General features: G+C 37.0%; 1 protein-coding gene and 1 long non-coding RNA gene across 10 annotated transcripts; one reads left to right on the top strand and one right to left on the bottom strand.

Annotated features, from left to right (window-relative positions):
• Nucleotides 1–45,653: 45,653 nt before the first annotated feature.
• Nucleotides 45,654–48,491, top strand: LOC110881964. The gene is made up of 3 exons (XR_002559953.2): nucleotides 45,654–45,793; nucleotides 46,930–47,015; nucleotides 48,285–48,491. It is a non-coding gene; the product is annotated as an uncharacterized LOC110881964 (long non-coding RNA).
• Nucleotides 48,492–50,274: 1,783 nt separating this feature from the next.
• On the bottom strand, nucleotides 50,275–54,313 carry LOC110885241 (polyadenylate-binding protein 8). Of its 9 annotated transcripts, none has more exons than XR_002561993.2 (12): nucleotides 53,983–54,313; nucleotides 53,813–53,888; nucleotides 53,516–53,655; nucleotides 53,120–53,381; nucleotides 52,988–53,027; nucleotides 52,535–52,729; nucleotides 52,337–52,420; nucleotides 51,778–51,996; nucleotides 51,573–51,684; nucleotides 51,273–51,489; nucleotides 50,833–50,952; nucleotides 50,275–50,649 (listed from the first exon to the last, which is right to left on the bottom strand). XR_002561993.2 is itself a non-coding variant. In XM_035978451.1 (10 exons), exons 5-9 carry the CDS (start codon nucleotides 52,643–52,645, stop codon nucleotides 51,441–51,443), a joined length of 564 nt encoding a protein of 187 aa, XP_035834344.1. In that variant the 5' UTR covers nucleotides 52,646–52,729; nucleotides 53,155–53,381; nucleotides 53,516–53,655; nucleotides 53,813–53,888; nucleotides 53,983–54,313; the 3' UTR covers nucleotides 50,275–50,952; nucleotides 51,273–51,440. The 9 variants fall into 9 exon arrangements, 1 of the variants encoding a protein (XP_035834344.1); XR_002561989.2 differs by having other exon boundaries at nucleotides 50,275–50,952; nucleotides 53,983–54,110; nucleotides 54,175–54,310; XR_002561990.2 differs by having other exon boundaries at nucleotides 50,275–50,952; nucleotides 52,528–52,729.
• Between the last annotated feature and the right edge of the window lie 17,776 nt (nucleotides 54,314–72,089).

Raw genomic sequence — 72,089 nt, 5'->3', positions numbered from 1 at the left:
ACCACTAACCCAACTACCCACCTTTAACCCAAGCCTAACCCTTCACCCAAAAACTCCTCTTGATATTTACAAAGGTATAGAGTTAAAGAGGAGGAGGATTGATTGCTTGGCAAGCTTATGGTAGGAATAAGTTCCATGCCGCTCTCGAGTGATTCACTAAAAATACACCTTCGGCCGAGTGTGAGTGATTTCTCCCGTGAGGTAAGTGAACTTGTATATAAATGGAATTTTAGAAAGGCATGTTATGCCTTAATAAATAATTTACCTTATGAAAAGTTTTTAATAAACCATGACGAATAGGATTGTAAATAAGTAAAAATAAAACCTAAACAATCTTGGAAACATCCCGACACTCTATGACAAGCCAAAACCTTCTCTTCTACCCATTCTATTTGGGAGTGTAAGCCACATATTAAAGAGTTTTGCTTGAGGACAAGCAAAAATTCAAGTGTGGGGGTATTTGATGTGTGTAAAATGCAACATATAAATTACATCAAATAAGGTATAAAACTAACCCTTTTTAAGTACTAATGTTGGAAAAAGTGTGTTTTTGTCTTCCTTTTGTATTTTCAGGATTAAATGAGCTCTAATTAACAAAACAAGCAAAAAGGCAGCTAAATATAACATAAATACAAGAAAAGGAACAAAAGTGGATTGCCCGACCCCTCGACAGCATCCTCCCAAGCAAAACAGAGAAGGCAGAAGACTGAACACACCCCGTGCTTAGCGTGCACGGGGCCGCGCCCAAGAAGCAGCAGAAAAGACAAACATGTAGAAGCCTCTATTGCTCACCATGGGGGCGTGCCCAGTGAACACGGGCGCGTGCCCAAAGTACTGCAGGCGCATTAATTGTAATTGCGAATTACAATTAATGAGGAGATATAGTGTCAGACAGGCACGGGGCCGTGCCCAGCAGACACGGGGCCGTGCCCAGGCCTCTGTTCAGCCTATAAATAGGAGTGCTTGGCTTCATTGCAACTCATCCCTTGGCACACCACCTCTCTCACACTTCATCCACCACCCACCACCATCACAACACCATCATCCACCACCATCATCCATTGTCCATCATAGAGTGTGTGAGTCGTCTCGGGATCCAAGATTGATCGTAAGAGTTCTTGACAATCAAGGCCATGTTTGCCTAAGTCTCTTACATCACTTGGTGAAGACAAGTGTTTAGTATAATATTTTTATTTTTAATCTTTTGCACTTTTTATTTGGTTTTGTATTAGTGACTTTAATAACTAGTTGCTTATGTTGAAGGTGACTTTCCTTATCGTTTGTCCGTGGTGTCTTGGCATTATTTTACTGTCTATATAAAATAAAAGATTTTCACCATTCATATCTCCACGGTCTATATGGAGGTATGTTGGCTACCTGGTCGGGGGTTAAGGGAACGGTTTGGTAAGAGTCTTGCCCTTGTTCAGCGTTTAGAGGTCCTGCAAGGGACCTGGGTCAAATTTAGTAGGATCTCCTTCAATACCCAAAGGTATTGGATGTCGGGGATCCAAACTGTTTGACCTCCTCATAAGTTAACTACTATTAATACTATAACCCGGCTATTTAGGACTGTATCCCTGCTGACTCAGACTACTTAGTCGATGGTAACGTCACCTCCAAAAGAGGGTCCTACCGTAATTTGCATTAATAACTTAATTCATTATCTTTCAATAATCCTACCCTTTAGGATTGTATCCTTGCTGACTCAAACTACTGGGTTGAGGGTAACGTCGCCTTCAAAAGAGGGGCCTACTACAATAACTAAGATAATCTCTTAAACAAGTGCAAAAGTGCGAAAATAATCAAAGGTTATACTAATACACGCGTCGGATCCAAGTGATTCATCTTGTCTATCTGTTTTTATTTTTATTTTATTTTTCAGCATTTAGTTAGTTTTATTTTCTTAGTTTAAAAATCTTTTTTCTAACATTTTGATTTGATTAGACGTTGAGGATAAACCGGTACTAAAAGCTCTTGTGTCCTTGGACGACCTCAGTATCTTACCAACACTATACTACGTCCACGATGGGTGCACTTGCCCATATGTGTGTTTAGTGTTAGTAAATATCGTGTTTTATAAATTTAAAACTTGGCTAAAAAGTGTAAAAAGGGCTTAAAATATATACCAAAAATATATTACACTACACGCACATCAACTTCGTTACAGATTTCTCCAGAATCACACAAATGAAGAACACAACTAACCTATTTATAGGCCCACCAGTTCGTACGACCTGACCTTCACATATCAGGTCGTGCGACCTGGACTCAAACATATAAACTTTACATTTTCAAACTATCCTATTACATACAATGACACGACATTGACTGATGACGTAGGCGATAGACATTATGCACCAACAAACTCCCCATTGGATATTGCCACAGTCTTCAGTTAGCCTGTCTTCAAAACTTCCTTCACAAAGACTTGAAAAATTCTTCTCTTTGTTTTGGCTTTTTCAACAACGCTTTCCTGAGCTTTTCATTTTCCTTAGCAGCTCTCTGCTCTTCTTTAGCTAGCCTTTGCACACATGTAGCTCTAGCAATCCTGTCTTTCTCTTCACGTTCTTCTTTCAGCTTCTTTGCTTTCATAGACTCTTCTTTTTCAATCTCACTCCAGCTTGATAACCACACATTTTCAGAATTTATACCTTTCTGAAAACACATCGTAGCAACTTTCTGAAATTGCAGAGCTTGTTCTCTATCTTCTGCTTTGTATCCAATCTTGTTCATAAACAAACATTCAGTATCCTTTGCAGAACAATTAACTATCCACATCGGATAATACAGGTAAATATTTCTTATCTCATTTCCAACTTTGTACTCAATCACAGCTTCAGTCGTCATGCAACTGTAAACCCAACATATAAACCCTTCATGAAAATTCTGTTCCATCTTTGGCAATGGAATATTCTTCAAAACCCTGGGCTTCTTGATCTTCAGAATTGTTTCTTCAATACCTGTAACTGGATCCATCCTCTTGACTTTCTTAGGATAATGTGGCTTCCAGTGTCGGAATTCTTTGAATGCTTCAAACTTCATCAAGCCCCACATAGGCATATCATGAACTCTGACAGGATAAGATAAAGTTCTTACCTGGGACAACTCTTCAACATCCCACCAAGGCAGAGACATTATATCTTGAATATATTGGAAGTATTGAACACCAAATTCTCTTCTAATTGCATAAGAGTTGACTTGTGGCAAGTAACCCCAGCTTATGATATCACCCAAAGAAACATCTATATCCCTTTTGTAATACTATGGTGGTCTTTTGAATTTTCTTTCCGTATCCTTCCTGAACCACTTCTTTCATTCTTCGCGTTGTTCTTCTTTCGACATTTCTTTAAAACTTTTATTCTTAACACTTTCAGCAACTTTTCTTCTCAGCTCATCCTCATTTGCTTGACTGAATAACTCAGCAAGAGTTGGAAAACTAGAAGTATCAACATTAACATTCTCAGACTGATCATCATCGCTCCAGTCCTCTACTTTCACTTTGTCATAGTTATCAGCTTCTTCAACATACTTGTACTCATATTCATGTTGATGATTGATATCAAACTTGTTTAACTCCTCTTCAAAATCTAAGTTAAACTCATCGTCTTCAATAACCATCATCTTTATAAGTATGCAATATCTCACCTTCCTCTACATTATGTTCGAGACGTAGAATCAAACCTGTACCCTGATAACATTTTCATCATCTTTTTCAGCATCACCATGCTCCCCCTTTCCACCTGCATTTTCTGGTTCTTCGTTTGCATTGTCTTGAAGATACTCATCAATATTTCATCTTTTGACGCTTCAGTTACTTTAATACCAGAATTTCCTTGATCAGCATCATCATTTCCATCAGCATCATCACTATGAACATAATACACTTCATCTGCATCATCTTTCAGATTATCATCTTCATCTACTTCATTATCTTCACCAGGTACTGAAGTTAATGGACAAGGATATGGAATAGACAATTCCTTGATGGAGATTTTGGCTCAGACAAAACAATTGCCCTTTCAGTCACTTGAGCAACATCTTCAACTGGAACACCTTTACCCTTATCTTTCATTCCAGCTTCTATTTCAGCTTCACGTCTTGCTCTAACTTCCGCAAGTTCAATCTCTTCAAATCTTTGTTCAATTGGCTTACCAATCAAATCTTCCAACACTTTGTTTAACATATAATCTCCATGTTCCTTTTTAGCGTTCTTGGCTTCTAACTCTTTATTTTTCAACTTGAAGTATTCATTCTGCTCATCCCTTCGAGCCTTTTCTTCTTCCAATTCAGCTATTCGAACTTTCAGAATGTCTATGTCGGCTTGATCAGCCTCAACCTTTTTCAACAAAGATGAATTCTTAGATTCAACAGACTTGACACGTTCTTCTAACTTCTTATTCTCACTTAACATCTCGTTCACCTTCTTTTGCAACTTCTTCACAAGATCATCATTCACAAAACTAAAATCATCAAGCTTTTCAAGAGTTATATCCTCTGGAATAGGTGGAAAATTTTCAAAACCAGATGATCCAGGAGTAGTATAAACTGGTGGTTATGGAATTGGTGGTGTTTGTTGAATGTGAGGTGAAGTTATTTGAGATTGTTCATGAATGGGTAATGCAGTATGATGTTGTGATGGTGATTGTGGTGATTGTAAAGGTTCTGATAATGGTTGTTGTGGTGGTGGTGATGGTGGTTTATTTTGTGGTGGTGGTGATGGTGGTTAAGATTGTGGTTCTATTGGTGGATTTATTTTCAGCTTGAATTTTAACCTTCGCGCTGCTGGAGTTGCGACACATTTTCTTGAAGTTGATTTCTTTCTATCTCTAGAAGATGGTGATGTTACAACCTGAACATTTTCTGGTGGAACATATGTTTGATCATCATTGTCACCCGAACTCCTCTTTCTCTTCTTTTGTTTCTCTCTATCTCTTGGATCATAGTTTTCTTTGATCCAACGATCAACTTCAGCATCAACATCATCTTCTGAACCAGATAAACTCTTCTCTTCATCATCAACTACTTTCTTACTAGCTGATTTCCCAGCTTCCAAAGTATCATCAATATCTGTCATTAACTGGTCAGTTTCAGGAGATAGCTGATCTTGATCTCTTTGAACATTAGCTTCTGTCTCATCTTCTTATGGTTCATCAACCAACATTGTTCCAACCGCTTTCTTTTTACGCTTCTTCTGTGGTTGAGAAGATGATCCTTCTTCAGCTTGAACTTTTGGTGTAGGAGTTCTCTTTCCACCTTTTTTCTTCTTTTCTTTTTCTTCTTTTGTATACTAATCATTTCGAGTTTCAGAGAAATCTTCTAACTTCGTTAATTCATCAATTGCACTCTTTTCTTCCATTTCGACATCATTCCTCCACTTTAAATGATTAACTGGATCTGGATCTTCATACTTATCACTCTTGATGAATCCAAAAAACTTTGTCTTCTTCGGTTCTGGCCAATTCTTTGTATATTTGGATAATCGCATTAACGTTTCATTATCCATGTGATGCAAGAGCATGAGATTATTTTGTTCATCTTTCACCAGATTCGGCTAGGCATGATCCAGCATCATCTGCACAAACCTCGGATACACCCAACTTTTACTACCTGAAGTAATGTTATCTTTCATGTAGTGAAAAACAATTCTTGAAAAGTTGTATTTCTTGTTGAGTACCAATGTCGTCACCATACACATTTGATAATCTTTCATCACATCGTATCCACCTTTTTGTGACTTAGTGCATGAATCACTGAGTGAATAAAGAATTTGTACGGCTTCATAAAACAAGCTTTCAAATAATTTGCTTTATTCAGCAGACCGTTATAACCCATTCTCAGCATACAACCTTTAACCATCTTTTCTGGAAATCCTATTGGCGAATTATCATCATCTGGAAACTCTAACACTTCTCGAACAAGCTGTTCTGTGATTATGATTTCTTTATCTTCACCATCTATACTCACACATGAATTACTCACATCATTCACTTCATCATACTTAGCATTCTTCCAGAAATGAGCAACATGAGATTTGAAAACTTTGTGCTGATCCGTTAAAGCCTTTTGAATTGGTAAACGTCTCATAAACGGAAAAATCTCCTTAAATACAGTCATCTTTGGTAGAGTTTCATCATAGACACAGAAAATATTGTGCGATGGTTCAAATACCACATTCGATGCCTGAAACACAAACAGAAACAAACATATTAAACATTTTGCACAATTTTCAGAACAAAATAATCATTCATACAATCTGGTTTTCAAACGAACTGATCAGTCCCACACGATCTAGTGTTCAAGCGATCTGACCATCTCATATGATCTGATCAACTCAAACGAACTGAACAGTCTCAAACGATGTGAACCCAAATGAGTTGGCCAATTACACACGGTCTGGAACATCTAAACGATCTGGTCATCTCGTGCGGACTGGATCATCACTTCGTTTGAATAACCATATATGAACAGTAAATTTACAGGTTATTAAAACGTGTTTCTATGATGAAATTGATGTCCTAGATCTGTTCTACATCAAAATCCGATCATGTTGGTGTGTTTTTTATTCGATTTCATTCACTTTACAAGCCTAGATCTAAGTTCAAAGATTCTGTTCATTCGTTTCATACGAGTTCATGTGATTTGGATCAGTTTTAACATCAATCAGTACCTTTCCCATGATATAAATTGTGCAAACCAACTTATACAAGGATTCCGAACAACAGTTTACAGGATTAAGGCTTGAATATCGATGAATCACTCAAATCGCTCAAGTTCGCCTGAAGGATGTGTTTGATGCGGTGTGGTGTGAGACTGAAATGTTCACGCGATCTGGTCTCCCTTTTATATAGAGGAGCCAGTTCGTGCGAGATGAATGTATGAAACGTTTTGAGGAGTTCGTGCGGTCTGGCCTTGTTTGAAATGATTTGGCCAGTTCGCACGAGTTGGTACCCTTTTTTTATTTTTTCAAATTTTCAAATTTTTTAACTTTTTACCTTTTTACCAACACACTCAGCTAACCAAGTCCAAGTTAATGACCCTCATCAACTGTTTAGCCTGCCAAGTCCAAGTTAATGACCTTGGCTGACCAAATTATGATCTCGCTGACATTTTGAAACAAATTAAGTTCAAATTAATGAACTTTTAAACATTTTGAGCAATTACCAACAGTTTTCTCAAACTTTTTCTTAACCAACCCATATGATCTGACATGTTTTGCACTGTGGAACTTTGAACATCAGATCTCCAACGTTTGTTGTCGAAAATAAGATGAAATGACAAATCTTTTTGTATTTAAGAAAATAGGAAACTATACAAACATATTTACAGACATTTTTTGTGAGTTTGTGTAAGAGGATCATATCAGTTTTTGAGACTTATCACTAACATCGTTGATCTTGATTTAACTTTAAATCTTAAACAAATTCACTACTGATTGTCAGTATTGTTGTCCACTTAAACTTCTACACAAGTTTCAATTGATTCAAGATACGAATTAGTGTTTTAAGAAACTAACTTATCCGCGTGTCCCACCTCAGAATATACTCCCGTATCAAAATTCCCTAGATTCAATCTTACAGGTGAGTATACCAATCTGATATCTGTATTCGGGTTAGTGCGAGACCTTGAGAGCTCAGGTATGAACTACCGTTCAATCAAAGAGATGAAGGCTCGACTTTAGGTGTGTTCCCCTTGGGAATCTTCTTTACAACTGCACTTGATTTGTATCTTTCGTATTTTATCAATTTTTATGCAGAGGGTAAGCTTTAAAAGCGCGTAAAGTATTATACGAGGTCTAGGCCATTGCTTCTGCAATATCAGAAGACCATGTATAATACCCCAGATATCAAACAGTATAAAGACATAGTATCTCAGAATCAGGCAATCTCTCAAACAAGATTTCGGGGGTTACCAATATATCCGAGAGATGTTCCCCACGAGATAAGCGAGTGTTGATATTTAGGTTTATATCTCGAATTCAATCTACTAGTCGTGTGAAGTCTACTGACACATCATCAGTGAGACTTGTTTAAAATCATTTTGAATTTCCATTTCTCTAGCATGTTGTGATAGTCCACTGATGTACTATCATTTCCTCTTTTTCACAACAAAACTCATTTTTGATTTTTCAATGTTTTTGTATTTTTGAAATTTTATCATGTTTTTGTATTTTCTATAAACTTTCTCCCCCTAAAATCAAAACATATTTTTGTGTTTTTGGTTTTATGAAAAGCAGTAAAGAAACTGTATAGAAAACATGACAACTAGACACAGATCACTTCTGATCGCCGTCCTCCTCGGCCACACACTCTACCACCTTCCCAGAAAACAATTTCTTTAACCCGTTCAATTTTAAAAGATAATTAAATCTTGTTTCATCAAAGGGTTTTGTGTAAAAATCAGCTCTCTGATCATCGGTGTGAATATAATCAATTCAAATCAATTTTTTCTCGTAGCAATCATGAATAAAATGATGTCGAATCTCAATATGTCGTGTTTTAGAGTATTGAACCGGATTTTTAGTGATATTAATGGCTGCCTCGTTGTCCACAAATATTGGTGTGTCTAAGAATTGCAAACCATAGTCCCTCATTTGGTGTTGAATCCAGAGAATCTGGGAACAACAACTGGAAGCTGAAACGTATTCAGCCTCACAAGTCGAGAGAGCGACTGTGGTTTGTTTCTTACACTGCCAAGTGATTAGCCGAGTTCCAAAGAACTGGAAACCAGCAGTTGTGGACTTCGCGTTCAACTTACAGCACTCGAAGTCAGAGTCAGAATATCCAGTTAGAGAGAAGTCACCGGATCGGGGATACCACAAGTCGGTGCTTGGGCAACCTTTAAGATACCGTAAGATCCTCTTCACTATCATCATGTGCGATGCTCTAGGACTTGACTGGTACTGGGCGCAGAGGCAAGTTGGATACATGATGTCCGGTCGTGATGCTGTCAGATACATTAGCGATCCTATGATTGACCGATAAAGCGTTTCATCCACTTTCTCACCACTTTCATCCCGACGTATGCCATGATTCGTAGCTAGGGGGTTGATATGGGAGATGATTCGGACATATTGAATTTGTCCAACACATCATTCGCATACTTGGTCTGGTGTATGAAGATTCCATCAGGCAGTTGCTCAACTTGAAGCCCGAGAAAGAACTTCATCTCCCCCGTTGAACTCATTTCAAACTTCTTTTTCATGACCTTCTCAAACTTTTTACATAACTCATCGTTCGTTGATCCGAAAATTATATCATCAACAAATATTTGCACGATCAGAAGATGTCCTGCAACCTCTTTAGTGAACAGGGTACTATCGACAGTCCCTCTGGTGAACCCGTTGGTCAGCAGATGCTGGGAAAGCGTCTCATACCAGGCTCCAGGGGCCTGGTGTAATCCGTGTAACGCCTTGTCGAGTAGATACACCTTGTCTTTGTGTACAGGATCGGTGAAACCTGGTGGTTGACCGACGTATACTTCTTCTTTAATCTTTCCGTAGAGGAATGCAGATTTGACATCCAGTTGCTAGACCTTGAATCCCTTCCATGACGCGAATGCCAAGAAGATTCTAATTGCCTCAAGTCGAGCAACGGGAGCATATACTTCAGTAAAGTCAATCCCTTCCTGCTGACTAAATCCTTGGACTACCAATCGTGCTTTGTTCCTTACTAAATAACCCCTCTATCATCTCTTTTACATTTGAAGATCCACTTGGTCTTGATCAATTTTTGATCTGCCAGGAGATCAACCAACCTCCACACTCCAAGCTTTTCAAACTGTTGTAACACTTCTTGCATTGCATTTACCCAACTCTCTTCGGTTAATGCTTCTTTGTAAGTTTTTGGCTCTACCTGTGAGATAAAACATTTTAATGAGAATTCTTCTTGTAAAGGTGCTATAGAGGAGTAAAAACATGTAAAGCCTTTGGGTATTTGTTCGCGGGTTTCCACGCCGCTTTGAAGGTCACCAATGATTTGCTCTGATGGATGGTAAGATAATGTTCTTGGCATGACTGTATCTGGTACGCTCACTTCCGATTGCAAATTTGTTATATTCTGATCACATGTGATCAACAGCATTTGAAGTTGCAATATTTGGTTCCTAGTCATAAATCGAATCGATTTCTGATTCTGAGTCGTCAGATTGATCAAATATTGGAGCTGTTTCTTCTGGGGGTACATGTGCAGTTCCACTAGGACCAGCCTCATGATCATTTGAACCCACGGTGGGCGAGGAAACCACCAACGGTCTCGGCACTTGTTCTTGTGAAAGAGACTGCTGTTGTTGGTATAAGAATGCCAGTTCCTCCTCATTCGGCTTTGTCGGTAGATGGAATGACTCCCAAAGATTTTCGTAATCAAATAGCAACATGTTTCCGGGAAGTTGAGTCGGAGCGGTAAATTGTCGACAGTCAACGTGTTGAACTTGTATGATCTTTCCCAAACTCGGAACAAAAACTCTCTTCAACGGACTAGCATATCTTCTTCACCGTAAGAACGCGATTGAGCGTGTAACATGCCGTGGCAACTACTTCACTCCAAAAATATACCGGTAATTTCGAATCTGCTAGCATGGTACGAGCTGTTTCGATCAACGCACGATTTTTTCTTTCTGCAACACGGTTTTGTTGAGGAGTATACGGTGCGCTGAACTCATGAAGAATGCCCTTATCGTTGCAGAATTCGAGCATACGGTTGTTCTTGAATTATGTGCCATTGTCGCTTCGAATACGTCTAATCGGCAATTTGTAAAGATTTTCCATCTTTTTGAATAGTCTCATCAAAGAATCAAACATTTCGTCTTTTCTTTCTAGAAACATCACCCATGAGAATCTTGTAACGTCATCAGTAACAACTAAACAATATAGATCTCCACTTATGCTTTTCACATTTACCGGTCCGAAAAGATCCACATGGAGTCTTTCGAGGGGTAATCTGATGGAGTTCAAGAGCTTTTTCGGGTGCGATTTCTTCGTTTGCCTCCCTTTTTTCATTCAATACAGTCATCGTTAAGATGGAAGCTTTTCAAATTAACGCCTTCTACAAGATCATTATGAACTAGAAAGTTCATCTTTCTCAAGTGAATATGCCCCATTTTACGATGCCACATGATGGATTCTTTCTCAGTCGCCTTCGTCTTACTCACAAAGCATTGAGCCTTTTTATCTGACGTTGTTGCAACACTCATGTCTAATACATAAAGATCGTTTTCATGAGGAGCGCGCATCAACACCATTTCTTCTGGTATTTTAAACCCTGGTTTGAGAATCAGACATTCATCTTTTGTAAACTGAACAGTAAATGACTTATCACAAATCTGAGAGATGCTCAACAGATTATTTTCTAACTCAGCAATGTAGTTCACTTTATCGAAAGATACAATTTCGTTAGTAAGTATTCCTTCTCCAACAATTCTTCTACCTTGAGTTCCAGCAAACCCGACATATCCTCCATTGATTGATTTGACGTCGTATAGCAGTACTAACATTCCTGTCATGTGCCGTGAGGCGCCGCTATCCATTATCCATTTAGAAATGATAGACCTTGGAAGCCCCTACACACATCAAAAGACATTTACTTAAACAATGATGCCCAAGATTTTTCAACATTTGGTATACTACCAAAGACAATATCATGAGCTACTTTGTCAACTTTTGGAATGTTAAAAACAACATTTGGAATATCAGATTCTCGTTTTGATTTTAGAGCTCCTTCCTTGATAGGTGGGAATTCTTTAATCAACTTATCTAACTCAAATTCAATTTTCTCATCGGTGGTTGCACAGATTTTTGGTTCAGATTTTAAAACTTCTTCCATTTTCTTTTCCTCAAAAGATTGTTTTGGTTTTTCCACCCATGATTGACTTTGGGAAGTCTTTGTTTTTGGATAACTCTTTGAAGTCTTTCGTGATTTTGAAGATTTACCAATTTCAAAAGTTGATTTTGGTTTGTCCTCTGATATCAATGATTCACCGCGTTTAAGAATACGCACAAGGGATACCATAGGTGATTTTCCCTTAACATCTTTTGAAATTTTTGGTTTTGGTTTATGGAAAGCAGGTTTTATTATCTTTTTAACACATTGTTTGGCCATATGACCGATCTCATTGCATCGATAACAGATTCTTTTGTCATATTCAACAAAAGTGGATCTGTTGGTCTCGTCTTTTATCTTTTTGGCTGCCATAAAATCGTCAATTACTTGCTTACTAAAGATATAATCCTTTTCGACTTCTGTATTATTACCAGCCACAGACACTTCACTCAATTTTTCTTTTGGTTTAACTTCTTTCTTAGCCATTTGCTTCTCAAAACCAACACCTTTCTTTTTGTAATTATTACCATGTCTCTTGTTATTACCATTGTTACCCACCCATTCATTTTTCTTTCCCGGGCTGTTTGTCGGTTGTTGTTTAACAAAAGATATTTTCGGTTTTGAAAGGAACGAATTGTTGTTAACTTCTGAGATATCAATTTCCACGAGTTTAAAAACTTTTTCAACATTTTCCAGGTTCGCATTCTGAATCGGGTACTCAAAATCAGTATATAGTTTGTCAGTTCCGGTCATCGTGTAAACCACAATGATCGAATTGTCATCCAAAACTTTATCTGATTTTGGTATAAACTTATCAAGAAAGTTTCTGTCATCTTCAGAATCTGAACTAGAATTCTGAAAATGAGTTTTAACCGTTTCGAAATCAATGTTATCATTTTCTTCATCCAACACTTGGTCTACAACTGTTTTAATCAGTTGTGACTCGTTGTCGGTGTCAGACGGAGAGAATGTAACATCTATGTTTTCCGGTAACTCATTCTCTTCTGTTCTCAGTTTGAGATTCAATGCCTCCTCCACCCCGTCTGGATATTTCTGAGAATAATGATTCCACATTGGGGTTGGAACATTTTTGAAATCAGTTTGTTGAGGAACGATCTGATCAATCACATATGAAGATGATAGATAACTGATCAACTTTTTGTCGACTCTTTCTGTCTCAATGCGCATTAGTTCAAGTTCCTTCTTTAGAGATGTGATTGTGTCCAGATGGATGTTAATCGACATTTTCTTTTCCATGACCGTAGCTTTGAGCAAATTAGCAATTTTATCATTTTGTTTACTTTCAGTGTGAATCATTTTAATTGATCATGACAAAGTCTCATAAGCTTCTTTAACATCATTAAAATCAAATTTTAATTTATCGTTAAACTTTTTCAACTCTTGAAACTGTTTCTCTTTTTCAAGACAATCCATGCATGGTTTTAAACAGTTTTCGCATGGCTTTTCAAGAATTTGATCACCTTTTTCAAAAACATTTTCTTGTTTATCATTTTTACTTTCTGATTTACCAAACTTTCCGGACTCAGACTCAGATTTCTCTCCGGATTCGGACTTCACATTTTCTGATTTGTCATCAGACTCGGACTTCTCTCCTGATTCATATGTATCACAAGTCTCGATAATTGACTCCTTTTCAACTGACATTGACTCTTGAGTTGCATCTTTGGTCTCATTGTTATCAGAAGGTGTTTTAGTTTGTTCTACTTCTTGCAGCTTGACCATAAGAGCTTTGTCTGCTATTTCTTTCAACGTCTCTTCATTCATTTCCTTTGAGACATCAATGATCTCTTGAACCGGAGTTTGTTCAACTTCGTACTGTGGGCAAAAACCCGTAGTTAGTTCACAAAAGAAACCTGCAAAAGAATCAAACACATTAGCTGGCATTATAGATTTAAATGCATTAGTAATAACCTCCTGTTCAAACTGATAATAGTAGACCGTTGCTGCCTCCTCTTCTAGATCAATAAAACTTTCTTCATTCACCACTTCACTGACTTCTTCAACTTCAGGAACACATTCCTCGATTTCCGGTTCCGGTTCTTCAGTAATTTCAGCCATCATTGCAAGACCACCTCCTGGAATGTACTTATCCCAACTGAAGCCTTCTAGAATCTTTTCGTCATCTTGATTCACTGAAAGAGCTTTTTCTGTATGTTTGGATTGACTGTTCTCGATTTGAGGTCGTGGATTGAATGGTTGTTGACTGTTTTTATGATAGATGGCCTGTTGGTAATAATCATTTGCGAATGGATTCTAGTGGTTATTAACTTCTCTGTTTGGACATTCGCGTTTGAAGTGCCCCTTCTCTTCACACTTGAAGCAAGTCACCTTCGATTTGTCGAATCCAAGTTTTGGATCAGGACCTGCAAGACTACTTCTTCCTGTAATTTCCATGAACCTCTGAGCTCTTCTCACAATGCTCGCCATACCCAATTTTATGTCAATGAGTTCTAGTTCCTCGGGATCAATTTGATCGTAATCTTCTTTAGTCATGTCTAGATTACCAATTCGTCCGGCTACTAGACTCTCGTAAGACTCAAGTACAGAAGCTAGAAGTGCTATATGCTGCTTTGCGGCTGTCTCGGTAAAATCTTGACCGTTTTTGATATTAACAGCGATATTGCACAATATCCCATGACTATAACTCTGATTGTTCGAACCTAAAGAACTTTGAGAAGAAACTTGTTCTTGAGAACTCTGAACCTTAGAATTCGGTTCGTAATTTGAAAACGGTGAAAAGTTGTTATTAGACGTGCTTTAAGGTACTCCCGATGAAGAATCTGCACTGAATGTCGTTTGAATTTTTGGACTCAGAGCAGATGTGGCAGATGAGTTTCCTTTGTAACAAAGCTGAACTTCTTGCTGTACATTTGCAGATTTCATTTTCCCCATCTTCCGAAGTTCAAGCTCATGAGCCTCAATTCTCTCGATAAACGTACTCAAATTGAAACCCACGTATTCCAAGTTGTTCTTCAAAACCAATATGAACGTACCCCACTCTTCATGTGGTAATGCATCAGCCAACTTATCAACCCACTCTTCGTCTGGTTTATCCATATTCAAACGTTTCATCTCCACTACCAAGTGATAGTACCTCTCAATCAACTCTTTCGTTGATTCTCCACTGAGAGCAGTAAATATGTCGAATTTTTTTTTCAGTAACGCCTTTTTGCTTTTGATCATTGCAACACTCCCAATAAATTTGATTTTAAGAGCGTTCCAAATAGATTGCGCGTCACCCTGATGCTGTAACAGTACCAAAATGTCTTCCTTAATTGCCTGTTGCAATATACTGACCATCTTCTTCTCGGCTTTAAAGTGTTCTTGTTCAGCCGAAGTTAACGTGTTAAGTGTTTTCGGAAGTCCAGCATCATTCGTAGGAACTACACATTTTGTTTCAACTTTCAGCCTGCATTCGAGGTGATTCGCCTGAACCCACGTGCGAAATCTATCCTGCCACCCTGAATAATCTTCAATGTTGAGCAGTTTCGGTGGTTTTCGCATGGTTCCTAGCTCGTTCTCCATATTCACATTCTGGGCTATACTTGCTGGAGTTTGAGCTGTCATACCTCCTCCGAAAAACGCATTGTAAAACTCTTGATTGTCCATTTTATACTTTGAAAAATGTTTCGAAAAAATTTTAAGTTTTCAAAAATCACAATTTCAAGCAACCTGACTTCCAAACGATCTGGATTTTCAAACGATCTGGACCTCAAACGATCTGAACTTTCAAACGACTTGTAGTTTCAAGCGACTTGAATTTCAAATCTGAACTATCCAAGCCGTGCGAGGTGAGTTAAAAATTTTTTGAGTAAACTGCCATTCTGGTCCCTGTGGTTTGGTCACTTTTGCCACTTTAGTCCAAAACTCAAACTTTTTGCATCTGGGTCCCTGTGGTTTCAGTTTTATTGCCATTTTGGTCCAAAAATGAAATCAGGTCATATTTGTCTTATAAAATCCTGCTATTTTTTCCTTTTCTGCAGGGGCAAAATGGTCATTTCTTTTTTATAAATAAATACCAGATTTTATAAGACAAATATGACCTGATTTGCCCCTGAGGAAAAGGACAAAATTGTAGGATTTTATAAGATAAATATGACCTGATTTTATTTTTGGACCAAAATGGCAATAAAACTGAAACCACAGGGACCCAGATGCAAAAGGTTTGAGTTTTGGACTAAAGTGGCAAAAATGACCAAACCTTAGGGACCAAAATGGCAGTTTACTCAAAAATTTTTGATCAACTCGTGCGATCTGAACAAACTTCACACGATCTGACCAGTTCGTGCGATCTGGTCACACAGTTTCACACGATCTGGTCCAATCCATGCGATCTGATCATGATTTTCAAATGGTTTGGCAAAAATTCAAACGATCTGATCAATTTCACACGATTTGGACATCATTTTCACACGATTTGGACAGTTTCACCTCGTTTGAAGACTTAGTTTCAAGTTTTTGACATTTTTGGATCAATTTTAGTTCGATTTATGGTCTGAAACTTTGTATGATTGTTCAAAATGGTGTTTTACACATAATATCTGAAATTCAGTCCATTTTATCCGTGAATTCGTCTGAAAATCCAAGAAAGAGTAGAAGTGTATGGTTCTAAACCATTCAAAACACTGATATCAACAGATTTGACTCATCCTGAGCTCTGATACCACTTGTAGGATCGAGGATTCGTCCAAAACGAGTCAATCAGAGTCAGATCTGGTTTCTAGAAAGGCGGAATCAGACTAGAAACCGTCAATCAGTGTTAGAACAGGAGTAGAAGAGTAGAAAGTCACTTTAAACATGTTCTTCATTGATATAATACATTTTGGTACAGAGAGAATCGGACAACACTCTGTTACAGATTTCTCCAGAATCTCACAAATGAAGAACACAACTAACCTATTTATAGGCGCACTAGTTCGTGCGACCTGACCTTCACATATCAGGTCGTGCGACCTGGACTCAAACATATAAACTTTACATTTTCAAACTATCCTATTACATACAATGACAGGACATCGACTGATGACGTAGGCGATATACATTATGCACCAACACCTACCGTGGGTCGTAGGTAATCCATTAGGGTACATTGATCCGCCATGGGAAGTGGGCCCCCAAAACTTTCTCTTGGATTTTAGCTTTAAGTCTTTTTCTTAGAAAGCGTTCGGGTTCATCTAGGGGTTCTTTTATGTATTTATTGGAACTGGAGCTCATGCACGGCGGAGGAAGTTCAGGTGCGGCGCCTGGGTCAGAAGTTTCACCATGGCCCCGTGGTCGCTGAGCACGACCCCGTGGTCGTGGTTATAGTGATTATTTTCTGGATCCCTGTTACTGGAAAGTTCAACACAGCCCCGTGTTGCACCGACACGGCCCCGTGTTCACCATTCTGTAACTGAGAAAATAAAAATTGCTAGTAAGGATGCTGGGCACAGCCCCGTGCTGCAGTCTGCAGAAGCTGAAAAATCTAGAAAAAACCTAAAAAAAGAAAAAAAATAAGAAAAACGATTAGGCCATTGACTCCTAACTTTCTTAAAATCCTTGTGTCCCCGGCAGCGGCGCCAAAAGCTTGATGCGTGTGTAGCGTTATATGTTTTTGTTGATATTTTAAACCCTTTTTAACACATTAGTCAAGTTTTAAATTTATAGAACACGATATTCTACTAACACTAAATACACATATGGACAAGTGCACCCATCATGAGTGTAGTATAGCGTTGGTAAGATACCGAGGTCGTCCATGGACACAAGAGCTTTTAATACCAGTTTATCCTCAACGTCTAATCAAATCAAAATCTTTAGAAAAGATTTTAAACATGAAAATAAAAACTAAAATGCTGAAAAATAAAAATAAAATAAAACAGATAGACAAGATGAATCACTTAGATCCGACTCGCCTTTAATGTAACCTTTGATGATTTCCGCACTTTTGCACTTTTTAAGAGATTATCTTAGTTATAGTAGTAGGCCCCTCTTTTGAAGGTGACGTTACCCTCAACCCAGTGGTTTGAGTCAGCAAGGGTACAATCATAAAGGGTCGGAATATTGAAAGATAATTAATTAAGTTATTAATGCGTAATGTGGTAGGCCCCTCTTTTGAAGGTGACGTTACCCTCGGCTAAGTGGTTTGAGTCAGCAGTGATACAATCCCAAGTAGTCGGGTTAATGTATTAATAGTAGTTTACATATGAGGGGATCAAGCCATTCGCACCACCGCCATCCAATACCAGTGGGTATTGAAGGAGGTCCTAGTAAGCTTGACCTACGTCCTTGCAAGATCTATACACTGAACAAGCAAGAACCTTACCAAACCATTCCCTTAACCCCCGACCAGGTAGCCAACATATCTCTATATAGACCGTAGAGATATAAATGGTGAAAATCTTTTATTTTATATAAACAGTAAAATAACGCCAAGACACCACGGAAAAATGATACGGAAGTTTCACCTTCAACATAAGAAACTAGTTATTAAAGTCATTAATACAAAACCAAATAAAAAGTGCGAAAAGATTAAAAATCAAAAGTATTACATTAAATGCTTGTCTTCACCAAGTGATGTAACACTTAGGCAAACATGACCTTTGATTGTCAAGAACTCTTGCTATCAATCTTGGATCCCGAGACTACTACACACACTCTAAGGTGGATGGTGGATGATGGTGGTGGATGTGGGTGTTGTAGTGGTGGTGGAGTGGTGGTGAAGTGGGAGAGATATGGTTTTCCAAGGGATGCCTTTGAAGTGAACCAAGCACCCCTATTTATAGCCTGTATAGAAGCCCGGATACGACCCATGTTGAGCTGGGCACGCCCTCATGCTGGGAATAGAAGCTTCTATTACTTTGTATTTTCTGCAGACATCTTGCCACACCCGCGTGTCCGCTGGGCACAGGGCCGTGGTCTGCCTTCTGATCTCTTGTTTTTGCTTGGGAAGATGCTGTCGAGGGGTTGGGCATGCCACGTTTATTCCTTTTCTTTGTATTTATGTTAGATTTTGCTGAATATTTGTTCCTTTTGTTCATTTAAGCTCATTTGGTCCTGAAAATACAAAAGGAAGAAAAAACACACTTTTTCCAACATTGGTGTAACACCCCAAAAACGGGTTTGGTAATCAAGCCACGTTAACATTAATGAACGGGTAAATACCGTTAGTGGTAAAAATTAACCCGGTAAATATTAGGATTTAAATAAATAAACAAACCTAATATTAATAAAAAGATAATAAAAGCTTTTGAAGAGATAAAGTTCGTAAGAGCCCCGGGTTAACGGGACTTAAAAAAATAAAACGGTTATGATTTCCCCGAACCCACTAAGTAACTAGGAATATCAACCTAGTTAGTTAAGTGATGTTAAAACAATAAAGGAAACATGATATGGCTAAACTTTTTATAACCTTGAAAAATGGAAGGACTAAAATGGACAACTTTGAAAGTAGATATTAATAAAGAAAATTTACACCAAAAACACAAACAAGTGTGTGTTTCTGGTCGACATATTCATAGAGAAAAAAGGGGTTCTCCTTCTTGAACCCTAACTCATAATTTCCATCAAATTCAAGGGGGAAATGTCACACCCCGGCCGCGTTAAAACAACAAACCACGGCGGAAACGCCGGGGAGTGAATGCGACAGAATTATTGTTTCAACAACCATGGTAATTAAAGTTATGTATTATTAAGATTAAAGTTTACATTGTCTTTAAGTTCAAACTAAATAACATAAGTAACTGTCTTTTAAGTCACTAAGACCCGAGTCCGCCTATGTGAAGCACAAACACCATCATGCATTAGCCCCTGAAAACACATGTAAAAATAGGTACGTCAGCATAAAAATGCATGTGAGATACATAGGTTTTGTTTATGCAGATTCATGACTTGTATTTGAAAGAAGTGTTTAATAAAATGTAGTCATGAACCTTGTAAAATGTATTCCTTTGTAAAACCATGTGAAAATCAATATGAAAATCAAATGATAATGAAAGGAAAATGCATGGTTAAATGAATAACCAAGTAGATGTGAATTTGTATAAAAATGTATACTTTGTAAAACAATGTCATGTTCTTGTAAAAATGTTTCATGTCTCGTCCAAGTGGTTTAGATAACGCAACAATGTATGGTACGATAAAAGCACTTATATATAGGAAGTACCAGCGGCGTATCCACCATGCTTTTATCATATAACACATAGCCCTGTTACCTAAGTCACTTATCAATAACCAACCAACCAAAATGTCATGTTAAATGTCAAAATGTTTATGTATAAACCATGTATAATGTCATGTGTATAACTGTATCATGTATAACTAATGAAATGCATAGTAAGTAGGAAATCATCTACTTAAACTATGTAATGATGTCAGTGTGTAATAAATGGTCATGTATGGTGAATAACTAGAAGTTACTCAACCCCATAGTAAAAATGTACAAAACAAGGTTTTTGAATAAACATAAGTTTAAATCAAATGTTATGTTTTGTAGAAAAACAATGCTTTATGATTACAAACATTTATGCAGTAATGTTAATCGCATACATTCAAGCCTTGCGACTGTGGCGACAAACCCTTAAACGAATTAAAGGTTTATCTAAATTATGTAGTCGGATTCTGTCATTCCGAACTTCCAAACAAACCTAGGAAGTCGGAAACGGGAGTTGTCAATTCCTATGGTACCATTACATAAGTCTGAGCGGCGTGATTAATGTTAATGAATGTATTATTGTCCCGATTTAACATACCAAATGTCATAACCAATGTAAGCATGCTATGAAAGCCATGTACTAGGAATGCTAAAAACATGCCTAGAAGAAATGTTCATGTAAAACAATGTGTACATATGCTAAATAAACATATGCAACAAATGTGTAATAAATCAATGCGCTAGCATGCTTAACATACATAGCAAAACACAATGGAAAACATGTACTATAAGTGTACTAGGTGAAACTAGCATGTTTATGTCATAAAAGCATGAAATGCATGAAATAGACATGTATTTACATGTGTATCACCCCAAAATATTTGAAAACGGTAAAAGAGGGGAACTATGTACTCACTTGGGATTGCTAATTAGTCTTGAGAATAAGACCAATTTAAGCTCCAAGTATCACATAATCAACCGGCACCTAGTATAGGTAACTATGTTAATAAATCGGCTCCTAAATAGGGAGATAGGACAGAATGAGGTTCTATAAATCAAATGAGTAATTGAACTCATATGGTATGATTTAATAGGCCCTACATTCTGATTGGAAAGTCTACCTAAGTGCTTTTGACCCGTTTGAACACATTATCGTAACATAAGCTACTATAAGGCGTTGTTTGCGTAAAACTATGTTCAGATGGTTATCTATGTGCTATGTCAAGTCTTACATGCCCAATTATCCCTAAACATGTTACTAAATCAGATTACAAGTCAAAAATATGTTCACATAGTAAAAATACGGATTTATGCTTCAAAAGGGCATTTTGGTCATTTCCTATGGGCATACAAGCTAACAAGCATATTACTAACCAATCGTATGTGATCATAAGGTATAACCTCTGAGGTTATTCCCTATGCAACTATGATCACTAACCAAGCTTGGTGGGATCCTAAAGATTGACCAAATGGGTCGGGTTCGGAAGTGTAAGCGGTTGTTTAGACCGCTTAACTTACGACCCTAAATAAGCACTAAACTAATAGTGTCAAGTTAAACATGTCAAAACATGTTTAACCTACTGATTTGGTATCAAGACAAAGTGTTTTGATACCCTAAAGTAGTTCCGTTGTAATATGCATGCTAAAACGCATTTTGACCGAAACTTTGACTCGACACTATACCTAGTTAACGTGGTAATCAGCGGCTATAATCACGAAGGATTATAACTATCGTGATTACAATCACGTTTCAAAGTTCAATTGAACTTTGACTTGACCAATTGATGGTCAAAACCGAAAGTCAAACTGTTGGCCAAACTGTTTGACTTTCTGCACTAACATAAAGAAAAAGCAATAAAAGAAATGAAAGAAGGCTCACTTAAGTCCTTGCTATCTTTTCTACAAAGAAGACAAGTCCCAAATCAGCTTGAGAAGCTCCAAAGCAGATATCAGAGGAGAAAAGAGAGGAATAAGCAATGAATGAGTGAAAGGAGTGGGCTATATATAGTTTTTCGCAAACCGTTAGGATCGTTTCTTGGAGAGGAGGGCATGATCCAAGCCATACAAGTGTTAAGGACTGATTGGGGGACTTGGAGAACACACAAACCAGCCCCTAGCATTGAAAACTATAGATCAAAACCAGCAAAAACGAGCTAAATGACCAAATTCAATGTTTCTGTCTGGCATGCCCACGCACCCCGCGTAAGACATGGCTAAGGCTTATGCGCCCCGCCTGGCCAACTTTGGTAGATTGTCAAAATTAGTCCCTGCAGCTTAGAAACTTGCATTTCGGCCCATTTTGACACGTTTAAGCCCCGTTAACCTCATTTCAAGGCTCTAAAATGAGGTTAAAGTATTGGGAACTCAAAACATGCTCAAAAACATCTCGGATGTCGGTTCGTTTGATCGTGCGATCGCGTTGTTCGGTTAATTACGACGAAAGTCGTAACGAACGCAAAAACGATCCAAATTAAGCGACGAATGAAATTTTATCATGCCAATCACTAAGATAAAAATATTTTAGTGTGTACAAAAATTTTGGATGTCCAGATGTGGTCAGAACGTAAGATATGCGCGAAAATGCAAACTTACGTCGTTTTTGACACTTTTAGTCCCTGTAAGATCATATAAGCATGTTTTCGCACACCGAACCTATCAAAGCTTATTTCTAAGCCATGTTTAGGTTATATATGGTATGTTTAACTTATGATCAAGTTCCGGACTGTACAGTTCCATATGAAATGGCAGACTTTTGCAAGTTGACGCAAATAGTCCCTGAGAGCGAATAAACTTGTTTTTGCCATACCAAAGCCTTTAAAACTTATTTCTAAGTTATGTAAAGGTTATTTAAGGTATGTTAAGTTTATGATGATGTTTCGGAGTGCTTGTTGCGTTACACTTATCGTATTTAAGCATCAGTTTGCGTATAACTCTCTAGAAAGCGATATAGAGTTCAAAATCGATCAAAAATCAACACGTGCATAAAATCAAACATAAATGACAAACATAGGGATCAAAACACACTGTTTTATTAATATTGTATTGGTCAGAGTTTCCAGAATGATTACACAAGCACAGATGTCACAGTCTTCCCTACTTCAGGAAATTTCGTCCCGAAATTTATTTAGAGGAAACTTGTGTGAATAGATGCGGATATTTCGTTTTCATCTGATCTTCACGTTCCCAAGTAAACTCTGGGCCACGTTTAGATTCCCAGCAAACTTTGACCAACCGAATCCTTTTACCTTTCAACTGCTTGAATGTACGGTCCACTATCTCCACAGGTTTCTCGACAAAGTGCATTGTGTTATCAACACGAATTTCATCAAGTGGTATGTGGAGGTTCTCATCAGCTAAACACTTTCTGAGATTGGACACGTGGAATGTTGGATGAACATTTCCAAGTTCAGGAGGTAGCTCTAATCTGTAGGCTACTTTTCCGATTCTTTCAACGATCTTAAATGGTCCAACATAGCGTGGTGCAAGTTTTCCTTTCTTTCCAAATCTAATCACACCTTTCCAAGGGGATATGATGTACTGCGTGGTACGATAAATGAAGATCAAACACGTTGATTCTACGAATACCCGTGTAGTTCTTCCCCAACCCCAAAATTCAACCCAAAGGGCACGAAATTTGAAGTGAAAAATCAGTTTTCTCAAAATTCAAGTCTGAACTTTTCATTAGCTTTAGCAACATATAAATAGAGACTGAAATTCAAAAATGGGCCTAAAACACACTTGGGCCAAAAACTAGAACAAAATAAAAGTCCAAAAAACCCACTAAAAACATAAAACATAAAATAACTCATAGAAATAAGCGTTTTTTGGCCCGGACGATGACCCAAACCGCCGTAGGATGTTTGCAGCAAGATGGAGCTCGTTCTCACGGTCGTTTCGCCTGGTCGCACGCCCAAAACGGACCCTTGTAGCCCAAGTTAGAGCCATTTTAGTGAGGCCCCTTTTGTTACATGATCTTGGGCCTCCAAATACAAGATGGCCCGCTCCTCTACACTTGGGCCCACATCAGGATACCATGAGTAGGACGTGATCACCAACTTGAAAGTCTAAGGGCTTGCGTCGTCGATCCACTTAACACTTCTGACGGCTTCTAGCTGTCTGAAGGTTATCACGAATCTTCTTGACCTTATCTGTAGTCTCTAGAATGAGATCGGGTCTAGTAAGCTGAGCTTCACCTATCTCATTCCAGCAGCCCGGTGAACAACATTTTCGATCGTATAAAGCTTCGAAAGGAGCCATATTGATGCTAGAGTGATAACTGTTGTTGTAGGAGAATTCGATCAATGGTAGATGCGAATCCCAACTACCACCAAAGTCAATCACACACGCTCTAAGCATATCCTCCAGTGTCTGGATTGTTCTCTCAGATTGACCATCTGTCTGCGGATGGTATGCTGAGCTCAAATAAAGTTGGGTACCCATGGCAGATTGCATGGTTCTCTAAAAGCGAGACGAGAATCGAGCATCAGATATAATGTTCAAAGGAACACCATGTCTTTATACAATCTCATCAACATAGATTTTGGCCAACCTGTCAGCAGATAGATCCTCACGGATCGGCAAGAAATGTGCTGACTTTGTTAGACGATCAGCAACAACCCAAATGGCGTCATGACCTCTTTTAGTGCGCGGTAACTTGGTAATGAGATCCATAGAAATGTTTTCCCATTTCCAAACTGGAATCTCTGGTTGCTCCAATAATCCAGAGGGATGTTGGTGTTCTGCCTTAACCTTAAGACAAGTAAGGCATTTGGAAACATATAAGGCAATGTCTTTCTTCATACCCGGCCACCAATACTGGGTTCGAAGGTCCTTATACATTTTATCTGCACCAGGATGAATAGAATAACGAGACTTGTGAGCTTCATCCATAAGCAAGGTGCGAAGATTGTCTATACTTGGGACCCACAAACGGCCCATGAAATAGAATATCCCAAAGTCTCTCAGTTCAAGCTCAGGATTAGTATGACACGGTAATTCTTTACTCATCAAAGTCTTGTGCAACACAAGTATGCTGAGCCTGAATTATGCGGGTTTGAATGTCAGATCGGACCTGAACACGGTGAAGCTTGACATGTTCCTTACGACTTAATGCATCAGCCACGACATTTGCCTTACCAGGATGGTAGCGAATTTCGCAATCGTAGTCGTTTAGGAGTTCTACCCAACGTTGTTGCCTCATGTTAAGTTCTTTCTGATTGAAAATATGCTGGAGACTTTTGTGGTCAGTAAACACTACACACTTCGTACCGTAGAGGTAATGTCTCCAGATTTTGAGAGCAAAGACTACTGCACCTAACTCAAGATCATGAGTTGTGTAGTTCTTGTCGTACACTTTCAACTGTCTTGATGCATAGGCTATAACTTTGTTTCTTTGCATAAGAACACAGCCAAGACCTAAATTGGATGTATCACAGTACACGACAAAGTCGTCGTTACCCTCGAGCAAAGATAGAATTAGGGCTGTTCAAATTGCTCGGCGCTCGTTCGATGCTCGCTCGGAAAATGTTCGGAATTTGCTCATTCGATTCAGCTCGATTAAAAAAAATGCTCGGTTCGGATCGGTTCGGTTTGTAAACGAACCGAGCACGAGCAAAGGTCCGCTCAGTTCGGTTCGGCTCAGTTGGCTCGGTTTAATTTTTAATATATATATATATATATATATATTGTGTTTGTGTGTGTCTCATTTTTAATGAAATGGCTAGAGACCAACATTAACAATATTTGGTCCAAGATCCAAATAGAGATCATTTAAGTAATTAGAATTTAAATCCAATACCAATAGTCCATTATCCAATACTTAAATGTCCATTTGAGTAATTGAGTCAAAATTTCAAATACTAAAATGTGAAGCGTCGATCATTACTCAAGTCTCAACCCGCCATTTGATTCAGAAGTGCAAGACCCTAATCAAAACCCCCCCATTGGCCATCGTTATTCGATTTCTCCATCTCCACTCGCCAAGACGCCAATTCGTCAGGGTTTTGCTTTAGTCGATTCATTCAATGTCAAACTTCCAATAGAACAAGGATATGTTTCAATCGGTCGACGATTTATCTTCCCGCTTACTTAATCTCGGTAGAACCTAGTTGAGTGTTTTTGTATTCCTTGTTATTTGTTAAATTTTTACTTTTGTTCTATTGGACGAAACACGAGGGACGAAAACTACACTTTATTCTAATAACTAGCACTCCCATCGTCACTTTCCTTATTTATTCTGCGACGCTCGATACTCGCTCGACGTTAGTTCGAAAAATGCTCGGCTCGAAAGACGCTCGCTCGACTTTGGCTCGGTTAAAAAAACGCTCGATTCGGTTCGGATCGGTTTGTAAACGAACCGAGCACGAGCAAAGGTCTTATCGGTTCGGTTCGGCTCGTGAACAGCCCTAGATAGAATAGGTGCATCACAAAGTTTCTGTTTCAAGGTCTGGAAAGCTTCTTCCTGTTTGGATCCCCACTCAAAGATTTGCCTTTCTGAGTTAAAGCAGTGAGAGGAACCGCAATCTTGGAGAAGTTTTCAATGAAACGGCGGTAATAACCCGCTAGACCAAGAAATGAACGAACTTTGGTAGGAGTAGTAGGTGTGTCCCAATCCTTAATCGCACTAATTTTGGCGGGATCTACATGTATACCTTGTTCGTTGACGATGTGCCCTAAAAATTGAACTTCCTTAAGCAAGAATTCGCACTTGGAGAATTTGGCGAAAAGCTGTTCTTTCTTTAAGTGCTCCATTGTAAGACGAAGATGTTGCTCATGATCAGCTCGAGTCCTAGAATAGATCAGAATATCATCAATGAAAACGATGATAAACTTGTCCAAATAAGGCTTACAAACCCTATTCATCAAGTCCATGAATACAGCTGGAGCATTTGTTAAACCGAAAGGCATAACAGTAAACTCATAATGACCATAACGCGAACGAAAAGCTGTCTTGGGAATATCTTCTTCGAAAACTCGAAGTTGATGATAGCCAGAACGTAGATCAATCTTTGAAAAGCAAGTAGCACCCTGTAGCTAATCAAAGAGATCATCAATGCGAGGTAGGGGGTATCGATTCTTGATGGTAAGCTTGTTAAGCTCACGGTAATCGATACACATCCTGAATGATCCATCTTTCTTTTTCATGAATAGGACAGGAGCGCCCCAAGGGGAAAAGCTTGGACGGATGAATCCTTTGTCAGAAAGCTCTTGAAGCTGCTTAGATAACTCTTGCATCTCAGATGGTGCAAGACGATAAGGTGACTTAGCAATAGGATTTGCGCTAGGTACAAGATCTATGCGGAACTCAACTTGGCGTACAGGGGGTAAACAAGGTAATTCTTCAGGAAATACCTCTGGATAATCCCGAACAACAGGGATATCTTGGATAGTCTTACCCTTGCCTTTATCCTCTAAGACATGTGCCAGAAAAGCAACATATTTCTTTCACAAGTATTTACGGGCTTGGGTACAAGACATAAGCTTAAGACCACTGACGGGTTTCTCCCCCACGAACTTCTAAGATCTCACCAGTCGAAAGCGGTATACGGACCAACTTCTCAAAACATACCACCTCCGCATGGTACTTTGATAACCAATCAATTCCTACTATAATATCGAAGCTCCCGAGTTGCATTGGTGTGAGGTCAATGGGGAAAAGATGGTTATTGAGATTCAACTGGCAATTTCGAAGAACAGAGTCGAGTACAACAGGTTCACCACTAGCTACTTCTACTGTCAATGGATTTCCTTGTTTTGTTCAAGTCATCGCAAGCAAAGGCTCAAATGCTAAGGATACAAAACTCTTATCGCCACCCGAATCAAATAGAACAGAAGCAGGATGCTTGTTAACAAGGAACGTACCGTTCACCAGTTCGTTGTCCGCACGCGCCTCATTTGCATTAAGATTAAAAGCTCTACCACGAGCTGGCGCTTGATTCGCATTTGCCAACCTCGGGCAGTTGTTCCTGTAGTGGGTCAGATCCCCACAATTGTAACACGAACCAGGCGGAAAGTGAGGTCGTGCAGGATTCTGGGCAGGGTTTTGTGCTGCTTGGTTTTGAGCTGCCTGATTCTGATTAGGAGCAAAACGGCAGGTGTTTGCAAGATGACCAGATTTGCCACAATTCATGCAGATGCGACATTGCAACTGTGGCTGGTGATGGCTATTACATCTGTTGCACAGAGGTGCATTACCAGTATACTGCCTCTTGGCAGCAGGTTGTGCAGCCTGATTGGGAGCAGCCTGATTAGTCTGAGCAGTGACCGCGAAATTCTTGGAAGCCTTACGCTTCCTCGATTTCTTTGAAGACTCAGCAGCCTTCTTGCCCTTACTCTCCTTGGTGCTATCAGACTATTTCTGCTTCTTATCACCCTTCCTGTGGAGTTTACCCTTCTTGATCTGTGATTCAGTAAGGGTTGCAGCTAGCTCAATGGCCTATCGGACGGTAGTAGGGTGGCTACCAGTGACAATATCCTGAACAGGATCTGGCAAACCGTCTATGTACCTCTCGATTGCCTTATCCAAAGGCGTGACCATTGTAGGACAGAGCAAGCTTAACTCCTCAAATCTGTATGTATAAGCGCGGTGTTCACCACTGTCTTGCTTCAGATCATTGAACTCATCTTCTAGTGCCCTCTGCTCGTGACGAGGACAAAATTCTCTCATCATGAGAGCTCTAAGTTCCTCCCATGTCTGACCCAAAGCAACATCAGCACCTCGGTCTCTCATTACCCCATTCCACCAGGTAAGAGCCCTCTTTTGGAATACACTAGAGGACAACTCGACCTTACGGTTGTTCGGACACTGAACATGGCGAAATGTGCTCTCAAGACTCTCAAACCACTGGAGAAGCCCTGTTGCTCCTTCAGTACCACTAAACATAAGTGGTTTAGTCGAGTTAAAGTGTTTAAAGTTGCACGGAGCAGGTGCATTAACATTGTTATCGGTGGCTTAGTTTATTTGAGTTATGAGACCAGGTAGCATAGCAGCCATCTGCTGTGCTATAATAGCTGCCAGTTCGGCATCAGGTTGAGGAACATTACGTCGAGGAGGCATTCTAAAAGAGGAAACATGAGAGAAAACAAGTGAGATGATGTGATGAAAATGAGATAACAATAAAATCGACAAAAAGCAAGGATGGTGGTCGTTTGTTTGTTACCACAAAGCAAACAAACAACACACAGTGACAAATCAAAGTAAACGAGTCATAATAATGTATCACTGAAGACATGCTCGCCTATAAGTGAACACTCACCCCAAGAGTTCCCAGGTAAGAGTGACTGGTCCGATACTGCGGATTTGTACGAACACTCTAGCCTTAGACAGAAAACTCAGGGTACAGACATTCACCCTTCCAGTTTGCACGTGTTCACATTATTTAGACCCAAAACTTTGACGAGATTTTGAAAATTTGGAAGGCACGAGGCCAAAAGAAATCATCTAAGGATAGATGATTGATTTCAAAATCATTTTGGAAATTGTGTTCAAGTTTTGGTAATCACCTAAGGATAGGTGACGTGTATTGATTTAAGATCTAAACACAAGTAAACTTGTGTTAGGGTCCTAGAAAGTTATAGTCTAGGTCAAAGCATTACTAATAACCTAATTCCCTATAACCATTGGCTCTGATACCAACTCTTCTGTCACACCCCGGCCGCGTTAAAACAACAAACCGCGGCGGAAACACCGAGGAGTGAATGCGACAGAATTATTGTTTCAACAACCATGGTAATTAAAGTTATGTATTATTAAAATTAAAGTTTACATTGTCTTTAAGTTCAAACTAAAATAACATAATTAACTGCCTTTTAAGTCACTAAGGCCCGAGTCCGCCTAAGTGAAGCACAAACACCATCATGCATTAGCCCCTGAAAACACATGTAAAAATAGGTACGTCAGCATAAAAATGCCTGTGAGATACATAGTTTTTGTTTATGCAGATTCATGACTTGTATTTGAAAGAAGTGTTTAATAAAATGTAGTCATGAACCTTGTAAAATGTTTTCCTTTGTAAAACCATGTGAAAATCGATATGAAAATCAAATGATAATGAAAGGAAAATGCATGGTTAAATGAATAACCAAGTAGAAGTGAATTTGTATAAAAATGTATACTTTGTAAAACAATGTCATGTTCTTGTAAAAATGTTTCATGTCTTGTCCAAGTGATTTAGATAACGCAACAATGTATGATACGATAAAAGCACTTATATATAGGAAGTACCAGCGGCGTATCCACCATGCTTTTATCATATAACACATAGCCCCGTTACCTAAGTCACTTATCAATAACCAACCAACCAAAATGTCATGTTAAATGTCAAAATGTTTATGTATAAACCATGTATAATGTCATGTGTATAACTGTATCATGTATAACTAATGAAATGCATAGAAAGTAGGAAATCATCTACTTAAACTATGTAATGATGTCAGTGTGTAATAAATGTCATGTATGGTGAATAACTAGAAGTTACTCAACCCCATAGTAAAAATGTACAAAACAAGGTTTTTGAATAAACATAAGTTTAAATCAAATGTTATGTTTTGTAGAAAAACAATGCTTTATGATTACAAACATTTATGCAGTAATGTTAATCGCAATTCTGTCATTCCCAACTTCCAAACAAACCTAGGAAGTCGGAAAACGGGAGTTGTCAATTCCTATGGTACCATTACATAAGTCCGAGCGGCGTGATCAATGTTAATGAATGTATTATTGTCCCGATTTAACATACCAAATGTCATAACCAATGTAAGCATGCTATGAAACCATGTACTAGGAATGCTAAAAACATGCCTAGTAGAAATGTTCATGTAAAACAATGTGTACATATGCTAACTAAACATATGCTACAAATGTGTAATAAATCAATGCGCTAGCATGCTTAACATACATAGCAAAACGCAATGGAAAACATGTACTATAAGTGTACTAGGTGAACCTAGCATGTTTATGTCATAAAAGCATGAAATGCACGAAAGTAACACGTATGTACATGTGTATCACCCCAAAATATTTGAAAACGGTAAAAGAGGGGAACTATGTACTCACTTGGGATTGCTAATTAGTCTTGAGAATAAGACCAATTTAAGCTCCAAGTATCACAGAATCAACCGGCACCTAGTATAGGTAACTATGTTAATAAATCGGCTCCTAAATCGGGAGATAGGATAGAATGAGGTTCTATAAATCAAATGAGTAATTGAACTCATATGGTATGATTTAATAGGCCCTACATTCTGATTGGAAAGTCTACCTAAGTGCTTTTGACCCGTTTCAACACATAATGGTAACATAAGCTACTATTAGGCGTTGTTTGAGTAAAACTATGTTCGGATGGTTATCTATGTGCTATGTCAAGTCTTACATGCCCAATTATCCCTAAACATGTTACTAAATCAGATTACAAGTCTAAAATATGTTCACATAGTAAAAATACGGATTTATGCTTCAAAAGTGCATTTTGGTCATTTCCTATGGGCATACAAGCTAACAAGCATATGACTAACCAATCCTATGTGATCATAAGGTATAACTTCTGAGGTTATTCCCTATGCAACTATGATCACTAACCAAGCTTGGTCGAATCCTAAAGATCGACCAAACGGGTCGGGTTTCGAAGTGTAAGCGGTTGTTTAGACCGCTTAACTTACGACCCTAAACAAGCACTAAACTAATAGTGTCGAGTTAAACATGTCAAAACATGTTTAACCTACTGATTTGGTATCAAAACAAAGTGTTTTGATACCCTAAAGTAGTTCCGTTGCAAAATGCGTCCTAAAACGCATTTTGACCGAAACTTTGACTCGACACTATACCTAGTTAACGTGGTAATCAGCGGCTATAATCACGAAGGATTATAACTATCGTGATTACAATCACGTTTCTAAGTTCAATTAAACTTTGACTTGACCAATTGATGGTCAAAAGTGAAAGTCAAACTGTTGGCCAAACTGTTTGACTTTCTGCACTAACATAAAGAAAAAGCAATAAAAGAAATGAAAGAAGGCTCACTTAAGTCCTTGCTATCTTTTCTACAAAGAAGACAAGTCCCAAATCAGCTTGAGAAGCTCCAAAGTAGATATGAGAGGAATGAGCAATGAATGAGTGAAAGGAGTGGGCTATATATAGTTTTTCGCAAACCGTTAGGATCGTTTCTTGGAGAGGAGGGCATGATCCAAGCCATACAAGTGTTAAGGACTGATTGGGGGACTTGGAGAACACACAAACCAGCCCCTAGCATTGAAAACTAGAGATCAAAACCAGCAAAAACGAGCTAAATGACCAAATTCAATGTTTCTGTCTGGCATGCCCACGCACCCCGCGTAAAACATGGCTAAGGCTTACGCGCCCCGCCTGGCCAACTTTGGCAGACTGTCAAAATTAGTCCCTGCAGCTTAGAAACTTGCATTTCGGCCCATTTTGACACGTTTAAGCCCCGTTAACCTCATTTCAAGGCTCTAAAATGAAGTTAAAGTATTGGGAACTCAAAACATGCTCAAAAACATCTCGGATGTCGGTTCGTTTGATCGTACGATCGCGTTGTTCGGCTAATTACGACGGAAGTCGTAACGAACGCAAAAACGATCCAAATTAAGTGACGAATGGAATTTTATCATGCCAATCACTAAAATAAAAATATTTTAGTGTGTACAAAAATTTTGGATGTCCAGATGTGGTCAGAACAAAAGATATGCGCGAAAATGCAAACTTACACCGTTTTTGACACTTTTAGTCCCTGTAAGATCATATAAGCATGTTTTCACACACCGAACCTATCAAAGCTTATTTCTAAGCCATGTTTAGGTTATATATGGTATGTTTAACTTATGATCAAGTTCCGGACTGTACATTTCCATACGAAACGGCAGATTTTTGCAAGTTTACGCAAATAGTCCCTGAGAGCGAATAAACTTGTTTTTGCCATACCAAAGCCTCTAAAACTTATTTCTAAGTTATGTAAAGGTTATTCAAGGTATATTAAGATTATGATGATGTTCCGGAGTGCTTGTCGCGTTACACTGATCGTATTTATGCATCAGTTTGCGTATAACTCTCAAGAAAGCGATATAGAGTTCAAAATCGATCAAAAACCAACACGTGCATAAAATCAAACATAAATGACAAACATAGGGATCAAAACACACTGTTTTATTAATATTGTATGGTTCAGAGCCTGCAGAATGATTACACAAGCATAGATGTCACAGGAAAACGGATTAGGATCGAAACCAAGCTGAATTCGTAATCAACCAAGCTAGAGAAATCATAAGGTATCTTGAATTTTGATGTTTGGTGATATTTTGAGTTTGTGATAAACATGCATGAACGAAATTCTTGTATGAATGTTGAATGTTTTAGTGAAATTGATGTGAGTATAAGTCTAGGAACAAACCCTAGATGCAAACTTGTTGAATTTATGCCATAAACTAGTGATTAGTCAACTAATCATATGAGCTAAGTGGGTTTTATATCAATATGATGAACACGTGATATCGAGTGTTTAAAATCGTGAAAGTTGATGTTATAATTCAAGTTCTTGATGTCGTTCATATACACTAGACATAGGGGCTTGATTTTGATGCTAAAACTTAGTGACATACGTGTGTTTGTAATAAATATGGTGAAGTCCTAAATTTTGAAAATTCACAATAAATCACAGAAAAATCATATGGGTGTGTACTTTATATGCCTAGAAAGGTCTCGGGGTAATCTGCATTTCGTTCGTTAACATGATGACTTGGTTCAGATGTTAAATGGGTCAAAAACGTCGAATTCAGTGGCTATTTCGAAAAGACAACATGCTATTTGGGCTAAAAATAAGTTGCTGTCCTGATTTTGTAAAAATAATATAAAATCATAGAAACATCGTTAGAAGACGTACCATATATGCCTAGAAAGCTATTTGAGAGTTCTACGATCCATCTTTGAACATGTTGATCTAATTCAGCTTTTATATGGGTCAAAATGGTCAATTACAGTAGCTGAATACAAAATCGCTGCACATTAATAATGTTATTATTAACCAAGAAAAAGGCATATGATTGTACATACTTGATTTAGGAATGATGTATTAATTGTTGGGAACAAATATCACTTTATGTGACATGCCTAAAGTGTTTAAAATCCCTTACTAACTAGTTTGTATAAGTAACTTCACTAACGGGTCAAACAGTTAGTGAATGAAAAGAATTATGGTATAAAACTAGTTGTTGAATATATGGCATGCTTTGATTGATAAGTGTGTACAAAAAGACCATAGGGTGATGGCCATTGTATAGAATGACCAATCTAACCATCTGATGGATGTTGTTAGGTTCGGAGGCTGTCTGTGAGTGTGTTTGTTTGCATAAAACGAATAAGTCAAGCGGAAATGAATAGCAAACTTTGTAAACACAAACAAAGGAAAGTGTAGATTGATAAACAGTTGCTTTTCATTGAGTCAAAAGATTTACATAAAAGCAAAAGATTACAGTCAAAGCTTACAATCTAAACTCCCCCTCAGCCTGATATACCAGAGTTGGTTGCACAAGATGAAAGGATGAATTGAGGAGAAAAACTCACTCAAAACGATCAAGTGTAACAGTACAGAGTACTGTCATACTTATAGGCAAACCAAACTACTAATATGCTTCAGCTGACGTCACCATGATAGTGACATCTAACGACCTAACAAACTATAAATATTGTTCTATACAAACTACTGTTATGTAACATCTGATAATCACTAAAGTACAAAACATAAGGAAACTACTGCTTCACGTTCCACTGTTGTAGCCTTAGCACAGATGTTGAGTCTTCAGTGCTTTCTTCAAAGGTGATCAGTCTTTGAGAAGGCAGTGCTTGAATCTTCAGCAGTACTTAGGAGACGGCAGTAGATAGAGCAACAGAGTTTGTCTTCAGCAGTTGTTAGATAATCATCAGAGTTTGGTTTATCAGTTGTTGTAGTTGAGCAGCACTTCAAGATTCATCAGTTGTTGGATAACCACTGTCAAGGGGAAAGATTAGAGCAAACTGCTGCTTATTAAGTGTCCACTGATGGGATCTGGTTTTGGCTTTACATTATCTGTTCCTCTGTTAGGGTTCAATCCCAACAATCTCCCCCTGGAACTGATAATGCCAAAACCCTTCCTTATTCAGGACCTTTATTACTCATCAAGAGTGCCTTAGCTTGTTCTTTGAATTCAGCTTCAAATTCTTTGGCACTCTGGTCATCTTCATCCCTGCACAGTGAAAGCTCAAGGAGATCCTGCAAATCTTGAACACTAAGGCCTAGTGCTTCTTTCCTTGATATATGCTTCACCTCACCATTGGCTCTGACAAAAGTCAATACGTGGGTCTTTTGATCAGACATCCACTTTAGTATTTTAAAGCCTAATGGGTTTCTTGGGAGAGATTTATTTCCAGATGAGTTGAGAGATAATGGCCTTGAAAACACATGCAAACTATCAGAGATTCTTTCTTTTGAAGGCTTCTTCAATGACTTTGTTTGCTGCAGCTATGTCATCTGAAGTTTCTTGTTCAATGAGTTCTTGCCTGTCAATCTCTGAAGTATTTGTTGCAGTGTTTGGTGATGCAGATTTGTTTAATGCCTTTTCAAACAGGCTCTGAAGCTTTGTTGAGTTGCCTTCTTTCAGACCCATTTTCATGATGATGTCTTTGAAGTACTCTGCTTCTTTTTCTTTAACCTCTGCCTCAGTCAGCTGTTGCAGTGTAAGGTTGTCTGCTGTTTTCAACACTGTTTTGAGTTTGTCTATCTGCTGTTCAAGTTTCAACATTTGTTCTCGTTTCTGTGCAGCCCTTGATTCAACAGTTTTTCTATTCTTCAGCCTTTCATAGTTTCTTTTTAGGAGCTGTGGTTGTGATATAGGAAGAATTAGGGCAGTTGTGGATGTCTGATTAACAGTGGTTGAAACAACTGGTGTCCCAACTGCTGTTGTCATTACAACTACTGATGTATCAGTAGTTGTCTTCTGCTTTTGAGCAGGGGATGGAGGAAGTGATGGTGGTGGTGACTCATCATCAGGAATGAAAACCCTTCTCCTTTTTAATGGAGGGGAGGCTGATGATGTTTTGGGTGGATCAGTGGTTTGTGACTGTGACTGACTGACAGTAGTTGAAACAACTGGTGTTTCAACCACTGTTGTCATTACAACAGATGTTATAACATCTGCTGTCTTCTGCTTTATGGCAGGAGGCAGTGGTGGTGATCTGATTGTAGATGATGATAGTGGTGGTTTTTGTGTTATAGACACAGATGGTGATGGAGATGGAACAGTAGTTGTGGTGGTGTGTGTTGATATAGTAGTTGTGTGTGTTGGAGGTGTGTGTGTTGATGCGATGACAGCTGTTTGGCTACTGACAGCAGTTTTTGTAACTACTGTTGTATCAGCTGTTGAAGTTTTTGTGGTTTTGGGTTTTTCTGGTTCAAAGTATATCCCATCTTCTATACCTTTCTTTTTCAGCTTGGTTTTCTCCCCCTTTTTGGCATTATCTGCCAGGGGTGTATCCATGAAGAAAATGGTAGATGGGCCTTTCTCCCTTTGAGCATTCTGTTGTATGCTGGCCTTTATAGCCTTGATGTCTGCTTGAGTATCTTTGAACCGAGACTCCACCATGTTGGTCAGCATTTGTACTTGATTTGTGTGCTGTTTAGCAGCCAATTGTTGCTGATGTTCAAGCAGTGGTTGGAGAATATTCCATAGCTCATTTGCAGCAAATGCTTGTGGAGCAGGTGCTTGAGCAGGAGGAGCAGAAGATTGGGCTATTTGAGCTTCTAACAGCTGCTGCACCATATCTTTTAATTCTGCAACTGTAGATTCCAGATTTTCAACTCTGGCCGTCAATTCGTTGTATCTTGAGTCATCACCCGATTTAACATGATCATCTGAATCCCCACCAGTGGTGGTTGTATTAATGTGTGACTTAGGAGCTGTTGCCCAAAAGTCATCCATTGATGCCCCTTTTTCTTGGTACTGGGGACTTCTTTCTTCAGCAACCGATAAACCTTTGATGTTACCAGCAGTAAAGATAACTTACTGGTGGTTACCGATGTTGCCATGGAAGAAATTGCCTTCAAGGGAGTCTTAGTTATGTAACAACTGTCCAACTGAAGATCTGTTGATCCATCAGTTGTAGTTGCTGCTCCACTTGAACTACCACCGAGAGTTACTTGTAACTCAGGGGGTGTAACCTCCTCAGCTGTTGCTTGGATAACAGAGGTATTAACATCAGACACAGTCACTTATGGAGGTATGCTCTCAGTAATGGGTGATTGAGAGGAACTGGTTTGTGTCTGTGCAATATCAACTGCATGCAACAGGGGTATTATTGATTTTGGCAATATGATTGGTGAGGGTATGGGTGTAGAAAGAGACATGTCCTTGGGATCAGGACTGTGGAAGATAGATCCGAGTGGACCTAGAGCTTCATATTGTGGTGTCCCTGTGCTTACAACTTGATCCTTTTGTGAGGATGCAAGAGGAGTTTGAGGCTGGGGTTGAGATCTTTCTACCAACTGCTGTGAGGAAGTAGCAGCAGTGGTTTCTAGTGACTTTTGTGTTGTCACTGGCAGTTGCTCTGGGATCTCATCTTCCAGAGTTGCCTTTGTTATGGGTTTAGTGGGTTTTCTGGATGGTTTTCTTCTGGTCTTTTTGGTGGTGGCAGGTGTGGGTTTCAGAGCAGTGGGTGTGCTACTCTGATCACCTGGAGCAGTGGGCTCAACAGTGGTTTCTATAGGGCCAGTGGCAGTTTCTAAAATCTGCTCTGCCTCTTTTGTTTTTAATTTTATTGGTGCCATCATTCTTGAAAAAGTTTCTATTGTTAAACAGTTTATTTTGAATGAGACACCTTGTTTGGGCAATTCTGCTTCTTTCTCAACAAACTTTTGTTCAAAGTAGTAACTTAGAAACCTCGGAAAGAGCAGAAATGCCTTATTATCAACGTTCTTTACCAAGTCATCAAATATTTCCTGGGAGTAGTTATAGTTTTTGTCATTTAAAATTGCATACCCCAGGCATTGGATATTCGTTGGTATCTCATTAAAGGACGTTGTTTTATTAGAAACACACATGAGCAGTGTGTGGAATAAAAATCTGGGTACAGAAGGGAAGTAACCCTTTTGTAGGGTGTCCCTGTTTGGTTGTTCTGCATAACCCTTTTCATGAAATCCTTTACCAACTCGTCTTTTGTAAAAGAAGTTTTTCCATTTAAATCATCGAGTTTAAAGGTTTCAGAGATGGATTTTGGTGAGATATTTACCTTCTTACCCTGTATCGAGGAGTTGATTGCGGCGATGATATCTCCTTGTTTTTCAAGGGTGGCATTTTTCCAGAACTCTCTTTGGGTGTCAAGGTAAATAGGGGCGTCTGCTGTTATCAAAGTTTTGTACTTTGATGCAGAAAGGGTGTCAAGGATGGAATCGAAGGTGTGGTTAACGGTAGGTTTTGTGAGTATACCTACATAGTTGTGTGGAGATTTGTAGCGAATCTCCGGTGTTTCAGCAGCCATTTGAGTGGCATCTGCTGTTGTGGAAGAAGATGCTGGTTTTGATTTTAACTTCGATTTTGGTTTCGTCATTTTGGATGAAGAAGATCGAAGAAGTTTTTGGAGTTATGAGAGGGAAACTGTTATGAGAAGAGAACTTTTGGAATTCAATTCGACAGTAAAACCCTGTTTTGAATTAATCAGGGTTTTATTTAGGGAAAAAGTGATTGCTGATGTGGCAGCGGTTATTTTTGATCTGAATGCTAAAAACTGACCACGTGTCAAATATCTGATGAAATGGAAACAATGGAGGACAGTTGTTTTGACAACTACTGATGGATCAAGTATCAGTAGTTACAACGGTAATAAAATGAAACAGTGGATGTAACAAAGATTTTAAACATCAGTGTTTTGGAGAACAGAGGTTGACACTTTAGCAGTGGACAGACTTTAGAGAACAGATGTTAAGGCACAACAGCATTTTAGAAACAACAGTGGTAGAAGATTGGTTCAACAACTGATAGTGCAGCAGTATTTCAACTTTTGACAAACAATGTTAGCATCTGTTTGTTCAGATGTAGAACTTGATTTTGCTTTGTGAAGGCACAGTATCTTATCTAACATCTGTTGAGCATTTGAGATGCTATTCTTAACAAAATACATTTTAGATGTAAATTATCAAGATTAAATTGTCAACAGTTATCTACACGGAATTTTGTTCAAGGATTTGCCAAATGTCTATTATTTAGACAATGGTTCAGCATCCCAGATGATGAAGGCATTTCTACTAGAGCTGCTCATTTTGTGTCTAATTACAAGAATTAGAGCATGAGTATCTCAGTAGTCTAAGTCAATTTGCAATCAATTAATGATCAGTGAAAACCTAACTTGAGCTTAACATGACCTTGGTATGTATGTCATTTCCTTTTGACCAGTTTTAGGGATAGTAATTACACACAAAAACAAGGTAATTACATCCAGACCAGAGATGAACTTTTACTATTAAAAAAGAGTAAAAGAACATAATATATTTCATAAAAGAATAAAATATATCTGGTTTTTATTTCAGAAAAAAAAATTCCTTAACAAAAATTAAAGGAAATTTTGAAAATAATCAAAAGGATCTGACAGTTTTCCAGGGAATTCATGATCATATTATTCTCAAGTTATTTTGACCATTGTTTGGGTCATTTTCTTGTCAATTGATTGAAATTCATTTTAAGTACAATCACTGGAGATGCCATTGTCACTAGAACAATTCCTGTATTTATGAATGCACATAGTTGTATAATGACCACTGATGATCTGATTTTAATCTCAAGAGTGTTTTATGCTTATACTCTTTTCTTTTGATTTCAAAAGTTTTGAGATAGCTACACTTTGAGATTTGCTCATTTTCCTTTTCCCATTTTACCCTGTTTATCCATATGTTCAGAAATACTCACTAGGAGATTATATTTTGAACATACTTTGTCCATAATCGTTTTGAAGCAATGTTTTGAGAGATCTGACCATGTTTGATCATGTTTTATTTCAAATCTCACATTACTTATGATTAGGACTGATTTGACACCTTATTTTCTCAATGTGTTTTGGACAAAATTGATTTGGTCCTTTTGAAGGTTCTCAACCTGCCTCTGACCACATGAGAAATTTTGACTAACCATCACAAAAATTAACACAACAATTGAAATCAATTTTGAAAACATCGACCGATCCCATAATTTCTCAGATATTTTACAGATCTGAAAACTATGAGTGACATATGTATGAAAACGCTTGTTGTGTGAGATTTGTGTGTCATATGACATCTTGGTTGATTTTCAGAGTAGTTGAGTATTCACTCGTTACCCTGTTTTCCAATTGAATACAACCAACCTTAGTATCAATGAATTTTGAGCTGAACTGTTACGTCAAATTGATTGTAAGATCGAATTTGACTGTCCAGGCTCTGATACCAATTGTTAGGATCGGAGGCTGTCTGTGAGTGTGTTTGTTTGCATAAAACGAATAAGTGCAGCGGAAATGAATAGCAAACTTTGTAAACACAAACAAAGGAAAGTGTAGATTGATAAACAATTGCTTTTCATTAAGTCAAAAGATTTACATAAAAGCAAAAGATTACAGTCAAAGCTTACAATCTAAACTCCCCTCAGCCTGATATACCAGAGTTGGTTGCACAAGATGAAAGGATGAATTGAGGAGAAAAACTCACTCAAAACGATCAAGTGTAACAGTACAGAGTACTGTCATACTTATAGGCAAACCAAACTACTGATATGCTTCAGCTGACGTCACCATGATAGTGACATCTAACGACCTAACAAACTATAAATACTGTTCTATACAAACTACTGTTATGTAACATCTGATAATCACTAAAGTACAAAACATAAGGAAACTACTGCTTCACATTCCACTGTTGTAGCCTTAGCACAGATGTTGAGTCTTCAGTGCTTTCTTCAAAGGTGATCAGTCTTTGAGAAGGCAGTGCTTGAATCTTCAGCAGTACTTAGGAGACGGCAGTAGATAGAGCAACAGAGTTTGTCTTCAACAGTTGTTAGATAATCATCAGAGTTTGGTTTATCAGTTGTTGTAGTTGAGCAGCACTTCAAGATTCATCAGTTGTTGGATAACCACTGTCAAGGGGAAAGATTAGAGCAAACTGCTGCTAATTAAGTGTCCACTGATGGGATCCGGTTTTGGCTTTACATTATCTGTTCCTCTGTTAGGGTTCAATCCCAACAGATGTTATGGTATAGTTTGACTCTAAACAAGCTAGGTGGGAGCTTGGAAAGGAACGAGTCAAACGGATGATGGATGCGAAGAGTGTTTGTGCGGACGCTAGGTAAGTAAAGCTTACACCTAGCGTCCGCACAAACACTCTTCGCATCCATCGTCCGTCTGACCCGTTCCTTTCCAAGCTCCCACCTAGCTTGTTTAGAGACGACAAGGTTATATTCAAAATATGATTTTGACACGAAAAGATACGGGTCGGAACGTATCAAAAGACGAAAAAAAAACATGTTTAATGGTAAAAATGGGTGAAATGGTAATTTGGTCATAGGATGACATAAATAAAAATGAGTTTTTGAATGGCTACTTTCTAAGTAAGCCTAAACGAATAAAAAGGGTAAAATGGTGATCTAGTCAAATATAAGCGCAAAATGTTTGGTCGTTTAGACCAAACGGGTCAATTGGTAATGTTGATACCATTTGACAATTAACGACTAATAAGTGTTTGTGGAGTTTTATGCACACAGGATAAATCGGCTTATGAATTAGCGATGCTTTGAATTAGCGATTATTGAGATAAGGTATTAAAACGAGTCAATATGTTGATCCGAGCCAGGTACACATAAGTAAGTTTATAGTTAAAAAAATGGGTCATTAGCATAAAATGACTAACCGAATAGTAAAACTTAGGATAATGGGTTCAATATGTTAAATCCACCACGAAAATAGTGGTGGCGGAATATAAGTAGATATTAAAATATGGGAATATGAAGTTAGGAATGAATGAGTATGGCTTGTGCGTAAAAGCGCTTAAATACCCTTAACGGGTCAAAACAAGCGCATATGTATAAACGGGTTAATAATGTATAATAACCCGTGATTTGAACCTCGTGTGATAGGAAACCATAAAATATGATATCCAAGAGAATCAGGGTGTAATAAACAAGTTGGTTTGATGATAGTATAAACGGGTCAAAAGCTTTGTTAAAAGTTTAATAATTAAAATTAAGCCGAAGGCCTAAAACCTGGAAAATTATAAATCCGGATGTCGGATTTTAACTCCATGTGATGGGGAATCACATTACGAACGCGTAGGAAAAAGAATCATGCAAAACGGATAAGTAGAATGAAAATTATGCCATTTTACAGTTCGTTTTTCGACTAAAACCATAGCTGGGCAGATATGCAGCTCCCTGACCTGGAATCGCTGGAAAAGGGTCTCCCCCGCGCCACGCGACGGGTAACGTTGTTTCGGGCGCGACACGCGACACGTTGAGATGAGTCTCGCGCGACACGCGAGAGTCATCGAAGTTGGAAATAATTATTTTGTTGACTATTCGATGCATAGAACTTGTTTAAACTTATATTTAAGTTATCAAAACTAACTTTTATGTTGGTTTTGATCATAAGTGATATCAAGTGTACCCGGATGGAGATCAAGCGATGACAAAGGACCGAACACACGAAAATAAAGCTTCCGCAAGTTGTTTCATCGTTAATCTTAAATGATGAATTAAATCACATTATGTTGTATTACTTTAAATTGTAAAAATTTTTAATAAACTCGTATTTTTCATTGTAATTGTAACCGTAATTACATGATTATGGTCTTAAACTATACGAAAATCGTAAAATAATAATAAGGGTCTTACAAGTTGGTATCAGAGCTCAAGGTTGTTGACAAATGTGTTCGGTTCGAGGCTTGATCGTAAATCCGGTAAGTACATGTATGTGAATGGCTTAATATGATTAAAGTGTTGTGAACAACACATAGGGTTATCGTGTAATACACGTTACCCCAATGAAAATGATTGATATGGTTAACGAAATTACGTGTGTTGATAGGTATAGTGGAAAAGCCATGTATTATAATACGGGAGATTGTTGATGACGACATTACTAACTTTTGTGAATGTTTTAATTGAAGGACACTCACATCTGAAGATGACGAGAGTTGAACGAATTGAGGATATGACGGTGGAACGGTTCGAGGTATGACAAGCAGAGCATACTTATCAAGGACCTAAATCGCGCGACGATCGCGAACAAGGTTAACGACAAGAGAAGCCCGTAAGGGCAAGCATTACCAGGTGCACGCATTTAAATTTAATCGCACAAACAGCAATATGCAACAAACGTGTAGAGAATGATTGTGGCATATTTAAATTAAAAACTTGGAAAACCTAAATAGAATACCTATCTAGGATATTATTTCCAATAAAACTAATAGAGGCGTTACTTGCATAGGGTGTGATGCAAAAACTATAAAAGGGTCATGTGTGTCATGTGTTAATCGCTTACTCTGGCCAAGTAAGTAGTGGCATATGATACCATGAACTTCTTGTAGTGGACGCATTTATATCCAATGTAGTAAGGACGGGGTGAATGGGATGAATTAAAACGATACCCAGATGAATCAAATAAGTAAGATGTTTGATAGTAAACGTAAACACAAGTCGGGTGATGGAAGCGTATTACGCAAGAATAACGAGCCCGAGAGAAGGGACAAAGATTAAAGTAAATGAAAATACAAATCAACTAATGAGAATGCTAAAGCATAAAGATAAAAGTTTGATTGTCGCAAGTGATGAAATTCACACAGACAAGTCAAACGAATTAAATAAAGAATAAAGATACTGATTAAATAAAAGTGATGGATTTCACTAAGATGACCAAATAAATTAAAACGAAGTCTTAATACATACCGGGACGGTTACTTTAATAGTGACTTCGGCTTCGGTAAAGATACCCGATAGATGGGTAGGATTTTGAAAGTATGCGTAAACCAAGAGACGGGTACGCGAAATAGAAAGTCAAAGGACTCGGATTAAGAGTCATGACTAAAAGACGATGAGAATTTGCAAAAAGAAATTTTGATAACTACGTTCAACTATTTTAAAGTTGAACGGGTCGAATAAAGAATGAAGTTTGACGTTCATGAGTAATGAAATCTCACACGAATAAGTCAAACGGGATAAATAAAGTATAAAAGCTTGGTAGTGCAAGTAAGCGCAAACCGAATAATGAAAGCGTGAAATAATAAAGAACCCGGATAACGGGTCATAAAGAAGTATAATTATGAACCGGGGAAACGGTGAGCGTAGAACAAACCGATGTGTAAATGACGTAAAGAGTCATAAAGTCGGAAGATTAGTCCAAGAGTAAACGAATGAAGCTTTAGACTACGGTCAAGGCCAACTAAAGTTCAAAAGCAAAAATAAACGATTCCAAACATAATAAGAGATGCTTTGGAGCTATATATGTATATACACATTTGAATATAAACATGGATAAAAGAAGATCTACGGGATCATCATAACCTACGGGATTATAAATAGAGTTAAAGTCGACGGGACCAAAAAGACCTTCGGGTCACAAATAGAAAGAAACGAATTGTCGGAGTCTCACAAAAAAAAGTGGAAATCTAAGGAAATAGCCTACGAGGCTAAGTAAAAGAACCTACGGGTAACTTGGGTAAAGCGTGGAAAACCGGTTACTATTCTTCATGTAAAATAATAACGGTTAGGAATAAAACTTAGATGGAAATTCCTAGACATGAGAAAAAGACGTAAGATAGAGAAAACGTAAACTAAAAATTTAGTTTTTAGTCAAAAGCAACGTTTTAACAAACATAAGTAGTATGAGGGGATTTAGAAAATCTTAAACACACATAAGGCCGGAGATGGCAAAATAGTATACTCATATGACGGGGTATGAAGTAACGGCGACTAACTAGTCTAGCCGGTAAAACTATTCAAAGTTAAGAAAATGTCATGACAAATACAAGCGCTTGTTAATATAAGAGAAGCGCGGGATAAACATGTTAACAGACTGATGAGACTAAGTGGTCAAGTGACAACTCGGTCAATAAAGATAAAGGATATAAGCTAAAAGTAACGGCCCACGAGGCCTTACACATGAAAGACATACGCGTCAATATAAATGAAAACGTTAGAATGAAAGGAATGAATGAATGCCTTGAAAACGAAGCTAAGATTCATTTGGTTTAAATAATGAGCTACGAAAGTAAGGTTTCGGGGACGAAACCTCTTTAAGGGGGGTAGACTTGTAACACCCCAAAAACGGGTTTGGTAATCAAGCCACGTTAACATTAATGAACGGGTAAATACCGTTAGTGGTAAAAATTAACCCGGTAAATATTAGGATTTAAATAAATAAAGCTAATATTAATAAAAAGATAATAAAAGCTTTTGAGGAGATAAAGTTCGTAAGAGCCCCGGGTTAACGGGACTTAAAAAAATAAAACGGTTATGAATTCCCCGAACCCACTAAGTAACTAGGAATATCAACCTAGTTAGTTAAGTGATGTTAAAACAATAAAGGAAACATGATATGGCTAAACTTTTTATAACCTTGAAAAATGGAAGGACTAAAATGGGCAACTTTGAAAGTAGATATTAATAAAGAAAATTTACACCAAAAACACACACAAGTGTGTGTTTCTGGTCGACACATTCACAGAGAAAAAGGGGGTTCTCCTTCTTGAACCCTAACTCATAATTTCCATCAAATTCCAAGGGGGGAAACGGATTAGGATCGAAACCAACCTGAATTCGTAATCAACCAAGCTAGAAAAATCACAAGGTATGTTGAATTTTGATGTTTGGTGATATTTTGAGTTTGAGATAAACATGCATGAACGAAATTCTTGTATGAATGTTGAATGTTTTAGTGAAATTGATGTGAGTATAAGTCTAGGAACAAACCCTAGATGCAAACTTGTTGAATTTATGCCATAAACTAGTGATTAGTCAACTAATCATATGAGCTAAGTGGGTTTTATATCAATATGATGAACATGTGATATCGAGTGTTTAAAATCGTGAAAGTTGATGTTATAATTCAAGTTCTTGATGTCGTTCATATATACTAGACATAGGGGCTTGATTTTGATGCTAAAACTTAGTGACATACGTGTGTTTATGTTGATAAAATTGGGGTAAGGTGTTCAAGAGATAGGTTAGAGACTAATCTTGAATGCGAAACCCGCCAAGTGTTCGATAAAAATGCTTAATAAATATGGTGCAGACCTAAATTTTGAAAATTCACAATAAATCATAGAAAAATCGTATGGGTGTGTACTTTATATGCCTAGAAAGGTCTCGGGGTAATCTACATTTCGTTAGTTAACATGATGACTTGGTTCAGATGTTAAATGGGTCAAAAACGTCGAATTCAGTGGCTATTTCGAAAAGACAGCATTTTGTTTGGGCAAAAAATAAGTTGTTGTCCTGATTTTGTAAAAATCATATAAAATCATAGAAACATCGTTAGAAGACGTACCATATATGCTTAGAAAGCTATTTGAGAGTTCTACGATCCATCTTTGAATATGTTGATCTAATTCAGCTTTTATATGGGTCAAAATGGTCAATTACAGCAGCTGAATACAAAATTGCTGCACATTAATAATGTTATTATTAACCAAGAAAAAGGCATAGGATTGTACATACTTGCTTTAGGCATGGAGTATTAATTGTTGGGAACAAATATCACTTTATGTGACATGCCTAAAGTGTTTAAAATCACTTACTAACTAGTTTGTATAAGTAACTTCACTAACGGGTCAAACGGTTAGTGAATGAAAAGAATTATGGTATAAAACTAGTTGTTGAATATATGGCATGCTTTGATTGATAAGTGTGTAAAAAAAAGACCACAGGGTGATGGCCATTGTATAGAATGACCAATCTAACCATCTTATGGATGTTATGGTATAGTTTGACTCTAAACAAGCTAGGTGGGAGCTTGGAAACGAACGGGTCAAACGGATGATGGATGCAAAGAATGTTTGCGCGGACGCGAGGTAAGTAAAGCTTACACCTTTATCGTAAGATATGTATCTATTTATAGATTATAAATACGATAAGGCTATATTCAAAATATGATTTTGACACGAAAAGATACGGGTCGGAACGTATCAAAAGACGAAAAAAAAACCATGTTTAATGGTAAAATGGGTGAAATGGTAATTTTGTCATGGGATGACATAAATAATAATGAGTTTTTGAATGGCTACTTTCTAAGTAAGCCTAAACGAATAAAAAGGGTAAAATGGTGATCTAGTCAAATATAAGCGCAAAATGTTTGGTCGTTTAGACCAAACGGGTCAAATGGTAATGTTGATACCATTTGACAATTAACGACTAATAAGTGTTTGTGGAGTTTTATGCACATAGGATAAATCAGCTTATGAATTAGCGATGCTTTGAATTAGCGATTATTGAGACAAGGTATTAAAACGGGTCAATATGTTGATCCGAGCCAGGCACGCATAAGTAAGTTTATAGTTAAAAAAAAATTGGTCATTAGCATAAAATGACTAACCGAATGGTAAAACAAAGGATAATGGGTTCAATATGTTAAATCCACCACGAAAATAGTGGTGGCGGAATATAAGTAGATATTAAAATATGGGAATATGAAGTTAGGAATGAATGAGTATGGCTTGTGCGTAAAAGCGCTTAGATGCCCTTAACGGGTCAAAACAAGCGCATAAGTATAAACGGGTTAATGATGTATAATAACCCATGATTTGAACCTCGTGTGATAGGAAACCTTAAAATACGATATCCAAGAGAATCAGGGTGTAATAAACAAGTTGGTTTGATGATAGTATAAACAGGTCAAAAGCTTTGTTAAAAGTTTAATAATTAAAATTAAGCCGAAGGCCTAAAACCTAGAAAATTGTAAATCCAGATGTCAGATTTTAACTCCATGTGATGGGGAATCAAATTACGAATGCGTAGGAAAAAGAATCATGCAAAACGGGTAAGTAGAATGAAAATTATGCCATTTTACAGTTCGTTTTTCGACTAAAACCATAGCTGGGCAGATATGCAGCTCCCTGACCTGGAATCGCTGGAAAAGGGTCTCCCCCGCGCCACGCGACGGGTAACGTTGTTTCGTGCGCGACAGACGTCGCGACACGCGACACGTTGAGATGAGTCTCGCGCGACACACGAGAGACATCGAAGTTGGAAATAATTATTTTGTTGACTATTCGATGCATAGAACTTGTTTAAACTTATATTTAAGTTATCAAAACTAACTTTTATGTTGGTTTTGATCATAGGTGATATCAAGTGTACCCGGATGGAGATCAAGCGATGACAAAGGACCAAACACACGAAAATAAAGCTTCCGCAAGTTGTTTCGTCGTTAATCTTAAATGATGAATTAAATCACATTATGTTGTATTACTTTAAATTGTAAAAGTTTTTAATAAACTCGTATTTTTCATTGTAATTGTAAACGTAATTACATGATTATGGTCTTAAACTATACGAAAATCGTAAAATATTAGTAAGGGTCTTACAATTAGTACTAAAAAAGGGTTAGTTTTATGCCTCATTTGATGTAATTTATATGTTGCATTTTACACACATCACCAGTCGAGACAACTGATAATTATTCAATAATATTTTAGTGATATTATTTTTATAGAATGATAAAAATAATTTAAAACGCACTAAAACGAGATTAAAACGCTAGATAAAATGCCTGGTATCCAGTAAAATACCAGTTTTTATTAGATATATATATATATATATATATATATATAGTGGAGAGTTCAAATGAGAAGAATCACAAATTAAGAATAAAAGAATAAAAGGGTACAAAGGTAATTTAAACCAATCATTTAATTAGTCTACCCTTTATTTTTGCTATTTAAATTAATAATCATTAATCATTTAATGAGTATATCCTATAAATTAGTTGTGCACCTTACACAGTAAAAACATTCATGCACATGATCCTACATATTCAACGTTTTCTACACCATAATAACAACGTTTCCTACACCAAGAAAACAATGTTTTGGTTTTTATATATGAAAATAAACTTTTATTGTGAAAACTCGAAAACTAACTAAAAAAAAGCCGAAAAAACACACAAAAAATTTTTTTTTTCAATTTTTTTTATAAAAATCGCTGGTTTTTATATATGAAAAAAAAAACTTTTTTTCAAAAAAAAAAAAAAATTGTAGTACACATGTGTAATAATACACATGTGCACTACACAATTTTTTTTTTTGAAAATTTTTTTTATATAAAAAAATCTGCGAAAATTATTATGCAAAAAAAAAGTTTGGTATGTTTTTTTAGCTTTTTTAGTTAGTTTTCGAGTTTTCACAATAACTAGTGGTTTTCATTTGAACCTTCCCCTATATATATATATATATATATATATATATATATATATATATATATATATATATATATATATACTAGCCGGAACCCGCGCGATGCGGCGGCAACAATTTAAAACGTGGTACTCGTTTTGGTTTTGGGCTATGTACGGGGCGTTGTTTTTGCTTTTTTTGTTGAGCGTGTAGATTAAAACGCCGGATGAAAAATTGATGGATCAATAAGAAATTTCCTAACTCTTTTATGATATTTTGTTTTATTTTTATAAAAAGCACATAATTAGGTAATCATTGTTGAGGCATTATACCACTACACCCATTTTAGAAAAACGTCACATAATACTCCATTTCTGACTCCGAAGATCAGATGTTCAAACAAAATGTTGAGCATTCTCAGTCAAATGTCTTAGGTCAGATTTTGTCTCTGTAGCTAATTAGTCACTACTGTGCAACATGTTAAATTATAATTATATATTTTTTTGAACGGGCAACAAATCAATCTCGAATATTCTCTTAGCACCCACTGGACAAACGGAATTTACTGTTTTTTTTTTTACTTTTTTCCTTTTGTTGATTAGACTATTCGACCCATTTAAAGCATTGTTCCACTTGTGATCGATGTGTTGAACAATTTGACCACCATTGTGGGTGTCTAATTGCATTTGCAAATTGTTTGTTCATATTTTCAAAAAAAAAAAAAAAAAAATACTAAGATTTTATTAACCTAAACGTATATTGCTTTTGAAACTCATAATTGTAAGGAATAAAAGGAATTTCTTGGGCTACCTTCTTGTAGTATGTCATGTTGATAACAGACATAGTTGCATTTACAAGTATTAACCTCTAATCTAAACCTTTAATTCTCTCACTTGGTTTAGTTTTGAATTGGTCGTTTTGCATTCATCCTAATGCGATAAATAAAAAATTTAGCTATGAATTAAACAAATCAGAAGTTACACTTATGGATTAGATAAGAGAAATTAGCAAACTCTAGAATCCCATCATCGTACAGTTTAAAAGCTTTTTCCTTTTCGATAGGTTTCTAATATGGTCAAAGAACGAATCTTGCTCAGGGTTGACTTCAACAATGTACAACCTTAACTCACCTCGTTGACCAGAGGTTGATGATACTTATATTCAATTATCTAAACGGCTCAAGTGTACATTTATACCTTCCTGATGACCGTTCGCTGACCCAAGTTTCTTCTTTTTTGACTGAAATGTTGGCTGATCACTCGAAACCATCACCATAGTCATTTGAACCTGCTGATCCCACCCTTTGCCAAAACGCCTATTACGCAGTAAAACCCCGGTTGGGATCGGATTCAAGCTTGAGGCATGTTGTCTTTAGCCCCACTCAGTTATTTTAATAAATCAAGTTAAGAGGTTTTAATTATTAAAATAAACTTCAGGTCACGGTCACTTCTGACCCATTTGACATGTTCGATTTTTACCCATGTGACCCATTACTTACAAAAATGAATGTGTAACTGTATGCTCCATTGCAAGTGGAAGGCCCATTGCAGCAAGGCCCTCAGGTAAGGAACTTATTTGATTTAGGCTGATTCCTGTAAGCAAAGACAAGTGCCTCCCACTACAAATAAAATGATATTTGATAAGTTATTAATTTAAAATGGACAATAGTAGAAAAGCTGAATCATAGAAAAAAGACATTTCATTATTATCTTTATAGCAAGAACCTACAATCTTTAATTAATATATGCATCGGATTCCAAAAAACTTCATAAATCATATAAATCACAATGACACACCCATTTCTTTCTTAATCATTCAAAAGCTACAGGCATAGGTGTACATAATTGAGGTTTTATTGTTTCTCCAAGGTCACATTTCTAGCATGAAAAAAGAGCTACATAAATAAAGAAGGCTTCAAAAAATAAGCACTGCATATACCTACAAATTTAGGTCAGCACTTTCCCCAGCCCTCACCATTATTGTTTCCAGACTCACACCATTATTGTTTCCAGGCTGCCCGACGGGTGTTTCGCGACTGGAAAGAATCTAAGAAAAGGCTGCGAGTTTGACCGCTTCTTCCAGCTTATACCAGCCTTTTGTTTGAGATTACAATACCCTTATGTATGGACAATTGACGCCCATTCTAAGGCACTTCCTACAAAACCAAATTACATTCCCGTGTCACAAATTCACACCCTTTTTGTATTATAAAAATCCAGAAAACATTCAACAACTTACCAATTCGATTTCAACAATGTCTCCGGTTCTAAGGTCCAATTCTGGCCCAGCTGTAGCATGCAAGCATGCAAACCAGGGCTGCAGTGTGCTAGACTGATGGTCTGAACATGTTCTGACCCAAAAAACCAAATGAGCCAATTTTTAAAAATTTTAATTAAATTAAACGTCAAAATAGTGAAGTCAAATTTGTAGCGGAGATATATACCGTCCTCTGTTGATCTGGTGATGCGTTAGCAAGAGCGGAAGCCAACGCTGTAATAGGCATTGGTTGTGGGATGGAAGCAGTGGCATCGAGTGGAAGCATGCCGCCAACGCACGCCATGCCGTAAGGTACGGGAAGCATTCCGCTGCCGACACCCGCCGCCATATTTGCATCTGCTATGTTCCTAGCTGGTCCACGGTACATAGGTCCTCTTGGAACCATCTGAGAAACGTCAATCAATCACCAAATTATTATCAAAACAGTTAATGTTCACTCAACAGTAAAACTTCAAGTTTGTAGTTCTACAAGGCTGCAAACGAACCGAAGCAAACAGCCCGTGAACCGTTTGGCGGTGTGTTCGTTCATTTAATAAAGAAACGAACATGAACAGGCGATTCCGTTCGTTTTGTTAAATGAACTGTACATGAACAGAGTCAGCGTTCGTTCATTTATGTCCGTGAAAGTTCGGTAATGTGTTCGTTTATGCTAGATGTTCATTACTGTTTTTAGTTTTTACGTTTTAACACAAGAAAGCAAGTCTGATCTGTTTTAAGAGTGTTACCTTATCATCGATGGTATCAAACTTGGTTAGCAAAATTCCATCAATCAACCTCGGGATCGGTGAGGGTGAAAGCTCAGCTAGTTTCTGTTAGGAATGGAATGAACAAGCTGTTAAACCGCATGTATTTAAAAAGTAAAAACTTAATCTACCCTATGAATTATGAATGTGATGTTTTAAGAATGGCGACATACTCGATACCTGATTGAACTTTGATAGTTGATCAACAGCATCATTACCAACCAACGACTCACCGACAAAAAGTACGAGGTCCGGACTGTTGACGTATATAAGCTTAGATAGTGCACGCATCAACGGTTCGTTGTCCTACATCCGACCAGCTGTGTCAACAAGAACAACGTCTGATCCGTTGCGGATAGCTCAAGGACTTGCCGCCTGAAAAGTAGATGGAGTTACGATTGGCTCAAGGACTTGGCGTCTGACAAAGCAGATGGAGTTACAACATCCCAAGCAATAGCTTTAAAACCAAAATGCCAAATGCAATGCAATGCAAATTAAGTCATGCTAGCTTAATCAAGTATTACAAATTTACAACCCTTTTAAAGATTAAAAATGAGTACGGTAACTAAATGTTTAGTTCAAATTTGAGCTGCATCCAAAATATAATTTTAATCACTCAACCTAACTCCATACCTCATTGTTCGATTCAGCTCATTTCACTTACACATTACACCTGAAAAGAGAATACAAACCAGAAAACTTATTTACATTTACACCCCAGTTCTCATTTATTGATTCTATATGTTTGATTGATACAAAACATACATGTGATGTTCTTCTAACTGCAGGAATAAAATTACCAAAAAAGTCAATGCCTCCACATAAAAACTGTTAATTCAAAAAGCTACCCAAACTCCACAGAAGAATTGCTGAAAGCAAATACCGGCACCCTCCGCAGCCGTCTAGGTTTCCACCCACAACCGCCATCTCCGACATCTTCCATCGTGGGGGTTATCACCACCACTGTGTTTGAGAAAAAAAAACTCAAAAATATGTGAAACGGAGATCTGGATCATCCACTGAACAACTGAAAAATCAAAAAATTCGTAAACAAATAAGAAGATTCGAAAAAATGTATAGGGTTTATAACCATGAGTTCAGAATTACAGTAGCCATCAACGTAATCCAGTACCAGAATCAAGTAAACCACATAAACCATACCTCTCAACCTCTTGTGCGTTTGATTGTGGCCCCTAACAGCGATTTCAGGTCGAAAATCTTTCATGATCCGACCAATTTTGTGTTTTAGGGTTTCTCTACGCCGTTTAAAAAAAGGGTTTCTCTTGCAAGACTCAAGAAATCTGCACATCAATTCATCCATATACACATCAAGATGAGTAAAAAATATCAGGATTCAAGTTATTTCATCCAAACAAACCCTAAGAACACCAAACCCATTCCTAGGTCAAAATAAGATACAAATTAAACAAGTTTAAGAAAGTGTATCAGTAATCAAACCTCTGATTTTGTGTAAGTAGTATATGTGATGAAACAAAATTCCTCAACACGTGTGGTCCTGGTTACTTCATCTTTCCTTCAAACAACAAATTCAGTATACTTATCGGAATCAATATAAGAAATAAAGAAACAAACTTTAATGCAAGAAAAGAAAAGATGTTGGAGCTTACCACAGAATAGATCGATAATCACCATCATCCCCTGCCACTGCATGAGTCATAGCAGCGACCTCCTTCTCACGTTGCCGCCTTACGGACACCTAAAACGAAATCCTAGCCACCGGATTCCTCGGACCGATCTAACAACCAATGAAACATGTAAGAGAAGAAGGACTTACCGGAGCTTCATCGGTTAGGACTTACCGGTGGTTCATCATCGCACGCTCCAGATCCGAGATTTACGGTCGCCAGATCTGATAGGAAGAGAGAGAAAGAGAGAGAATGGAATGGAGGTTTGAAATTTGAAATGGGATTCAGGGGCCGCGCATTTCGTTTGTTTGAGTGAAAAGGTATAGTTTGAGTGAAAGGGTATAAGTGGAAAGTGAAGATTTCTAGTGCTTAAAAGACTTGTAAACCATGCTTTAGGGGTGTTTTAAGGGAATTTTTATGACTTTAAGAAGTCCTTCGAATATGCTTTATAAAGTAGTATAGATATATATATATATATATATATATGTGTGTGTGTGTGTATACGATACATATATGTGTGTGTTGCAAATTGTGTGAGAGGTGGCGGCTTTTAAGCCCACCATTTCTTTCCTTATGCCAAGTGTTGTGCATTGGAATTATGACTAATGATTATTACCACTTTCACACTCCATTTTAAACCATTTACAAATCAAAACACTTTATTCTTTCCCCCACAACTACAATCGGCCGAACACCTTCCCTTCCCCACAACCTCCATTTCGAAAATGTTAAGTGTTCTTGTAAGAACCAAGTTAAGTCTAAGGTGTTTCCAAGTTATTGTGAAGATCCAAGAAGGTTTCCAAGGTGATTCCAAGAAGAAACAAGCTCCAAACATCAAAAATCTTGTCAAAAACCCACTTGAATCTTGAAGGTATAAAAATTATTTTTCTTAAACATACTCTTGATTCTTGGTGTTGTTATTGATGTTGGAAGTTTCTCTTGTTCTTGTAATAAACACAAACTTGAAAACAATAAAAAATGGGTTTTTGTATAAAATAAAAATGGAGATGTATGTGTGTGTGCATGTGGCCGTGGGTATGTATACATGTGTGTATGAGGTTTAGTTTTGATTCTTGATTGATTTTTGGTAGATGAAGCATGCATATTTAAAAAGTTGTCACATGGAAACTTTTTGATTTGAAATGAATGTGAAAAGTAAATTTTTGGAATCATGTGTATATGTGTATATAGCCGTATATGTATGTATAGGTATGCATGCATGTAAAATTCTTGATGATTATAGTACTAGATGTGCAAGAATGTACATGTTGTAGGATCGAATTCTGACCTGAACGAGTCTATCAGAGGAGTTTTGATCAGATACAGGTGCGGAAAACAAGTACCTGACGTAGAAACAGCTAGATCTTCACTTAAATCACAATTTTGATTGATATAACAGCATTTACAACAAAATCTCACACCGGCAGCACCTCGGTATGGAAAACAAGAACGTTACAAATGATTTCGCTCAAGACCCTATTTATAATGTTGGTGGTTTCGCTCATATGTACACGTACATATAAGCGGAACCTCTCATGTCCATATAAGCGAAACTAGTGGTTTCGCACATACGAACATAGTGGTTTCCCACATACGAACATAGTGGTTTCCCACATATGAACATAGTGGTTTCCCACATACGGACATGTGGTTTCCCACATATGAACATGTGGTTTCCCACATATGGACATGTCGGGAAATCTCGTACAATGTACCCTAATCTAACATTCTAAGACTAAGACTCGATACAAGACGAAGTCGACAGATGTATGCACTAACAGACTCCCCCTCAGATGTTGATGAGTCTTAAGTGTCGAGTCTTCGCATCTTCAGTCTTGATCTGTCTCTAGGCTTCACTCTCTCAATCTTTTCTCGCAGGTCTTCAGACTCCCCCTTGCGATATGCTGGCATTTCTTCAGTTCATCAGCATCATCAGCTTTAGGATCGTTGTCTGGCTTTCCATCTAACAGCTTCTCAATATCAATCAGCCTGGCTCTACATGTTCCAAGATTGTTGTCTGGCTATCTTCAATTAGAGACCTCAGGTATTGGAACCTGGCTCTCATCTAGCTCGGATCTCAGGAACGAATAACCTGGCTCATCTTATCCTGTAAAAGCTCTACCTCAAAGTAAATTTCTCTCACATACATATTTCAAACATAAACACATGCACTAACTCAGACTCACCTTCAAAATCAAAACAAAATGATTTTTCAATCTGATGAACCATTTGAAGGCTTGATCAAAAAATAATCAGTTTTAAAGACAAAACTCCCCCTCAAATCATACTCATCATGTTTAGCACTCAGAATTTTGAAAATCAGCTTTTCAATATCAGTTGTCAAAAATCTTTTTGAGTTTTCTGAAACTTTATGCTAAAACACACTGAAAATCTTTTTGGATTTTGAAATAAAGAAAATGTAATGCAGTAAAGAAATATTTACAAACAATATTTTTGTGAGTTCGTGTAAGAGGATCATATCAGTTTTTGAGACACGTCACCAACACCGTTAAGCTTCATTTCATTTTAAGTTTTAAACAATTCACCTAGATTGTCAGTATATTTGTCCACTTAAATTTTAACACAAATTTCAACTGTTCCGAGATACAATATTAATGTTTTAAGCACTTGAACTTATCCGTGTGTCCCATCACTTGAATATACTCCCGTATCCAGATCCCAATATTCAGTCTTACAGGTGAGTATACCACAGATGATATCTGTAAAGGGGTTAGATGCGAGGGCCGTGAGAGCTCAGGTCGATACTTCCGTATACGCAGAGAGATGACGGCTTTGACTTTTTGGTGTGTCCCCTTTAGAGGATCTTTTTTATTTCAACAGCAGCGACTATCAATTTTATTGTTTCATTGGCATGCTGAGGGCGATGCTATGTTTCAAGCATTTTGCGGAAAGCATTATCCGGGGACTAGGTCAGTACTTCCATACAGCAGAAGTCCCGGGATAATACCCCAGACATCACTGAGCATAAAGACCTAGTATCTTAGAATAAGGGACCTTTCAAACAAGATTTCAGGGGTTATCTATATATCCAAGATGTTGTTACCCACAAAATAAGCAAGTTTGAATTTTTAGGTTTATATCTCGTCACAATCTACTAAATGTGTAAAAACCTACAGGCATATCCGCAGTGAGATTGTTTATCACATTTTTAACTCTCCAATTCTTTAGCATGTTGTGACAGTCCACTGATGTACTATCATTTCCTCTTTTCACAACGAAACTCATTTTTGAATTGTATCATGTTTTTTTGGCTTTTTCAAATTTTCTAATGTTTTTGGATTTTCTGAGATTTTCTACTCCCCCTAAAATGCAAACACATTAAAGAAATTTGAAAACTATCTATGCTCTAGACCCACTTGAAGAAAATTCAAAACAAACTGTGCAGATACATGACAACCGATATCAAATCGCCTCAATTCGCCATTCACTAGGCATAAACAATCTGAACTCCCCCTTTCACAAACCATTTTCTCATTTAGATTTCAAAACACTTAAGTTTGTTTTTATCAAAATGATTTTCCCGAAAAATGAGTTTGTTTTTACCACTTGTAAGTTTACCACTTGTTTAAGTACGGGGATATGGTTCATCATCTTGTTAGATTTATCAAATGTAGTAAATCAAGTACAACTTAATGTCCCTGATTTACCAGTTTTGCAATTAAGCAACCTGTACCACTTGTAAAAATAACCAAACAATACCACTTGTATGTATATTCAAAATGCCGATTCCTGCTTCGCGCTTACCAACCTGGAAGCTCCGGCGTAGTCATTCAACCTAGAAAATTTTAACAATTTCAAGTATTTTCAAAAACAACCTTATTAAACATGAAAGATGTCGATTCCTGATCCACGATTACAAACTTGGGGTCTCCGGCAAGTCAGGTTTTTCAAGCAAAGAAAATGTCCACCCAAGCCTGACCAGCCTTGGGTGATTTCAATTCGGATTTAGTTGGGGTGTAAGTTGCTTTCTTTTTAGCATAAAAATCTTTTACCCCTTTCACCTTCCCATCAACCATTTTTTCGAAAATCTTCTTAACTTTCCCATTAAATGCTTTCTCAACATCAAAATTATCCTTCTAGAATAAACTTGATTTGAGATTTCAGATTTTCCAACTTTCCTTTTAAAATTCTCAGTCCTCAATGGTGGAAAATTCTCATCATCCATTGAAGGAACTGAGTTTTCATCACTCTCATCAAATTTTGGCTCCTCTGATTTTGTGGAATCAGATTCATCACCAGATTTTACCTCAGATTTCTTAACAACCCATTTTTGGTTGTCAAGTTTTACACTTCGCCTGTAAAATCTCTTCGAACATTCACCAACTTCAAATGTAGAATTTTTGAAAACTTTAAATTTTTCAGTTGGTGGTTCGGTGTTATCAACAAAAACTTCTTTTAGTTTTCCAGAAACTCCCTGTTTTGTCTTGGTTGATTTAGGACAATTCCATGCAATGTGTCCAACTTCATTGCATCTAAAACAGGTTCTGGTTTCTTTTCTCTGAACTTCATTCTGCTTTTTATCAGCTAGGAATTCTTGATTAGTTTGTCTCCAAAATGAGCTCTTCTTTTCCTCTTCAGCAGATGGTCCTGAAACAAATTTTGTATTTTTAGAAAATTTTTCATTTTTATAGTTTTCAGATGGAATAAAACCAAGTCCTTTCTATTTCTAGCTACGATTTTGGTTTGGTTTCTTTTGAAAACCAAAACCAGAATTGTAACCCTTTTTCTTGTTTAAACGTTGTTGTACTCTTGAGGTGTAAGGTTTAGGTTTTACAATAAGATTTTCATCTTTTATTTCAGAAATATTAATTTCCGTTAGTTTGAAAACCTTTTTGATCATTTCTGGTTTAACACCTCTTATTGGAAACTCTTTATCAAAATATAATTTGTCAGAATCATTCAAAGTATATGCAACTTCAAACGTTTCGTCATTCAAATTAGATTTTGACAACAAAAACTCTTTACTGTAAACCCGTTTTCCCGATGATTTTGAACTCTTTTCGGACGAATTTGAACTCCCGACTGACTGACACGAACTTTCGGACTCGGACTTTGACTCTGACTCCTCATCCTTATCCAACACCTGATCGACCACTCGTTTTATCAATTCGGACTCATGATCTGTGTCGGACGCTGTGAACGTGACATCAATATTGTCTGGTAAAACATCGGTTATCTCGGATTCTAACTTAATATTGACCGCCTGTTTTAGTTCTTCCTCGTTAGGTTTTCTAGCTGTCACACCCCAACCAATGGCGGAAACATCGGGATGAGACGAAGTGTGAAGATTGCAAGAGACTTCATAACGCTATTTGTGACAATATTTAATAAACCGATTTCATTTCATAAAGTAAATTGTCAACATCACAAGAAATTCAAATACATCAAGTTCAAAGAAGTACATAACAACATAAGCAAAATTGATACAACATATTAAACCTAAACGTCTATATGTGTATCTAGGCATCAACGCTACTTCTTTTCATAGCATCGTCATCATCAACCTGTAACATGTTTAAAATACAATTCAATGCAAAAGCAAAGGCGAGTATACAAGTTTAAGCATAAGTATAAGTATAAGTATAAAAGTTTAAAACGAATCCACATGGCAACTTAATTTATACGAGATCAACCTAACGTGGCATGCAATATTTCTAGCCAACCTCTGTTTACGCAAGAAAGTTTAATTAATTCAACATGACCCAAGTTTAAGGGGGCGGTGCGTTACTCCTATAGCGCTATACATGTCGAAGGGAGGCTCGTGAGAGCTAATGACTAAAACATATCACATAAGTATGGTCCACGTAAGCATCGAGTATCACAACATAGTATTCATGTATAAGGATTGTTTTGTGCATTGCATAAAGAATAAGTTTAAGTGTAGTTTAATAGTAAAACATGTTACACCCCAAAAAGTGGTAAACATAAAAAGGGGGAAATACGAGTATACTCACATTGATTGCGCATGCGATTTCTTATAATAACGCACGAGTAAAGATTGGGGAAATCTAAGAGAACGAACGAGAGCGTTTATCCTAAATATTTAAAATATCACGATCTCATTATTATTTATTGGTTAAAATAAGAAATCCTAATATTTATGGTTTGTGAATCGATTGTAATTTATCTCATTAATATCTTTTAATGATATAAAGGAAATCATAATAGATTGTTAATTTATTATGTTACAAATATATGTTTAACGTCTTCTTTTAAAAGAAATAATTGTTGATTATTGATTAAAAGGAAAAGGGGGAAAACATTAACTATATATGTTATTTGAGAAAGGGAAATGAATTTAAAATAAGATTGTTAATTACAATTTTTAAGGTTTTATAACAACAGGAAATGAATTAAAAGTATGGTTTCCATAGAATATAAACAAAAAAAAATAAAAAAAATAAAAAGAACACATGGGGGCCGGGTCGAACCACTGAGCTACCTGCTGTGTGTGGTAGACATCAACCACTTGATCTGTAATGGTTTTTGTGATGTCATTTGCTTCGTATTAAACTTATTTAGTAGATCGGTGCCATCCTCTTCATTTTCAAACAAAAACAAGTTGCAGACTATTATGTTCCTCAGCTTTTGACATGTAAAATCCTTCCATGCTTATTAAAGGTATAACAGCAAAGTGACCAGAATATATAGTGTATCGGTTCTTTTTTTTTTCGTTTTGAATGACGTAAATGTTCATCTTCTTTATAATAAAAACCCCACTGTTATACATTTTATGTATGATTAACATTAGTTTGAATCTTTATTTATTTCATGACTAGAAAGGAAATGAAATGAAAAGAATTTACGAAGGAAAGTTATACCGTAAGAGAGGAACGATTGCGTCGCGAATGCGGGCATCTCCGGCGAATGCTCCGGTGTCGTGCAGTTTGTTCCGGTGACTGGTTGGAGAGCCGGCAGGGTGCAGCGGTGTTCGAAAGGTGTTGCGAGTGCGCGTGAGAGTATCGAACAGGTCGAGTGGGGGTTCTTCGAATGGTGTGGGTTTCTCGAACAACTAGCCGTATATATATACACGTTCGGAGAACTGGTTTCGTTACTTCAATGGCAGAGGGAAAGATTGTTTCAGCATAAGAAGCTAACGGAGGATTCACGGTTTCGGGTTTAAGGAAAAGCTTCAAGAGTAGTCATGTTTGCGGCGGTTCAAGGAGGGAGAAAGGTTGTGATTAAGTGGTCGTGTCAAAAGGGTTCCTGTCGTGCGACAGCTTCACTTGTCCCGACAATCTTTGGCAATGGGGGGTATAAAAGGCAGAGAGTTGGAGAGTGTATGAGGGTGTCGAGAGTGGGTTGTTGTATTTGTATTTCAAATCATCACAGTGGTTATAGGAGGAATTAGTCTAAAAGAAAAAAAAAAGAAAAGAAAGAACGAAAGTGAAGGGTCGTTGGCGGCGAATTCTCGTTTCCAAAGAATATGTATCCTTTTTATGTTCAAGTATTAATTGTTCATAATTAATTTATAAAGTAAAAAAAAGAAAAAAAAAACTTTGGATTAATTGCCCTTTGCCCTTCAAGTTTACACTCATATAATCTCAACACTTGTTTTTAAACCTAACAAAACTTCATAGCTTAAATTATATAATTAACAATTATTTTTTTTTGTAGTATTAATTAATTCACGAATTGAATAAATAAGTAAATAAATGAGTCTATTTAATAGGTAAATCCTTTCGATGAATAGTGAATTGAATTAACGAAACGATGAATACTAGGATACAAAGTTTCCGAAAATAGGAATATGCACAATGGTTTCTACATATGTAAAGTTATGAAAATGCGGAGCGTTACAGTCTCCCCTCCTTTAGGAAATTTCGTACCGAAATTTATTCAGAAGGAAGACCTGCGAGGGTTTTGGCAAACAGAAGATGGTTGTTTAAAATTGGGGCCTTGGAGTTGAGACAACAGAGAATAATTGAGGTATAGGGGTGAACGATTGATCTAATAAACGATTTTGAGTATAAGAGTAGCATAGGTATCGGATAGACAAAGTAGCGTGTTAATAATGAGGTCTCGTCATGGATAATCGAATATAATATGCGTTTGAGAGTTGTTTGAAGTTTGTATTAGGTCCAAAAAGGTCTGCAAAACACTGAATTTTTTTCATGGCACGTTTTATGAAATTTGGTAACTTAGTGAAAACACTTATATATAGGAAGTACCAGCGGCGTATCCACCATGTTTTGACCACCTTACGTCTGTTTCGTATTCGGTGTTATGTTACGTTCCATGTTTTACCATACACAGTAGTACACTCTATGGTTCTCATACGCCTATTACCATAATCCCGTGTGCACCCGTGATTATGTTGATCGTCGCATGATCCGCATAGCTTGTACTAATTGTGTATAAATCAGGGTATTCATAAATGTGAAAAAGTAAGAACATGTATGCATAAGAATGTAGTATGTAAGCAAGTCCATACTTATGTATGGGATCCACGTAAGCGAATCCCTCGGATTACGCTCGCGTATAGGTACGAATGTATGAATCATGTGCATGAATGAAAGGACAAGCATAAGTATAAGTTTAAGTATGAATATGCACGTAAGTACGAGTATCAACATAAACGTACGTGTAGTGTGAATATATGTATAAGCATGAAACGTAGGCATATAAGGATAAGCATGAAACGTATGAGTATAAGTAAAACATGAAACGTATGAATATAAGTATGAATATGATTATAAGTATAAGCGTAAAATATATTGTTATGAATATGAGTGTGAGGGCGAGTACGAATACTAATGATTGCGTATATCGTATTAATTGATAACATAACAAATTTAAGCATGTAAAAGTGCTCAAAAGGTTGAGCGTGTAAATACGAATGATATAACTGGATTTGTCGCGATGCAACTACTAAAACATGTATGGTGATATGCATGTATAGTTGTTTAAATGAAACGTTGAGTTTATCGAATCAAAATTAGATTGAGCTTGGTTTGAAAGGTAGAGTATAGTTTGTATATGTAAGGGAACATCAAGTGCTCATTGGTTAAGCATAATGTATTTTGTAATGAATGGAAATGCTACTTTTGTGTAAAAGAGGTTTATGTAAATTGAAGATGGTCGGTCCTCATGAAGTCTTCTTGCCCGCGTGTTTTGAAACTTGAATGACTAATTAAGTGGTGTAGAATAAAGTTTTCGAAAATTATAGGTTTGCCTCAATTGCTTCAAAACAAGAAATTTGAATTTTTTTTTGGAGGTTCTTATGAAAACGTTGATCCTTAGAAAAGGAATTTAGCAAATCCGACTTAGTGGTCATTGCAAAGAGCCCTTTTTTTTACAAATGATTTGTTGATGTTGAAAAGCATATTTGGTAAAATGATCATATGACGTCTATACGATCTTATAAGTAATTGAGAAAGGTTGGTTTGATCTTGGTTAAGAATGGAAGTCTCTAGTATGATGATATAACGTGTGCGTGTTTTAGTGATTAAGTTGAATCATGAAGCTCATGGGCAAGAGATTCATTTGACCGATTAAGTTGATAGGTAGCATTTCGTAAGATTTTGAAATTTGGGAAATAAAACGTTTTAAAGCATGATTTAGAATTTTCGTGTATTGTGAAATATATAATGGGGTATAGAATACGTTTGATAATAAATTTTTTTTTGAAAACCGCATAAGTAGTGTTTGATTAACGATAGGTAATTTATGTATAAAATATGATCGAGTTGCATAATAAAGCGTTTTAAAAGAACATTTTGGTAACGATCGCCTAGGTAAGGGAATCACCCCTAACTCGTTGGTGAGGTCGTTTCAAGAAAAAGGGGAGTGGCGTTAATCGTCAAGGTAAGGAATTCACTCCTATCTCGATGATATGTCCCCACTTATCGTTACAAGGGTTATGAATTTAAATTATATGAAATCATGCATATGTATAAATGTATGGAAAAGATTCGATATGTTGTGTGTGTAAAAAGAGAATATCGAAAGTAAATTCAAATTTGAAAGATTGCATCGTATAAAATAAATAATAGAAACACATGTTTTATCAAAATTTGGATGGTTCCAAACGGAACGTCGACTAACCAAAGTGGTCGAAAAGTCTTTCGAATTTGAGGAGCATGCTTTGGCCTAATAGGTGAAATACTCTCGCCGACAAGTCGGTTAACGGTATTTACCCTTCCGGTTACTACATGTCCCCAATTCAATTAAAATTTCGAGACTTGGCGGGATTAATGAAAATCAAGGAGTGGAACTAGTCGACAAGGTGCGGGTTTCACCCCTAACTTGACGGTTTCGTATCCTAAGTGTGGTTGGTACTTGTCGGGTCGAAATTTAGTTTCGACATGTTGACAAGGGTCCACTAGAATTTAAAATTTAAGATTTACCATTAAGATGTGGATTTCACTCCTAGCTTAATGGCGATATCTCGTGTAAAAAGGAAGAATATATAGATTGAGCGTCGTTCACCAAATTGTGGGTTTCACGCCTATTTTGGTGAATTCGTCTCATTTGTATAATGTGAGGGTTTACGGATTTAGAATAGTCAAGTAAGATGCATGAGGAAAAGTGTATGTCAAAGGAATACACAAACGAGTATAAACACATAAGAAAGCATATCAACAATGGTACATAAAGAATAAAGAATGAAACAATAAAACAAGTATTAACACATAGAGAAATATGTCAAGAATAACACATAAAGATTCAAACAATGAAACAAGTGTTAACACATAATAAAACAAGCACTAATGCGTACAAATAACATGTCAAATTTTACACATGAGTAACATACATGTTTAAAAAAAAAGCATAGATAAGTAACAAATAAGGTATCATGTAGTGGTTCAAACAAAGCATACGAATAAGGTTCTAAAACTATAGTCTAGGTGAAAGCATTCCTACTTTTCCTAATTCCCTATAGTTATGGCTCTGATACCAATCTGTCACACCCCAACCAATGGCGGAAACATCGGGATGAGACGAAGTGTGAAGATTGCAAGAGACTTCATAACGCTATTTGTGACAATATTTAATATACCGATTTCATTTCATAAAGTAAATTGTCAACATCACAAGATATTCAAATACATCAAGTTCAAAGAAGTACATAACAACATAAGCAAAATTGATACAACATATTAAACCTAAACGTCTATATGTGTATCTAGGCATCAACGCTACTTCTTTTCATAGCATCGTCATCATCAACCTGTAACATGTTTAAAATACAATTCAATGCAAAAGCAAAGGCGAGTATACAAGTTTAAGCATAAGTATAAGTATAAGTATAAAAGTTTAAAACGAATCCACATGGCAACTTAATTTATACGAGATCAACCTAACGTGGCATGCAATATTTCTAGCCAACCTCTGTTTACGCAAGAAAGTTTAATTAATTCAACATGACCCAAGTTTAAGGGGGGCGGTGCGTTACTCCTATAGCGCTATACATGTCGAAGGGAGGCTCGTGAGAGCTAATGACTAAAACATATCACATAAGTATGGTCCACGTAAGCATCGAGTATCACAACATAGTATTCATGTATAAGGATTGTTTTGTGCATTGCATAAAGAATAAGTTTAAGTGTAGTTTAATAGTAAAACATGTTACACCCCAAAAAGTGGTAAACATAAAAAGGGGGAAATACGAGTATACTCACATTGATTGCGCATGCGATTTCTTGTAATAACGCACGAGTAAAGATTGGGGAAATCCAAGAGAACGAACGAGAGCGTTTATCCTAAATATTTAAAATATCACGATCTCATTATTATTTATTGGTTAAAATAAGAAATCCTAATATTTATGGTTTGTGAATCGATTGTAATTTATCTCATTAATATCTTTTAATGATATAAAGGAAATCATAATAGATTGTTAATTTATTATGTTACAAATATATGTTTAACGTCTTCTTTTAAAAGAAATAATTGTTGATTATTGATTAAAAGGAAAAGGGGGAAAACGTTAACTATATATGTTATTTGAGAAAGGGAAATGAATTTAAAATAAGATTGTTAATTACAATTTTTAAGGTTTTATAACAACAGGAAATGAATTAAAGTATGGTTTCCATAGAATATAAACAAAAAAAAAATAAAAAAATAAAAAGAACACATGGGGGCCGGGTCGAACCACTGAGCTACCTGCTCTGTGTGGTAGACATCAACCACTTGATCTGTAATGGTTTTTGTGATGTCATTTGCTTCGTATTAAACTTATTTAGTAGATCGGCGCCATCCTCTTCATTTTCAAACAAAAACAAGTTGCAGACTGTTATGTTCCTCAGCTTTTGACATGTAAAATCCTTCCATGCTTATTAAAGGTATAACAGCAAAGTGACCAGAATATATAGTGTATCGGTTCTTTTTTTTTTCGTTTTGAATGACGTAAATGTTCATCTTCTTTATAATAAAAACCCCACTGTTATACATTTTATGTATGATTAACATTAGTTTGAATCTTTATTTATTTCATGACTAGAAAGGAAATGAAATGAAAAGAATTTACGAAGGAAAGTTATACCGAAAGAGAGGAACGATTGCGTCGCGAATGCGGGCATCTCCGGCGAATGCTCCGGTGTCGTGCAGTTTGTTCCGGTGACTGGTTGGAGAGCCGGCAGGGTGCAGCGGTGTTCGAAAGGTGTTGCGAGTGCGCGTGAGAGTATCGAACAGGTCGAGTGGGGGTTCTTCGAATGGTGTGGGTTTCTCGAACAACTAGCCGTATATATATACACGTTCGGAGAACTGGTTTCGTTACTTCAATGGCAGAGGGAAAGATTGTTTCAGCATAAGAAGCTAACGGAGGATTCACGGTTTCGGGTTTAAGGAAAAGCTTCAAGAGTAGTCATGTTTGCGGCGGTTCAAGGAGGGAGAAAGGTTGTGATTAAGTGGTCGCGTCAAAAGGGTTCCTGTCGTGCGACAGCTTCACTTGTCCCGACAATCTTTGGCAATGGGGGGTATAAAAGGCAGAGAGTTGGAGAGTGTATGAGGGTGTCGAGAGTGGGTTGTTGTATTTGTATTTCAAATCATCACAGTGGTTATAGGAGGAATTAGTCTAAAAGAAAAAAAAAGAAAAGAAAGAACGAAAGTGAAGGGTCGTTGGCGGCGAATTCTCGTTTCCAAAAGAATATGTATCCTTTTTATGTTCAAGTATTAATTGTTCATAATTAATTTATAAAGTAAAAAAAAGAAAAAAAAAACTTTCGATTAATTGCCCTTTGCCCTTCAAGTTTACACTCATATAATCTCAACACTTGTTTTTAAACCTAACAAAACTTCATAGCTTAAATTATATAATTAACAATTATTTTTTTTGTAGTATTAATTAATTCACGAATTGAATAAATAAGTAAATAAATGAGTCTATTTAATAGGTAAATCCTTTCGATGAATAGCGAATTGAATTAACGAAACGATGAATACTAGGATACAAAGTTTCCGAAAATAGGAATATGCACAATGGTTTCTACATATGTAAAGTTATGAAAACGCGGAGCGTTACACTAGGTGAGTACCCTTCTCAAATTGGAGGCGGACACTTATTATAACAGACACCCTGTTTCTTAGTAGTATCCTTCTTCTTCTTTGGCTTTGTTTCTTCACCTTTAAGTGTTCAAAGTTCATCTGCTGGAAATGGTCATCTATTTCAGTGCAATGTGGCTTTACATCTTCAAAATGGACAAAATTATTCTGAAGAGATTGTAAAGAATCATATGGGACTATTGGTCACTGCATTAGAGTCTTATGAAGGGTTGATTGTCGGAAGAATTGGTAATCCGATGCTTACAAAGGAAGATTTTAACCAAATCGATGCAGAGGAGCTGGAACTGATGGATATTAAATGGGCTTTAGCAAGTGTTTTGAGGAGAGCAGAAAAATTTAGATTGATTACAGGAAGAAATGACTTCTTGGATGCAAACCTTTCTAATTTAGGATTTGATAAATCTAAAGTTGTTTGTTTTCGTTGCAGTGAGAAAGGTCATTTTAAAAGAGAATGCAAGAATCAGGAGCCGAGAGGAGCGACGGAGACATCTGGGAAAGATGATTATTATAGGAAAACCATTTAACAGCAAATCACTCATCAACCGCATCAACAAAAAGAAGCTCAAACGGCACATGGATGAATGATCGAGGATGCAAACAGGAAAGCTTATTATGGCATCGTTAATCAAGATGATGAGAAAATGGCTGAAGGTTTTAGCTGGGATAAGTTTATTCCAGCTGATTCAAATGTTCAAGCGTTTATTGCACATATTATTCGAAAACCAGAAATGCTGAAGGAATGGATGGAAGTGTTATCTGATGAAGAGAAAAGTGAAAATGAAGGATCTATTTCATCTGAAAACAGTTCATCAGAAACAATTGGTATCAGAGGAGTTTTGATCAGATACAGGTGCAGAAAACAATTACCTGACGTAGAAACAGCTAGATCTTCACTTAAATCATAATTTTGATTGATATAACAACATTTACAACCAAATCTCACACCGGCAGCACCTCGGTATGGAAAACAAGAACGTTACAAATGATTTCGGTCAAGACCCTATTTATAATGTTGGTGGTTTCGCTCATATGTACACGTACATATAAGCGGAACCTCTCATGTCCATATAAGCGAAACTAGTGGTTTCCCACATACGAACATAGTGGTTTCCCACATACGAACATAGTGGTTTCCCACATACGAACATAGTGGTTTCCCACATATGAACATAGTGGTTTCCCACATACGGACATGTGGTTTCCCACATATGAACATGTGGTTTCCCATATATGGACATGTCGGGAAATCTCGTACAATGTACCCTAATCTAACATTCTAAGACTAAGACTCGAAACAAGACGAAGTCGACAGATGTATGCACTAACACATGTCTTACATTTATGTTAAATGATTAGATGATGATCATATGAACATGGAATAAATGTGCTCTTTTATGCATTTAAGTTCATGTAGGATGATGATGATGTTATGATATGAGTGCATTAGATGCACATACTTGGACATGCATGTTGAAATATGATCATGAAATGATGATTAAAACACGATTTGATAAAATAAATTTTTATGAGATTCTAAACACTAAAAATATGAATATTTGAAGTGTTAAAATGGTATAAAACTTTGTCATAAAGTTTACTAACTTTGCATGTTGTACTTGGTGCTTTATGTGTTGTAAAATACGTGAAATCGCATGATTTATGTGACTTACACAAAAACTGCACTAATCTAATTATAACCATCATTTTAATGAGTAAATAACATGTATTGTGTTAAAATATCAAATCGTTACGAGTTGGGATGGTTATGGTAACGTTTAACGCAAAACTATGCGGTAAAATGGTTAAAATCGGCTTTTCGGAGGATTTTTATAAAACTGTTTTAAATCAGTAAGTAAACTGATATTTTTAGTTTAATTATAAGTATTTTAACTAATATTAAGTTTACTTGGTGTTTGGTTAGTCATATGTGAATTCCGACGCCCAAAAACGTTACCGAATCACTAAAATATGTGTTTTACAGTGTACACTAACATGGGTTATTTATGAGTAAACCTTATGTGTTAAAATATGTTATGTGATTTAGATATGTGTATATGATAATATGCTAAGTGTTGACATGATAGCAAGAGTTTTAGACTATGCATGTACGCTTGTACGCTTGTACGCTTAAAGCGGTAGAATTGGTAAAATCGCGTTAAATGTGTAACTTGATTGTCGAACATGAAAATTGATACATATAAGTTATTTTATGTATACATACTTTAAAAATGATAAAATAAATAAGTTAACGAGATTTCGCATATTACGATGTTTAGTTTATGTGTACGTTTGTGTATATATATTACGACGCGCAAATTGTAGATATATTACGTATAAACGGGTGTGATAACGGATTTACATGATAATGGTCACCAATAAAATCGTTCAAGTCACAAAATCTTGTATATATATATATATATATATATATATATACTAGTCGTTTACCCGCACGATGCGGCGGGAGTGGCGATTTACAATAGGATACTCGTTTACCGTTAGTTTATCCGTCGTCTCGTGATATATTGTATAGTACTTAAGTTAGTTTTCTTATTCGTGATATGTTGGCACTGGTTTTTCTGTTAGTTTATCGATTCTTTGGTGATATACTCGGATAAATTTTTTTAGCTGTAGCTTCAACGTGATCTATCTACAAGAAGAGTACAAAACAAGGAAGTAGATGTAATTAAAAACAAGAAGATTACAAAACAGGCAAGTAGCTGGACAAAACACTAAAAACAAAATACGGGGAGTCTCTTGTATCTCTTCCTGTTTTACCAATCACCCGTTCGCTCATGACTTTCTTGTATCTTCTACTCTACTGTACCAGATTTCGACACATAAAAAAAACAATGTTTGACACCTGAAATGTGACAACCCTCACCAAATCAGGTATCCGTACGACTTAATTAATATTTAATTACTGTTTAATTACTGTACTTGCTTACAATTGTGGATAAACTGCTACATGAATACTGATACATACACATACTTGCATCATACTTTATTAACTGTCACTTCATTTGTTTACACAAAACCCTAGTGACAAACTTGATGCATAAAAGCACAGTAGCATAATGAACGGATAACCCAGTAAAGGTGCTGACATAGCCAGCACCAGGCAGACACTACCTCTAAGGCCTGTACGAGCCAGGAATAGTTTACTACACTAGTAGAGAGTGTAGGGAAATGAGGGTTGTAGAACTGCGTCACTAGGTGATAGTTATAGTGACCGGATGTGCCTAAAATAAGTTTTAAACACAAAATTATGCACTTTAATATAAAATTCAGCATTTAAGCTAACTAGTAAAGTGCAAAAACATGGGAAAATAATACTAGACACTTTCTAAAGTGTCGGGAATTCTTGGTGTCACTAAAAATAATAATAAAGACACTTTAAAGCTTTGTTTGATACTTTAACGGATCAGTAACCAACCGAACAACCGGACTTTACCCGGAACATAAAAATATTGTCATTAACACTGTTTTTCCTTTTCTGAGCTAGTTAGGGTCCCCGAATACCCTAACACCCGCTATAGAACATAACACACTAGAGATTGGTTTAACCTGCTAACTTAAACTAACTAACTTAATCATCTAGTTCAAAACCAACCCAATTACCCCCCCCCCCTTTGTAATCGATCGGTCCCCATGAGGGGACACACCCTCGCAATTTTTGATTATTTTAACCCTACATGTCTCATATCTAGTGAGCACCTTATCGATTGGTTAATCAAGTTTTATGGATTATAAATTAGACTAAGGGATCACATTACATCCATTCCATCACTTAACAAAAATTTCATCTTTCCTCCTCTCCCTCTCTTTGATCGGCCGAGACCTCACCACCATCCATCACCACTTTCAATTTTCAATCTTGTTATTTTACATACACTCATAGGTGAAGGATCACGTATAAGGAAGCCCAGTGCTTACAGATTGCCAAGGACCTCACCACAACGCTATTAACCACCCATTTTTCGTCTAGTTTATTCCCTAGCCACGAGCTAGTAGTAAGTGACTCTAAACAGCCTATTGATCTTGTCTAAAGTGGTTAATAAGAGATTTGTCGGATAAAAATCATAAACACTTGTAGGAACGTTTGTTGACCTGACGAGTCGTTCAGAAGAGTGCTTAGACTAATTCAGAGGCGGAATTCATTGAATTAGTCTTCGTAAAGCTTGATTTCACTACTTAACGTCTCCTGTATTGATTAACTGTCAAATTACAAGCTCTTGGAGACAAACGGGCAGAGCTTCGCCGTTACACCTTGAAAAACACACACCTACGCTACTTGAACCGCTCAAATGACCCCATATATATAGATCTTCTGGATCGCTTATATGGACATGTCCATATAAGCGATCCACTCATTATGTCATAAAAGCGACCCAACTATGTGACATATGAGTGATCCAATATATAGTGACTAATAAGCGGTCCACACTATATACCCTATAAGCGATCCTATTCAATACAAGATTTCTCGTTTTCCGATCACTATACAATCTGCTCTACCCTAAGACTCGAACGAAGATGTAGTCGACAGACAACTGCACCAA

Source organism: Helianthus annuus, chromosome 10 (genome assembly GCF_002127325.2).
Source record: "Helianthus annuus cultivar XRQ/B chromosome 10, HanXRQr2.0-SUNRISE, whole genome shotgun sequence".
In the NCBI taxonomy this organism is placed as follows: Eukaryota; Viridiplantae; Streptophyta; class Magnoliopsida; order Asterales; family Asteraceae; genus Helianthus; species Helianthus annuus.
This window is presented reverse-complemented; position numbering and strand designations above follow the sequence as displayed.

Bases quoted from the DNA above. Each gene is read 5' to 3' on its own strand.
- LOC110885241 (XM_035978451.1), bottom strand. From the start codon at position 52,645: ATGCGTGCACTATCTAAGCTTATATACGTCAACAGTCCGGACCTCGTA. The intron at 51,997-52,336 runs GTAACACTCTTA...GACGTTTCTCAG, and splicing joins TTGATACCATCGATGATAAG to ATGGTTCCAAGAGGACCTAT. The intron at 51,674-51,777 runs GTATATATCTCC...GAACATGTTCAG, and splicing joins CACCAGATCAACAGAGGACG to ACCATCAGTCTAGCACACTG.